General features: G+C 50.8%; 1 long non-coding RNA gene and 1 pseudogene across 3 annotated transcripts; one reads left to right on the forward strand and one right to left on the reverse strand.

Moving 5' to 3' along the window:
- Nucleotides 1–21,046: 21,046 nt before the first annotated feature.
- Nucleotides 21,047–24,936, reverse strand: LOC149917063 (uncharacterized; annotated as a pseudogene). Its single transcript, XR_016468806.1, has 3 exons — nucleotides 24,735–24,936; nucleotides 24,298–24,340; nucleotides 21,047–23,932 (listed from the first exon to the last, which is right to left on the reverse strand). The product of XR_016468806.1 is annotated as an uncharacterized LOC149917063 (transcript).
- A 5,066-nt stretch (nucleotides 24,937–30,002) lies between these two features.
- LOC149917064 (uncharacterized) lies at nucleotides 30,003–57,894 on the forward strand. 2 transcript variants are annotated; one of them, XR_016468807.1, is made up of 17 exons: nucleotides 30,003–30,128; nucleotides 31,182–31,251; nucleotides 31,526–33,425; nucleotides 33,610–35,000; nucleotides 35,185–36,575; nucleotides 36,760–38,150; nucleotides 38,335–40,233; nucleotides 40,418–42,316; nucleotides 42,501–43,891; nucleotides 44,076–45,974; nucleotides 46,159–47,549; nucleotides 47,734–49,632; nucleotides 49,817–51,715; nucleotides 51,900–53,290; nucleotides 53,475–55,373; nucleotides 55,558–57,456; nucleotides 57,643–57,894. It is a non-coding gene; the product is annotated as an uncharacterized LOC149917064 (long non-coding RNA). The 2 variants fall into 2 exon arrangements; XR_016468808.1 differs by lacking the exon at nucleotides 31,182–31,251.
- The last annotated feature ends 3,054 nt before the right edge of the window (nucleotides 57,895–60,948 follow it).

The raw sequence follows: 60,948 nt of genomic DNA on the forward strand, positions 1-60,948 counted from the left end.
TCAATGAAAGCAAAACAGGAAAGATTACTTTTTTTTTGCAGCCTGTGTAGCCACAATTAGAAAAAAGAAAATCTGCTATAGATAAGGAATTAGTTTGTTTTCATCTTTCAGTGCCCCTTTTTGTGCTAAATATTCACTGAATCTTTCTAGTGATATACTCTAGTGTAAAATCCAGCAAATCTTTTGTATTGCATCAAGGAAACTGTTAGAAGATATTTTTCTTGCACACACTTAGCCATGTTATGCCTGCAGAAACAAAGGCCTGTGCTGCAAAGTCTCAAAATGAAGCCGTATTTGTGACTTCTATTTCAGCTTGCAATTCAGTTTTCTTTTAAGAAAGTTCAAGCATAGAATTAGTTTTGAACTTATTAACCACCCAGGGTTTCCTGGGTTTCATTAGCTCCAATTCTATGCTGCACTGAATGCATAACCAACTCTTGCATTGCTTTTACTTGATCTGAGAGGTTTGATTATTATTTATTTATTCTGTCCTCAATTTACTCATGTGACCAACATACTAAATGGAAGTTAGAATTAGTACCTTAAATACAGAATGGCTACCTACTTTGCATTCAGGTAGGAATGTAAATATGTTTACCTGGTTATCTTTGAATGCAGATGTTAAACCTGGCTTACAGGTACGTAAGAATTGTTTTAATAGATTGAATTTTTTTTCCTCCAAGAATATCCTTCTGGCCATGGTAAGTGATAACATGTTGGGAAGAATCCCAAAGGAAAAGCCTCTAGTTGTTATGTACTGGCTTAACTCCATGATAACTTAAGCTCACCAGTGAACTGTGTTCACTTCTCATTGTCTTCCTTTCTTAAATAGACTTTCTTTTTATTGTTGGTTGTTGTTGTTTTTTTTTCAACCAATAATATAAGATAATTGGAGTTTGAATCCTATAGGCTTTTGAACCTACTTCCTAGTTTCTGCCACTCAGTTGGAATATGCATAACTGTATTCTTCACAGGAAATCTCACGATTTTAATTTTTTCGTGTCTGATTTTTAATAGTGCTGCCACCACTTCTTTATACATCTTCTACCATTTTTTCCTCTAAGATATTTATATGTATAATAGCAAATCCTTGGAATGTAGAATTTAAAAACTGAATTAAGTAAGGAAGCAATTCTATGAAGAAGCAATTTAGTTGAGTACAGTGTCTAAAACTCACCTCCTCTGTGCTTTGCTTACACACAGTTGTGTGAATAATGGGTATTTTCTACTGTGTTCCTCCACAGTTTTTTTCATTTTTAGATGATCAGCTTCAGTAACTGTGTTACTTGTACCCCAGATGACATTAGATGGTCTGAGTTTTAGGTCATTGTACTCTGCCTTTAAAATATTGATTTTTTTTCTTGCTCTAGAACGTTAAAAAACACTATTATTTAAGCAAGGTTAACTGGGATATTCTGATTTTTGACCGGTCACTATTTTTATAAAGTCTATTTTTATAAAGTCTTTATTCTCCCCCTTTTCATGAATTGTCTTGTCAACATATTGCCATTAATCTTAGATAACATATGAATTGGTATCTTCATATCACTTCACTTTGTGAAATTTACATTTCTGATGCTTTTATCTTCTGTCACTTGTTTCATGCACCTTTAATCACGTCTGTCCAATGTTAAACAAAATTTCCTCTAAAATCAGTTTTTTTTCTGCATTTGAGATACCCAGGGAAGACATATTTTATGTTCAGAAGAGTGACACTTCTACAAGCTTCGCAAGTTGATTTTATGTTGTCTTTTTTTTTGTGCAGTAGCAGCAGTTCAAAGTGATGTCTCAAATTGCCTTCATCCATATGAACAGCTGATTCTTCAATCCTTATCCAGTGAAGAAAGTTGTGTTTTCACAGAAGAAAAGATGATTCACAAGGAGATCACAGAATTACAGAATTGTGGGGGCTGGAAGGGACCTCCAGAGGTCATCAAGTCCAACTCCCCTGCAAAGCAGGCACCCCCTGCAGCAGGCTGCACAGGTAGGTGTCCAGGTGGGTCTTGAATATCTCCAGAGAAGGAGAATCCACAACCTCCCTGGGCCTGTTCCAGTGCTCCGTCACCCTCACTCTGAAGAAGTTCTTTTGCATATTGGTGAGGAACTTCCTATACTTCAGTCATGGCTGTTTCCCCTTGTCCTGTCCCCACAGACCATGAGAATAGAGGTTGGCCATGTCTACTTGATTCCCACACTTAAGATATTTACGAGCATTAGTAAGATCACCTCTCAGTCTTCTTTTCTCAAGGCTGAACAGACCCAGGTCACCCAGCCTCTCCACACAGGGGAATACTCTAGGCCCTTTATCATCTTTGAGGCCCTCCACTGTACTCTTTCCAGGAGATCTCTGTCTTTCTTGACCTGGGGAGCCCAGACCAGGATACAGTACTCCAGCTGAGGCCTGACCAGGGCAGAGTAGAGGGGGAGGATCACCTCCCTTGACCTGCTGGCCACATTCCTTTTAATGCACCCCAGGAATTCCATTGGCCTTCTAGGCCACTAGGGCTCATGGCCAACCTGTTGGACTCCCAGGTTCTTCTCCACAGAGCTCCTCTCCAGCAGTTCATGCCCCAATCTGTTCCCAGGTGCAAGACTCCACTCTTGCTTTTATTAAATCTCATCTGGTTTATTGTTGCCCAGCTCTCCAATCTGTGCAGGTCTCTCTGAATGGCAGCACGGCCTTCAGGTGTGTCAGCCACTCCTCCCAACTTTGTATCATCGGCATACTTGCTGAGGGTGGGCACTATCCCCACATCAAGGTTGTCGATGAAGACATTGAACAAGACTGGTCCCAGCACCAACCCTTGGGGAACACTACTACTCACAGGTCTCCAACCAGACTCTGCATCACCAATCACAACTTCTGAGGTCAGCCAGTTCTCAACCCATTTCACAGTCCACTCATCTATTCCACACTTTCTCAGCTTCAAGATCAGGATATCATGTGAGACGGTATCAAAAACCTTGCTGAAGTCAAGGTAGATGACATCCACTGTTCTCCCCCCATCTACCTAGCTGGTGATGCCATCAGAGAAGGCTATGGGGTTTGTTAAACATGATTTTCCCTAAGTGAATCCATGCTGACAATGAACTTCAGAAGTTCTTGATGAACTTCTTCTCTTCCAATTGCTTGGAAATGGCATCTAGAACAAGCTGTTCCATCACCTTTCAAGGGACAGAGGTGAGACTGACTGGCCTTGAGTTTCGTGGATCCTCCTTCTTTCCCTTTTTGAAGACTGGAGTGACACTAGCTATCCTCCAGTCTTCAGGCACCTCTTCTGTTCTCCAAGACCTGTCAAAGATGATAGTGATTCAACAGTCACCTCTGCCAGCTCCCTCAGCATGTGTGGATACATCCCACCAGGGCCCATTTGTGCACATTGACCCCACCTAAATGCTCCTGGACCACCCCCTCCTCAACCAGAGGGAAGCTCTCCATTTCCCTGACAGAGTGTCTTCCCTTCAGGCTTACTGAGGGGGAATCTTTGAAGCAAAGGCGTTCAGCATCTCCACCTTCTCAGCATCTCCACCTTCTCAGCAACCCCCATTACCAGACCACCTCCCTCATTCAGCAGGGGACTCATATTATCCCTAGTCTCCCTTTTACTATTAACGTACATTAAAAAACCCTTCTTACTATCCTTTCTCCTTCTCCAGCTTCAGCTCCAGGTGAGCTTTAGCCTTCCTCTTCACTTCCCTGCATGCCCTGACAACACTCCCTATGCTCTTCCCAATAGGACAGGAACTTTTGCCACATTTCATAAACCTTCTTTTTCCCACCTTCTCCCAGATGGAGCTCATTACATTCTAGTTGGTCTCTCACATAGAGGCCAGCTCTTCCACCTTGCTTCCTCAGCCTGACTTTCCAAAAAAGAACATAGTCCTCCTCAGACAGCATTCCAGCCACATGAGCTGTCCCACCAGGTATCTGTGGTTGCAGTGAGATGATGGTTCTGTGACTGTATGCAGATCTACAGCTCATCCTATTAATTTCCTATGCTGCATACAATGGTATGTAGGCACTTAAGGGAAGCAGCAGGTGCAAATATCCCACTGTTTTGCCCTGCAATCATTCTGAAAATAAGATTTGTCCTATTTGTGCTCCTGAATTAAATTAATACTACATATAGTTTGAATACCTACATGTAATTGTTCTTTTACACACTCTGTCTTGAAAATAGTTCTTATTTGTTATTGTAAATTATTTGTGGAGAGGACGTGGTATGCATTTATGAAAGTTAATCTCCATAATTAACAAAGCCTTCTTCTATTGTCTACTAAATTTTCCTGAACTCTTCTTCACGTGGTTGAGCAAAGGTTAAATGAGATCAAGGTCAGCTGAGAATCTTCTGACAAAATATCTCTGCACGTGAAAAGGTACGTACATGTAGGATAGGAATTTCAACCAACAGAGCAAAGTCAATTTTTTTTTTTTTTTTACACACTGTAGTAAATTAGTTTTAGCACAGGGCAAGTCTTTGCATTGATGGGAACTGTGTAAACATTCAGGGAGAATCATTATCACTGTGTTAAGCATTTCCATCCACTCACGAATCTTGTTACGAAATAAAGAAAGAAAGAAGTAAAGGTACTGTTTTGTACTGAGCTTACCTGACACTTCTTCTGTGACATGGTGCTTGTCATACTTTGAATATGTTTTCCAGCTGTTTCAAACTTTTGTCTCTTTATACTTGAGGAGAGGGGAAATCACACTATCAGACTTACCAGCTGTTCTTGGTGTTATCTGGACTGGTTCTAATGCCCAGGAGGGAATATTGTTCCTTCATGAATTATGAAACTCTCATACTATTTATGGTACTGTTGTGAGGTTGTATGAAATCTGCCAGGTGGCTGTTCTGTTCTTGCCTTGGAGATGTGGTTATCTTTCGAAGAACCCATCACTGACTAAATGTGTTTAGACTTCAGTAAATAAAACCACAGAGCCTCATCGTTGGGATCATCCTTACAAATGGTTCTTGGTCTCTCACGATCCATAAGCTTACATACTGTGAAATAATGTTTTCCTACATTTCTCACATGATCTCAGTGCAGGTTTCCCTTTGTAATGCTTTGAAGGTGGGTTTTCATTTCATACGTACGTGAATATCTACCTGCACAGAGGAGTGTGTGAATAGCAAAGCTGTAGGGAGAATTGAATGACATTTATCCCATACTTCCAATTGATTTGCAAGAGATTCCTATGAGACTTTTTAAAACTACATGAATGTAAAGGTTCCTTACGGATGTGAGACATAGTGTAACATTTACATTCAAACGGATGGCTGAGGATGAGGAAAAAAAAGTAGCAAAGAGGGTTGTATCTTGATTTTTCCATAGAGATGTTTTCAGACACTGAGAACGCACCTGTGCATTTGTGCAGTCAAAAAAGAAATAAGCAGTTTAAGCTTTTCAAGGATCAAAAAAAAAGATTTAATTGTAAATATTTGGCATTAGAACACCAACCCAGAACAAGAAGCTGGTTAGGGAAACTGCCATGAAAAGCCTTCGATAAATGGCTTTATTGTATTGCCCTCTACCGGAACTACCGAAGATTGCAGACTGATGCTTAACGCGGAGAAAAAAACTCGGTCAGTAGAGCCTTGAGATGGATACAAATACGTTGTTTCACGCTGTGTAGCAGAGTCGCAGAATCGAATGCTTCTGGATTTGGAATCCAAAGAAGGGCTCTGGTTTTGTTATGTCTTACTGAAGGGATATTCATTTCTTTAGAGAAGAATCTGTGTAGGCAGGAGAGAGATCCGAAGTTATAAACTTGCCAAGAAAATGGATATTATATCCTTGAAGTTACAGGAAAAGAAAAAAAGAAAGGTTTCTGAGTTAGAGGCAGATGGGTTCGGAGCTGATGAGAGAACTGTTGCATGAAACTGTGAGGAAAAGGTCTCTTTGGGTCCTGTGCCTCAGATATTATTATTATTATTATTATTATTATGTTTGCATTCAAAGAGAATGCTTAGCTTTTCCTTACTGAAAGGTTTTTATTATTATTATTTATAATCATCCAGCTCTTGACTGAAACCATTTTCCCCATTAAAGGTTTAGGTCACTCAATGCATACTTTGTTACTGAGATCTAAGGAAGAAATGCACCCATGTAGGTGCATTCTTATCTTAAAATGAGAAAGGGATTTTATTTTTGGCTCATCCTGAATCCATAGTGAAATCTTCAGTGTTTCTCCCGCAACAGGTGCCTAAATCCTACTGCTATTATACCATGAGGCTGTTGTTCCTGTTGTCACAGCTTTGGCTGGATGACCTTTTAAACTAAATTATATAAATAAGTCAGAAATGTACTGAAATGAGACCTTTTACTGATGCAGTTGTAACATGGAAAGATTGACCCAATGCACTGTTGAAAGGAAGTTTTGCATGAAGCTGTGAAAGTATTTCATTACTGTATGGGTGAATTCACCAATTTTGTACACTGGAATAATCTCTTAAATGAAAACCTTCTTTCCAAACAAGGAATTGGAGAATGTGAATTACTCGTGGCAGCAAGCTGAAGATCTGACTTGTTTTGTGTAAAAGATGAAAGATCAGGCCACGACACGTGGCTCTGTAAGATGCACTGGCTGTAGTTTCATTCCACTCAGTTAATTCATGGGTTTTGTACTCTTGTTCAGCCTTAGCAAGGTCACCCAAGCCTTTGAAAGAAAAAAAAAAAAAAAAAAAAATACTGAAAAGACAGTTTTAAAGAACCAAGGTAATAGAATTCTGTGTTTGTTGGATTTCTCACAAATAAGGTAGCAGGACATCTCTAAGTAAAAAAACACGTTTAGGTGTTCCTTCTTCCAAAGGCTATTTAACAGTCTTACAGTACTGTCCACGGTTTGTTGTGACATCCTTGCTGGAACCGAGAATTTACGAGCATCATTTTGCTTGCCTTGTCTCAAAGTGTTGAACTCTGCTTATTATGACTTTGAATGAACAGGGTAAAAGTTAGGAGGACTCACCTGTACTTTTAAGGAAGACTTACTGATATTGTTTTTACCCTAGCATTTCATAAAGCATATTTTGATTGCTGAAGTAGCTGACAATAAAAGCATGTTAGCATGCTGTATCTCTTTATGCAGCGTGTCAAAGTTGGAGATGTGTTGTGAAAGTCCTTCAAATATCTCCATTGCGAGAATGATGTAAAAAGGCACATTTACAGAATTTACTCTAGTGAATTGCTCAATAGAAACAGGGAGGTTTCCTGCAAAACTGTGTTTTGAGGTCAAAATGCGGAACTATCCTAGATGTGCCTCATTACATAGCTGGGGGTTTTCATTGGGGTCTTGTATTTATTGCATAAGCATCTTGTATGTATTGTATCCCCTCTTGGAGTGGGAAAATGGAGGGATCTGTTCTGCCTCCATTTCTCGAGTAAGCAATGAGACTTTGCTGGAGGAAAACTGATGTCTAAAGGAATAGTGACCTTGGCAGACCAGCAGATGACGTTACTTCAATTTTAGGTCCTTAACTTTTCTTTTTGTGAAACAAATATAAAGGAAATTGTGTTACATTAAATGTTCCATTTGACACTGAGTGAGACTGAGGAAAAAAAAAGTAAGCATTTAGCAAATAAAGTCCACGTACTTGATGATAGACACGAAAATTGTCTTCCTTCTTTCTTTTTTTGACACTGTTGCCATTAGAGCAAAACTCTGAAAATCTTGTTTTCACTGAAGAAGGAATTTTCTGCTGAGGACTGACAAAGCAATAGAACAGTATTCAGCCTATTTAATAAAATACAACACTTTGTTTTTGTGATTACTCCTTATTGTGAAAAAGATATGTAGTGCAGTTCACCCCTCCTCTGCTTTGTCTTATAGTGATACGTACGTATAGAATACATCTAAATTTGCCTTTAAAAATTAATAAATACGTTACAAACAATGACTTAAAATGTCTTGAGTGAAGCACTCCATAATGTACCTATGCAGAACTGAGGAAACCTCCAGTGATTTCCAGCATCAAAGGTCACCCTTTCTTCTGATAGCTTAGCAACTTTTACATTAATTTCCTGCTTTATGCATTGCTATAAATTTTTTGCTTGTGTGGTTAGATACTAAGAATGAAGTTCACAACAGACTGGATTTTGTAAAATTGGTGTTGTTTCTTTTTTTTTTTTCAGGAACTAACAAAGTTGTTTTTTAGAACACTTCTGAAAACACTCCCTGTGTTTTCAGAAAAGTAAAAATGGCAAAATTTATCACATGCCAAGGAAGAGCATTTGTTCAACTGTACTCTTAAATTGTGTAGTACTGAATAAACAGTAAAATACATGACTGTGACTGGGAATAAAACCAAAGCAACTGATCTTCGCAATGCCTTTTCGGACACCAAATGCTGCTAAGTAGAGAAAACATGAAAAAAAAAAGAATGATGATATAAGATGCTGAAGAAAATAGACATACAGTCTATGGTAATTAGTGTATATTTTAGATATGCCAGGTGGATGAGACAAAGGTGTGCATTTGTCAGCAATATTGCTCTTGGGTTTTGATTACTCCAGCAATTTTAAGTGGCTGTATTAGAAGGGATGCAGAAATTTCATGATACTTTAGAGGTCTAGTCACAACTTAGAGGAAAACGTTGTCTTCCTCATATGCTTGAGAATAACCTTTCTTCCTTGAAATTCAACGTACTCTGTCCCACAGTTCCTGCTGTACCTGAGCTTAACTCCAAATTCCTTGAATTCAATAATAAACTTTTCATACAGTTGAAAGATATTTGACTGACAATCTGTTTCCAGGATCTCATCAGTTTATTTTTATTTTTTGTGGCGGGAGTAAATTGCATTGTTATTTGTAATACATGTGCAATTTCTTTATGAATTGTGTGAATTTAATTAAAGATATTTTGGTAACGTTTTCTGCCAAGAAGCAGTTCCTGATTTTCACCTGGGTAAATAAAAGTGGGAAATAAAGTTCGCAGTTTTCTCTCTCATGAAAACGCTGTGACTGTAGGTTACACGTGGATTCAGAGATGTTCCAAAAGCCAGCAGAATCTTGATCCTCTGACATGAGGTTTAGACAGATTGTTAGAAATATTTCCACACAAGAAACCATTGCTGAAAAATGTTCTACTGAAGTTATTTTGCTCCTTTCTCTTCTTTATTTTCAGTTTGTAAAAATGAATGTTTTCAGACAACTTTAACTGATAACTTTTCCTTCATTTAATGCACAACTTCTCACCTAACGAAGAAAATGAAAGACTCCCAAAATCAACCTTCTTCAGGCAGTCACTCAAGTCTGTTTCTCTGGGATACAGATAAGAAACCTAAGCACTAGGGGTATGGCTGACCTGAAGGAACACACTAGCGATGTTTTTGAGGGATCCTGAGTCCCCCATGAAGGGAAATGCTGCTTTGTCTCAGCATTTTCCAAACTGGTGACGGAACCATTTACTGCTCTTCTAATGAGATGCTGAAAAGGATAGAAAAAAAAAGAAAGCTTAAAACACTAGTAGAACTGCTTCCTCTAATTCACTTCTACATTTGTTGTTTTTTCTTTTTTTTGGTTATAAAGTGATCTGTCATTAAAAAGCCTTTTCATCCACTCTGCCCCCAACAAGAAGACATTTCCTGAAAGCAGCAGAAGAAACTGCACCCAGCTGCCCTTTTGTTCACCATAATATCAGGGCTTTTGCTCGTTAAGCAGCCACCTATGTAATTGGTTGATGTAAAGGCCTGGAAGCGACGACACACTCTGCATTGGAGAGCTGCACGGGGACATGTATCCTACAGCACCAGAGTGTTTGGATGGCTTCTGCATTTCCCAGGCACAAAATCCAGAGCAATGAGCCAGCATCAAATACATTTTTAGAGAGATTCCTGTTGGGAAAAAAAGTTTAGTATTGAAAGATGGAGAGTGCAGATATACTTGAATACAAAGCAATCAGGTGGATTTAATACACATTATGCTAGGTAACCTCTAAAGAAGAGGAAAATACTAGTAATAACAGCGATTTTTTGTTGAGTAAAATTAGACATTCTTAATACTGAATATTTCAATAAAGAATTGTGCATATCTTTTTATGTAGTTGTTTACAATACTTTTCAACTGCAACCAACAAATAAATAAACAAATAAAAATAAAAAATCTTAGTCTTCCCCTTTTTTGTTGTTGTTTGTGGACCCACATTTTCTATTTTGAATGATTTATGGCACCCAAGTTGAAACACTGGCTGCGTACTGCTAGGATGAGAAAATGGATGCAGGTTGCTAGAAGGGGATGTCTTCTTGCTGATGTAAATCTGCTGAGGTGAGCAACAGTGTGCCGCCTTCTGAGATTTTCCACATGGAAGTGCAGCTCATTTCCAGCCATTCCTATTTTTCACACAGTTCAAGTTCAGTTCTGAGCTCATACGCCACTGACCACTTGCTGAAAGTGGTACTCCATTTACATTTCATCTTCACTCCATTTCTTCTTTCTAGGAGGCTTGTTGGGCTCACATCCTCCTCTTCCTGGCATTCTTCCTCCTAATGTCTACAGTCCGTATCTGGAGTTCTCAGTTATGGTCAGAATTTCAGTTTCTCTCACCTGAAGCGCTTGATTTTTCATCAGGCACCCTCATGATTTTCCTTTGAAGGCTTTTGAGCTGTTATTTTAATGTAACCAGATTTATATTTTATTACACAACTTGGTTTGCTGACATTTAGTCAAATGTTCTCAGCATACCTTTGATGAGTTGAACAGAACAAACGAGTTTCACAGCCTTCTTTGTAGAGGATAAAGGGCAGAGGCTTGACTACATTTTTATTCATAAGATTTTGGTTCTAATGAGGTTCTAATCCCACAACAGGAGTGAGCAGGGGGAACCAACTTTCCTGTAGAGTTTCTCACTGAAATATGTGACCGGCTGACAGCAAGAGCTTTTTTAACTTTTCTCTCTTCTTCTTCTTCTTCTTTTTTTTTTTTTTCTTTTGTTTGTTTGTTTCCTTTCTTTTAGTTATTGATCATTTTTCAAGGCTTTTGAGATGTAAACCTACAGTCTTCCCTGTTATCCATTTTCTAAACTCATATTAAGCTGCTCTCTTTTTAGTATCGCATCGAAGTCACACTATTTTATTTTTTTTAGAAAACCCTGCAAATAATGTTTTTTTTCTACCCAGATCAGTAAGTATTTATTTTAATTGACAGACAGTAAATTTTCCCAAGGCCAATCTGTTTTTCTCACAACAGAACTGATAAGTGATCTCCTCATTCTTTTGTTGCCCAGAGATTTCTAGCTTCAGTTCCCAATGAAGAGGGGCACCGAGAGAACAGCCTGGCAGAAGTGCTTCTGTTAGCTGTGTCCAACTCACCACAGCATCAGAAACATTCACAGACACTCAGCCACTTCACTGGAAAGAAATAGAATGAATACAAGTAGCTTTGAGTTTAGCCCTAAGTTGTGATGGAAGCCAGTTCACTTTTTGGTGCCGCTGGACAAAACAAAACAGAACTGCGCTTCTCATTGTCTGTCTCTAGTAGAGTAAGAAATAGGTAGCAGTCCCTTAATTCTTCTAACTTAGTTTAGAATCAATTAATTAGTCGGTAGCTGTGACTAATTATTCCCTTCCAATTAACCTGGAAATCATTTCAAAATGAAGCCAGAAAACATGACATCCATGGTAAAATGGTAAGTTTCTGTTGTGAGTTGGTGACGCACCCTATGTGATATTACATACACTATCTAGGCTTACCTTGACAATAGAGAAGGTGATTTATTTTGTACGTTTGTTTCGTGCAGCTTTATTTATTTATTTATTTTAGTGTTTATATAGTCCTACTACCAAGTGTGCTGTTGTATTTCAAGGGGCATTTGTGTTCTGTATTTTATTACTTGTTAGAATACTAGCTAGAAAAAGTTAATGAACTGTACATGAGTCCAGTGATGTGATCACTGACTCACTTGAACACTTTGCCTTGCTGGGGAGAAATCGCTGGAGATACCGACACATCGCTTGTACACTGAATACTTTTCCAAAGCTGAATAAAATTTCATCAAAAGAAAATCTGATAAAAATCAACAACAGTACTCTGCTCTGAATTTAGGAATGGCTTACGATGTTGTATCTCTATGTGATGTTAAAAACAAACAAACAGCAATTGGCTTGGCCTCGGTTGATCCATTTCTACCACAGAATGAATCAGACCCTAAAGATCATCGAGCTCGAACACCTCTGCCATGGGCTGGGCTGCCACCCACTCAATCGTGCGGCCCAGAGTCCCATCCAGCCTGGCCTTGAATGCCTCCAGAGATGAGTTAATCACAACTTTGCCGGGCATCCTGTGCCAGTGTCTCAATGCCAGTGTCTGGAGTAAAAAATCCCTGCCTTCTAATATCTAACCTAAATCTCCCCTCTTTTAGTTCAAAGGCTTGTCCTGTCACTATCAGGTTGTAGCGGAAATGCCAAATCACAGCTTGAACAGGTGATCGAACACCTGGTGGGAAGGCGGGGTCAATACAGAGAAGCTCAGGTGCATGCAATGAAGCTGATTGACCAGGAGGAGTGGAGCCAGGATCCACCCCTTCCCAGACCTCATTTAAGGGTTGGCAGTGGAGGTGTGGGTGTCTTGCTGACATTTCCTGCCTCCTGGAGGCTTTCTGAAGGTGAGCAGTGACTTTTCTTTGTTTCTGCATCCACGGCTGCTGTGTTTGGGTTTGTTCTCATCTGCTGCAGCTGAGGGCTTTGCCACTCTGCTGTTATTGCTGTACTTTCCATCACATTACAGTGTTTCACAGACCACGTGAAAAGTCAGTTCCCTTCCTGTTTATAAGCTCCCTTCAAATACCCACGATGGGGCATTTTCTTCTCTGAGATAGGCAAACCCAATTCCCTCAACTTTTCTTGATAGGAGGGGTGCTGCAGATCTTTGATCATCTTTGTGGCCTTTCTCTGGACCCACTCCATGAGCTCCATGTTCTCTCTCGTGCTGAGGGCCCCAGGCACAGGGCTCCAGATAGAGCCTTGTGAGGGCAGAGTAGAGGGGGACAATCACCTCCCTTCTCCTGATGGCCATCCTGGACTCTGGTGCAACCCAGGATACCCTTGATTTTCTGGGCTGTAAGCATGTGCAGTTGGCTCACACTGAGCATGTAGTCCACTGGAACCCTTAAGTTTTTCTCCACAGGGCTGACCTCAGTGAGTTTTTCTCCTGGTCTGTGCTCGTATCTAGCAAGGCCCTGAGCCTGGGATGCGTGTTATCAGGCCCATAGACTTGTATGCATTCAGTCTCATTGGGTGGCCTCAGACTCATCCTTATCTTACAGTGGGAGGGATTTTGATCCCCCAGCCTGTGCCTAGAGGTTTAGGAACATGAGAGATATGGAAAGCCTGACTACCAGAAAAGATTGAATTGAAGGAAGGCTGAGGTGCTCAACGTTCTTATGTCTGTCATTGCCTTTTCTCACTTACAAGAGCAAGTACGCTTTCCTTGCCCTTTCTCTTCTGAGCTATGTGCTTGTAGAAATCCCTTCCTATTTTTTTATTTTTTTTTCTATCATCTTCTGCTGAGTTCAGTTTCATCTGAACTGCTGGGGGCTGGAGAATTCTCATGATCTCAGAAAGGTGTCCTTAAAGAGCTCCTTTCATGTTCCTTTCTAAATTGGCATTTGAGAATATATATAGTTTTTCTTTTCTTCTGCACATTGAGTGCTGTACTCTATTTTATGTAGTAATTTCATAATTAGCCTCCTCTGTCTGAGTTAACTGAAAGCTTGAAGCATATTGAATGCTGCAGAAACAGAACCTGTTGGACATAATGCTTCTTGGCTGGTGTTATTCCCCTTTGTTGCAGGATTTCATAACAATGGGGCTTTTAATATTGGAACTTGTTTTCTATTGGAGGGTTCTTCTTTGTTGTTTGTTGTCTTTTGTATTCTATATGCTTCTCAGAAACAATTGCTCAGATGTAGGTAACTTACAGTGAACCTCTTTCATTCTCTGTCAAGTCTCGACAGAGAAGCATGGTGTTACCTGATCCCTCTGTGGAGATAGCAGCTTCCAGTGTGCTTTGCACTTTATAGGGACTCTGCTGCCTGAAGAACACAATTGCTTCCCAGAATAACAAGTTTTGGTAAGGTGGGATAGCACAATGACATTGTTAATTGCTGATCTGAGCACAGAGTTATTCACAGTGTCACTGTGAAGGGAGGAGGTCAGTCCAACTCTAAGCAAATCCCGTGGAAAGGGGGAACAAGCTTAGTCTTGCAATCCCTGAAAAATCTTAAAGGCAAATTCACCTTTCCCAAAACTACTGAAATTCTTGACTGTTTATGCAGGTGGGCCTTCTTAATTTTGTGAACCTTTGGTAGGGTAAATAGAACTAGGGCTTCTCTATGCAGAAAACATAATGCGAAGTTAACAATTTGGGTTGCCAAAAAGGGTATTTCCTACATAAATTTCTTTTACATACAAGTAAATGAAATACTCTAAGTTGGAGGGGGAAAGAACTGAACTGCCATTGTGAACTTACACCTGGAAATCAGATTGGTTGGAAACCAGTTATTTCTTGAGAATGGCAATTAAATTTCCTTTAAGAGCTAGATAGTTGCCCTGTCTTGGAACTGAGCAAATTCTTCCTGTGTTTTTACTAAGTAAAACCTCAGATTTGGCCTCCTATCTCAGCATAAGTAATGGAGAAGAGAGTCAGAGGATGACTTTAGGGATGGACTTTTCTTTTGATCATCCTACTTTAACTGACTATTATTAAAAACAAAATGGGCATCAGCTGTCTTTCACAGTAGTACCAACAGGTGAGCTCATTTTTCTTTCTCAGTTTGTCTGACCTGCTCTTGTGCACTTTTTCTAGGCTTGTAAAGTTTGGGGTCTTAACTCTCAGGAAATGCATTTAGAAGGATAAGTGATTCTGCCTGACTTCTCCAAGGCCAGCATGTCTAGGTAGTCTAAAGAGCTCATGCTGTAAGCAATAAGATTTGCAAGATGATATCTCAAATCTTCCTCTTTCCTTAATTTTCCTGCTTCTACTACTGGCTTTTGTTGTGTTGAGTACATAAGAATCTATGAACCCCTGAGAACAGGTAAATCACATCAAGTTTAGAAGACCTCCTCTTATCCCTGTATGGTTTACTTTTACTGTTATTTCTTTCTATTTAAGAAGCCCCATGGTTTGTCACAAAGCATGTAGGGTTGGGGGAGGGATTTATCCTCTCAGCACAGTAACCCAAAAAAATGATATGGAAAGGAAATAACTATGGCCATAATTACTGCAAGTGAGTGTAGAACTGAAGAAGGCTAGAGCTTCCTCATGTGGGACTGTTGTTCAGTGTAAACAATGAAGGAACAATGGTCAGATTTTTGGAATGGCTCATGGTCAAATGGTGTTGCTAAGGTTATTTATGATTGTCGTAAAAACAAAATTAAAAAGAAATACTTTTTTCTCTTCACAGATGGAGGAACACACTTGTGCAGGCCAGGCCTCCAGTTAAAGAGACCTTATAAACTCCCTTTTATTGTTGTTTTTAAGGAAAGATACATTATGAAGACTGTTTTGCATGTTGCAAGCTCTCTTCTGAACATGCACCCCAAAGAAATACATTATGAATCAATGGAAGGGGTTTTTGGCTGTTTGAAGCTTTATGCTGCAAGTGGTACTTACTGCTCAGCCATTCTGGCTGTTAGAGTAGAAAACACATACTGTTATATGAATAATGAGATGACTGGGATTGTAGCAGTTAAATATCCAACTCTGGGTGAGAGAAAAAAATCTTTACTCTTTAGCTGGGCAATGACTCAGCCCCATACAAAATAGGCTCAAAGTGCTTGTTAGAATAAATGAGAGCATAGACGCAAACAGACCAGCACCAGTGTCCACAGGGCTTCAGATCAGGGCAAGTTCTCTTCAGTGTTTCTGCAACTGACCAGGGCAAGGAACATAGGTATGTATTAAGCCACACTGGAGATGGTGGAGATAGATACATTCCTTCACCAGAGGGTGGTTAGGTACCAGAACAGGCTCCTCAGGGCAGCAGACACAGGCCCCAACTAATCAAGTTGGAGAAGCACTTGGACACTGCTCCTGGAGATAGCACTTGAAGTTCAGGTGGTCTCAGGCAGAGGTAATGTAGGTCTTAGGTAATGTAGGTCTTTTCCAACCTAGACTGCCTTCCTACTCTGTGTAGGACAGACATTTCACTGAGCTTGTGCATTTAAGCTTACCTCTCATCTCAGTAATATACATCCCTCTGGAAAAAAAGCAATGCCCTGTTATCAGCAGGAGCAACAGGTTAATCACTTGCAGACATGCTTGCACTAATTAGTCAAACTAATAACTCACTGAGATGCTATTGAAGTCAAGTCATGACAAGAGCAGTATCAATCTAAGTAAATTAGCTCCATTTTCTATCCTGCATTAGCTGCTATTGTACTTCAATCACAGCAGAACTGCTTTTGATTAGTTAATGATCCAAGAGTTATTGGTAACTTCAAACTCTCACATTAAGAAACAATATACTGCACACAAACATCTAATGCAAAGGCACCACCCCAATGAAGTTCCTTGTCTTTTGTTAAGGAACAAATGCAGAGTACAACATATTAGTCATTTTTGTTAGAGTTAGGTCTCAGTTTGGGAGGAAAGTTCCCAGGAACTCCCTCACTGAGATTCAAAATAAAGGGTTTCACCAAGACACACGCTCCTGAGTTATCAAGTGAGAAACCAGATACAGTTCTCAGCAGCCCCATCTCAGAAAAGGAAGCCAGAAGTGTGTTGCAAGACAGCCAGTGCCACTCCTCTCTCAGGATAGCACACCTATCTTCAAGCTGGGGAAGCTCTACCACATTCGAGAAAGGCCACCATGCAGAAATCCAGCTGCAACAATACAAATGCAAAAAACATACTCAGTGATTTCATGTGGTGAGTAAAGCAAGTCTGAGGTATTGTACTGTTGAAGTAGATGATTTGCAAACACTTATTATTGACATGTCTTTTTTTTTTAAACAGAGCATGCATTGCTAAATGGCCAACTGCAAAAGGGGTCATTTTCCTTCCCTCTCTCATCCCTCAAGATAATTCAACTAATGGTATCAACCAGAAATAAGTCCCAAGTACAGAAGTAACAGGTACATCCTTTGTCTGTGGTAAGTAGGGATTTTTGGGGGCTTTACATTGGAGACAGACAGGTATCCACTTTACTACAAAAGCTTTAGCTTACTAGCTGTTCCACTTTCATGCAGATACTCTTAGGCATCCCAGGTCCCACACAGAGCCTTTCCACCTGCAGTAGAAGCTGCCCTTACAAAAGGCTGCCACAAGCTGATGGTTCTTCTATAAAGAGGACCTATCATTACCCACTTCCCACCTTACAGGACCAAACTCTATTACCAGTATTTTGAGGGCATATAATTTGAAAGGAGAAGAACAGAGTTAGACCTATACAGTTTTGCTTCAGCAAGATAAAGTAAGTAAAAGACATCTCTCAACCAGGAGAGATATTTTTTCCTGTTAAAAATTTCTAAATTTCAAGTTGCCTGCCCATCAATTCAGCTCACTTTGAGGCATGCTTTTAAATATTACACCAGATCCACAGGAGATACTTTTATTTTTATATAAACACAAAACCAAGTTGCCCTGTTGGAGACATCTCACAAGAGGATATTTCATAAGAATTTTCCATTCATTTTTACTTTTACCATTAGTCTGATTATTTCTTCCCCAAGAGTAGCTTGCAAAAGTCTCAGAGAGCAGCAGCTTCCCTCCTTCTTGAGGGTCTCAGTCTACTTAGGCTATTGATATTGTATACATCCTGTATAGACTATAGCTGGTTTACCCCCCACCCCCCGGGGGCCCCTCCCACTCCCCCCACCCCCCGGGGGCCCCTCCCACTCCCCCCACCCCCCGGGGGCCCCTCCCACTCCCCCCACCCCCCGGGGGCCCCTCCCACTCCCCCCACCCCCCGGGGGCCCCTCCCACTCCCCCCACCCCCCGGGGGCCCCTCCCACTCCCCCCACCCCCCGGGGGCCCCTCCCACTCCCCCCACCCCCCGGGGGCCCCTCCCACTCCCCCCACCCCCCGGGGGCCCCTCCCACTCCCCCCACCCCCCGGGGGCCCCTCCCACTCCCCCCACCCCCCGGGGGCCCCTCCCACTCCCCCCACCCCCCGGGGGCCCCTCCCACTCCCCCCACCCCCCGGGGGCCCCTCCCACTCCCCCAGAAAATTTCCGAGACTGACCAACCCACCCTCCCACCCAAAAAAAAATAATCTCTCTGAGATAGTGCAAACCCCAGCAAACAGCCCCACACCAGCAGCCAAAAACACAGCCCACACAAACTGAGGGCTGTGTTTTTGGCTGCTCTCCCACACACAACACACTACATCCAAACACAAACCTCATAGGCAACAAAACCAGACACACCACAACATTCTATACCTCTGCTCCTTCACCAGATCAGAACCCCAAACTCCAGCACAGAAGAGCTGCTCTCACTTCACTCCATTCCTTCAGGCCTGCAAGGAAAGCACATCACAGTCAGTCCCAACCATAAACTCCATCCCAAAGGCAGCACACAGGTAAGGGATACAGATACAGCTCACCTTGCTCCAGAGACACCACTGGGATCCTCACCCTGCAACAAGATCACAGTCACAGAGCCATACAGAATAGAAACACCCCTCTAGAGATCATCTGGCCCACTTTCCTACCACATATCACCCAGGAATGCATCCAGACAACTGGACAGCCTATTCCATCCTTCCCACTTTGATCATTTTTTTTTGCATAAACCTTCTGGTGTTCAAAATCATGAACACTTCCCCCACACTACCACCCTTCACTCATTTAACTGGACAAGACAACATGCAAAGTTTCCTCTCAGTGAATCTACCTTGTCTGCTCCATAGAAATTTCTCTTCCAGTCACTTGGAGATGACACCTGGTAGAAGTTGTTACATCACCTTTCCAGAAACACAGGTGAGGCCATGCTTCTCACCCCTTCTGAAGGCTGCAGTGATATCAGCTGTCCTCCAGTCCGCAGGCACCTTCCCTGTAGGAAAGAGTAGAGGAAATGTGATAGAGCTATTTGGCAGTCACCCCTGCCAGCTCCCTCAGCACACTCAGGCATTTGCTGGCATCTATTTTGCCAGAATTCAGGGTTCCCAAGGAACAGTCTCACAGCAACAACTGAAGACAAAACAGCACTCAGCACAGAAATGCATCCCCTATTACCAGAACCTCCACCTTGAAAAGCAAAGGCCCACACATTCTCTAGTCTCCTTTTCTCCACTGACAAACTTATGTTAACCTTGACTTCCCTCCTAAAGGTGATACTAAGAGGGCCTTAGACTTTCTCCCCTTCAAGTTCACCGATGAGTTCCTCATTCATTCCTGCTCAGTTCCTTGCTCTTTGGGATGCACAGCTCATGAGCATAGAGGAAGTAACACTCCAGCATCAACAATTGCTCACAGGACTCCTTCCAATGCTCTAACCCAAGGGATACCTTCAAGTAGATCCTTTAAAAGGACAAAGTTGCTCCCTTGAAGTCCAGTGTTTCAATCCTACTCATCACTTCACATCTTCCACACAAAATCCTGAACACTGCAGTCTCACAACTGCCACATTTGAGGCCACCACTGGTCTTCCTGTCCCCAAACAGCCCTTCTACAATAGAGAGAGCAAGCTCCAGCAGCACCCCTCTCCTCAATGGCTCCTTCATCACCTGTGTCAAAAGATTTCATCTTTGACATATTACAGGAACCTCTGGAATGAGCACTCTTGACAACCTTGCTTCCCTAACAGCTTTCAGGGTGGTTCAAGTTGTGAGAAACACACTAAAGAGCAAAGATCTATTAAGAACAGTTTAATCATTATTGCAATAATGGCCACACACCCCCCACTGACAAGGAAGCGCACAACTAGCCAGCAAAATCCATTCTGTCATATACCCTGGGTCTGATGCAGGTAAAGCCTTTCCTGGTACTCCTTGGTTTAGTGTCTCAGGCTCACAACCATCCAACACTGTTGCTACATTGCACTTCCATACATCTGTCACCAACCCACTGTCTTTGGGCTGGTTCTGTACCTTTTATGGCAACAGGAGGACAATATTTTCAACAATTAACACATTAGTTCTGTCCCATACCAGACTCTCCCCTACCCTATATAATTAGGTTACCTAGTGCCTGTGCCAATTTTACCTGTCAGAACACCCCAGTCTTAGCTTTACTGTGTTCAGCAGCTTTCTTTGTGAAAGGCAACTTACCCTATGCTACATACAGAAATACTGGAAATTCCCACTACAAAAAAAAAAAAAACAAACAAACAAAACCAACTTCCCACAATTACTCCTCTTCCTTTTAACCCTCGTGTTTTTGAACCAGACCATGAAATACTTCTAGTATTTCTATTTTCTAGTATTATTTACCTTACTATCCCAATTTGATAATAGGTAATTTATCAAAACTAATCTTGCTGTTCTCCTCATATATATAAAGATTATTAATAACAATTTCTTCACCCTTGTATGATTCATCCCAGTATGAACAAGTAGCAAGTCTGGAATCAGAGCATAATCAGCATTACAGGTTCTAAGCTACTTAGAAATGCAGGGAAGATGAGGAAGTTAGCAATAGTAGAGACAGAAATTCTAGCAAACAGTTTACAGAGCGGGAATAGTCACCACCATGGAACCCAACAATGTCTTATTGGTCCATGGGGAGGCAGCAGGTTGGTCAGCAACATCCCATTGACTTACACAGCTGTATTCTGGCAAATAGGGTACACATTCTTCCTCAGAACTCTTCAGGCCTGCCTACTCCAGTTATCAGGGGCATCGTGTCCTGTCCATCATGATGATAGTAGCTGTTAGGGTACCCACATTATGTTCATCAGGAGGAACAATACATTTGTCCTCTTACCTCTGTGCTCATGGTAGTCAACCATTTACTTTAAAAACTTGTGGGTAGGTCATGCCTTGGGTGACTTTGAGCCAAGCATTCTCCAGCTTCTCATGCATCAGATGGCTGCCTCTGAACAAGCATTTCTCCCTCTTCTCACACCACCCAGTGGCACAAAGCTTGTTGTCACTGTCCCATGGCTGTTTCAAGAAAAAAGCATTAAGGGGAATGAGGGGAAAAGGGAAAGATACACATTAAAAATAACACAAAGGCAAAGGAGAAAAAAAAAATGTGAATGCTGCCACTATACATAATGGAACTTACCTTATCCATGGATCGCCAGGAGGCTAGGAAAAGTAATCTAATACCTGGGCCAACTTTCAGACTCCTTGGCTAATTCAAGCCAAGTCAGTCACCTCAGAATGTGCCAAACTTTCACATACAGTATGATTACAACCAATACACAGTGTTACAATTAATATGACCACACCTGGATGAAGTACAGAATTAAAGACTCCTCTTGCTGTTGGTGACCATCCAAGGAGCATTTCCCATCAGTGGTGTTCTCCATCCTCCTTCATCCTTTCCAGAACATGGTGCATCTCCTCCATATCATGGAGAATGCTAATCTAAGGTTTGTCTGTTATCTTGGATGCAGTCTAGCAGCTGGTGCAGATTGTCACACTGCAATAATTTCTTTACCAAAGCAAGATTCATTTCAGTTAGGGCAAGTGGCAAATATCAGATTAGGCCATAAAGAAGTGGACCATAGCAACTAATAGGACATAACCGGAACTGAATAACTAGAGTCACATCCCATGATATTAGTAAAGTTACAAACATTTGAATGATCACTTGTATCTACAGTAATAACTATGAGTGTAAAATTGTAAGAGGTACTCATACACACACACTTTTCCAATATAGATGAGTACTATTTCAAGGGCCTCATTAGGATACCTCTAAAGTGAGAGGTATTTGTCTTGACCCTGAGCAAAATGTCTCAAAGTCTTGATAGTATTGGACTCAAAATAAATCCTTCTTGTTCCCATACAGCACATGAACAAACATCAACAGTTTGCTATTTGTTTTCATTTTATTGGGCCCATACTCTGTGTTCTAATGAGTAGGGCATAACCCCATTGTGATTCAGTACCTGCGCAATGATTGGGTATATGGTATGTACCAAAGCATTGCTTATTGTTAGGACAAAAGTTGCAGCAATGTTATTAACAGGATCATAAGTAAAATTAGCTAGATGCCACCAAGACTGAAATTCTTTCAGATTTGTTTGCATTGTCTAAACTCACCTTTCAAATTTCGGTGGGTAAAGCATTTCCTTTACCTTCCATGAAGAAGAGCTAGGAAGACATTGAATTTGACAAGTGCATCCACAATTAACTGGTGGTCTTTTATACTGTTCTTTCCCACTGAGATAATACATTAGGTAAGAACTCCTGATTGGTTCCAATGCTGATAGGGAAAACTGCAGCATTGTTGCAATGCACATAGATCACTCATTTGACACCCTACCTTTATTCTTTGTCCTACATCTCCCCAGAGTTGCCAGTACTACCCTGGCAACATTCACTTCCTGAATATATTTCAGGACTGTGCTTAACCATGGTGGAAAGGGTTAAGCCTCTGTTAGAAATTAGAATTCAGTCCCATACATCCAGCATGCCCAATATGGGCATGGGACCATGACCAGCTATGGAATGTGATAGGGTCAGCATAAGCAAATACAAATATTAGTCTTAATATACCTGTCCAAAACAATAACATTAATGATACCCCAGGAATCCCAGGGAAAGGAGCGAGGTGAGAAGGGAACATGCAAGGCTCAGCAACAGGATCAGCATTCATTAGCAAATGGAAAACAAAAGAGAACTTCCCAGTTCTAGAGTGTATAATCTATGAGTATACAGATGTATAATCAGTAAGTACAGAAAAGAAGTTAGGTTGGAAAGATTGTGTTAGAGAGATAATCAGAAATGAATGGAAGGCTTACCTGTGTCCTGGGCTCACAGAAAAAAGACTCCAAGAGGAGTGATCTCCAGTGAGAAATCCTTCCTCAGTGGCAGTCAGCCCTTAAATAGGGTCTAAGAGAATTGCCTTCACCTGTGCTCCCACAGCTGACTCATTTCTTGCTTCAGGTGATTAATCAGAGGTTCAGGCCATGAGCCAACAGTCCCCACATGCAGATAAACCAAGGTTAGAGAAAGCTTAATTGGAAAAGACAAAAACAAACTTCTCTGGTCCCAAATGAACCACAGCTGGAAGGCAGGTGGAATCCAGATGGTTACTTTACATTTTCCCCGATCATCTTGAGCCTTCTAGATGTATCTGTTAAGAGATTTTTGAGGGTTAAAGGGAAAGAACCAATGTGCAGCAAATCAATCAACAGCAGTTGTCCCATGGAGTAATCATCCCATTAACCAGCTCTTTAAGGGACCACAGGGCACTGTGGTTGCCAGTGGTAAAAAATATTCCAGGTCCCCAGTAACCCTCTGATTTCTTTTTAATCAACAGGATCTGTTCTCCCCTTGTTAGTGGGTCTTCCCACACATACTGGGTCTGATTTCCTAGGGGTGTAACCAAAAATCTCTTTAATTTTGCCAGCTCAGTAGCTAAATAGGGGACCTCCTCAACACTAACAGAGTACCACCTTCACTCTCTTAGTATGCATGCCCAGTCTCTAAGAGAGCACAAAGAAGGGTCACCAGGTTTTCTGATTTGTCTTTGGGTTCTCAAATCATCCAGGTTTTCTCCTGGGTAAAAGTCACTGTCTGGAGAACTAGCATTAATCTCCCTCTTATTTACCAATTAGAAATACTGGAAATCTCCACTGCAAAAACACAATTCACCTCCCACTACTATGAGAACTAATGCCCACAGCTGTGTGCAGGTCTATTGACTTCCTCATCCTGGTCTGTAACCAACACCCCCAGTGATGTTACCCACATTTATCTGCCTCTTGAGCCTCACATGCAAGAGCTCCACTAGTTCTTCATACATCCCTAGGCAGAGCTCAATACATTCCTGTTCTCTCACTGAAAGAGCAACTCCACCACCTTGCCAGTCTGTCCTTCCTAAAAAGGACAGAGCCATCCACAACATCATTCCAGTCATGCAAGCTGCCCCACCAGGTCTCCACAAGGGAAACGACATCATGCTCCCTTAGCTACACGTGAAGGATGGGGAAAAAAAAAAAATACATGCTCCCACGGCTGGAAAGGGGAGGGAGTGAAGTACACGCAAAACCCTCCGCGGGGCTGAAGTCACCCCGGGGTCGTACTCGATCTCGGGCAGCAGCCTCATGGCGATCCTTCTAAAAAGCCACGAGGGAGCCCAGCAGCGGCACCGTGCCGATCCTAAAGACACAGAAGTAGCCGAGCAGCAACCCTACATGATCTGCAAGATGAGAGACCTTATCAAGTGACTCCTAAACACTCACCGCTTCAGGCTGACGAGAGGCTCTACTGCAGCCCTTGCTCAGCCTGCAATAGGAGAAAACTTCTGCTTCAGCAGCCCTTTGTGTTAGTTCTTACTCCCAGCACTGAAGCGGCAGGAATACATCCCCACTCCACTTGCTCCTACTAATGAGAGTTTGAAGAACTAAAGCACCCGCTTAAAAAACAAATCCCTGGGAAAGGGGGACTGTAAAGCACCCCGGAGCTGGGCTAGGACTCAGGGATCCGAGCAGCAGCACTCTATAACACTAAGAGATCCAGGCAGTAACACCACATCTGCTGCAAACAGCCGGGGGGAGCCCAGAAGCAACCCTACGCTGGGCTGCAAGAACCCAGCAGCCTCCTGCTCCAGCCCAAGAGATCCTAATGGCTCTCGAGAGCTCACCACCTCCACAGTCCCCTTACTACCAGAACCACTCACCGATTTGGGCTGATCCTTATCCCGAGAGGTCTCACAGCAGCCTGAAACAAAACGACACCTGAAACAAAACGACACAACAAGAATACAAAAGAGAATGCCAAGGCTCTATTTTAAAAGCAGACCCTCGTACCTACCGCTTCTCAGCTCCGGCAGCGCTAGGACCGGTCAAAGAAACAGAGCCCGCTCCGTCCCCAACGAAGAGCCGCAGGAAGCCGCCCGTGGCTCCCGGCAGCCTCCGGCGGAGCTTAAGAGGCTTTGGGAGGCTTTGGGGCGGGTCCCGCCCGGGGCTCCCGACGAGGCGCAGCTGTGCGCGGCCCCGCGGCACCTGGAAGTCGCTGCCTCGTTAGCGCAGCCGGCCTCGTTAGGGCCGTCCGGGGCTCTGACAGTTAGGCATGTGGGCTCCAGATCTGAACTAGGGACTTAAATGACACTTTAAATTACACTTTGTTACGCGCTTCTCCTTCTCACTGTAGGATTCATTAATAAGTCAAATACTTGTGCTTAATTCAAATGCATCACTTTGCATCTGACACGAGCAGAACAATAGAGTATCAACCCTCCGAAGAACCTTCCCGGCCTTAACAGTTTCCCGAGGCCCCGGCTGCGTGCCGTTTCCACTCCACTTTCCCTCGTCCCACGTCCAAACAAAAGAAAAAGGAAATCAAATGTTGAACCTGTAAAAGCTTTGTACCTCAGAGAAAATGTGACTAAAGACGGTAGCGGAAATAGGGGAGTAGTGATGTGACAAATGCCCAAATGGGTTAGTGATGCAGATGATAAAATTGCCAACCGGTGAAATTTGAAGCGTAGCTTTACAAACACTTCTCTGCAGTGTTGCTCAGGATTATGTTCTTATAACTCATGCTTATGTTCTTATAACTTATGCTCAAGATTATATCTTATAAATGTGGAAGACTTCCAGCAAGATTTTAGCTATGTCTTGTTAAGGAAACAGGTACCCTGTGAAGACTTTAGTGATGAAATTCACTTCACGTTCTTAATTTAAAATCCTGAAAGTTGGACTGCACTCATTTTTATTTTTTCTGATGGTGGAACTGTGAATGTTTTTATTGTACATTGTTACAGATATGTTTTCAGATACACCAGTAGTGTCAGATGTGAAAAGAAGAGAGACCTGAAGGTGCAGAGTGAGGTGAGAGATCCTGCTGAGGACACGCGATATACCATAACATTCTCCAGGAAAAGAAGCAGGTTGTAGGATATGTAGGTCTCCACTGAATTAACTCCACCCAAAACAATCTAAAACTATCAAGTGAACGAAGCCACAAGCAACTTCAACAACACGTACACATCTCCCTCTAGGAGCAGTGTTTGAGCAGAATAGATATTTTATATCCCAAGATGATATAAAATCACAAAATCACCAACTGTCAGTACCACTGTTATGTGAAATCCACATGAATGAGGACTTTTTTCTTCTTTTTTTTCTTTTTTTAAGAAAAATAAGACTCGTTGGAACAAACATGCCAACCTTCACTGCTCAGGTGGACTGCAAATCAAAGTAGAATAAGAGGTCGGCAAAAACATGGTGCTCCACAGTCTTAATTTAATAAAATGCAGTGGAATGCCCTCCAATAGCATGAAACTCAAAAGCCTTTGGTAGGACTGAAACATTGTGTACTGGTTGGCAGATGTTTGAAAAAGTGCTAAACTGTAACTTTTATTGCCATAGAATTTGCTGTTAAACACTTACAAGATACAACGTGACAGCCAGCTGGAGGAAAAGGAGAATATATATGAACACCCAGAACGAACAGACTCAGAGCAGTGCGTCTGGGCTTGAACTGGGCACTGAGAGTAAGTTCAGACAACGTTTATGTTTTTAATATTCAAATTGATCTCAATTGGGACTTAGTTAAGGTGAGCTGTACAAAATTCATCTCATTTCCCTTTATATTCCATTCCATATTTAATCTACGTTACAAGAGAGATATTGCACTATGCTTCATTACTTTAATCACTGTCCTGTCCTACTGTAGTTCAACAATACATGCAAGTGTATTGTTCTTGTTAGAGGCATGGTCTAGAAAATATGGCTGGGGAACTGAACAGTATTTCTATTTCAGCTGCTGAAGCATCCAGTAACTTTGGATGTCACCTAACCCCCCAGATGGAATACTTCCAGGCATTTCCATGGGAATTGGTACATAGCAGTATGCTGTAACTACTGTTGCTAATTTGGGGTGAGCACTCTAAAGTGCATTTAGAGAATAATGTACTCAAATATAGCATACATGAAAAGCTTGTTTTAACATTTTAGACAGCTAGATGTAATGTTGGGGTCTTAGAGCATTTTGCTTTGGTGGTCTAGGCTTTTGAAAATCTTAGGAAAATATTTGGAAATGAATTTTGTTTTCACATGCAATACAATTGCAAGATGGGGATGTTTCACCCTTCTCAACAAGGTATCTGTCTTGATGATGACTATAGAATGTAAATGACTATGGAACTGACAAAGAAGTCTGGAAGCATTTTCTTTGGTTCTGATTTTTATTTTTATTTGTTTTAACAGTGAGATAAAATCCAACATTGCCCATGTCCTTGCTCTGTGGGTTTGGGATGCATTGTTGTTGTTGTTGTTTTTGTTTTTGTTTTCCTGCAAAGTAAAACAGGATAGGATATTGGTAATTAGGGCAAGTGAATTTATTGCTGTTGTATGCTGTTTGACAGAAAATTCCTGAACTGATCAGAGCTGATGGCAGTTGGTACTGCCTCCCACTGTTTTCTGAATCTTTTATTTAGTTTGGAGTTCTGGGAAGTATTTGTGGGTTTAATCAATTTACAATTTTGATAAATAAATTCCATGAGTAATTATAGATTATTGCTAAGAAAAGATGAATGGAACAATGAATGTTTTATTTTATTATATATCCTGGGAAAAATTGATCTTTTTTATCAGATTATAACCCTGCTTTTCTTAATACAGCCTATTTACAGGACCAGGCTTATTTATTATTTTATTTATTTATTGTTAAAAAAAAAAAAAAAAAAAAAAGCCAAACACTTTTTCAGTCTTTTGTATTTACTGAGTGCCTTCCCAAAAGTGCTAGTAAGGACTACTGTTCTGAACAAAAACAAATGAGAAGGAAATCTGTTCTGTCAGTTTAAATTCAGCTGATGTCAGGAATTCTGAGTGCCTCTGCATTTATTTTCATCCATCTAGTTATCATTGCAATTTATGCACCTGGAAGTCCCTGAAGAATCAGTCATATCCATGAAACAGAGTAGAAGGCCTCCTAAGCTAATCTATCTGAATTTTTACCCTTCAGAATGTAACATAAAATGGAGATTTAAGAATGTGAAAAATTTTCCAGCTGTTCCTCTCTACTTTCACTGCTAGATTTGTAAACCGATCTGTGATGGATCATAATCACAGGCAGTAGGAAGAGTGATACATCTGAAGGAATATAATCACTAATATTATATACTATGACAAAACTACTATCTTATAATATCATGAGGAGAACCTTTGGGATGATGTTGTGTTAGCCTGAAAAATCCCTTTACTGGATCATTAGTGTTGTTATTCTGGTGTCACGTAACCAGTTCTATGAGTACATGCAGGATCTGTATGCACTTCAAAATCAATTTACATGATATTAATGTCTTTTTAATCTCAACTGTGGGAATGTAAGGAAAAACTGTTCAGAGCAGCAGCTCTGGAGTCGGGGGGGCTGCACAGAGCAGCAGCTGCGGAGCAAGATAAGCGGCATGAGAACCAAGGACACCTTCAGAAGAAGAACGAACATCTCACGGCTCTGATTGGCTAAGCACCTGTGTGAACGGTTAAGGAGTGTTTTGCAGAATGCTCTGTTAACATGTATAAATAAAGTAGTGCTTAACAATAAAGCAGACAAATGCCACTTCAAGGGTATTAGAGGAATTTCCAATCATGAGCTTCGCTTTTGCAATATGTATGTGCTAATTATTTCATGTATAAATAGCCATGATATACTTAAGAAAGTTGAGACCTGTTGATCATGATAGCATGAGACTTGTCTCCCGTGGTCCTTTCTCCGACACTCAACTATATGACACTGTATTTTTCAAAGTACTTCAAACAAACTACAAACAAAAGTAAGCTTCAAAGTAGAAAATGAATGCCCTGAATTATGTCTTCCAAGGCATAAATATTAATTTTCCCCGAGTTTTCCAGGAAACTGCTGCTTCAGCACAGCCTAAACCTACTGCCTATCGTGGCTCTTAAATAAAGTTTCATTTCATGAGTAAACAGCTTGAACAAAGCACTTGAAAAATAGTAAAATCCTATGTTAGTTTTCCTACTGCGTTCTGATCTCCACATTGGGTACCTGTGCTACACACCATCTGTACCACAGCCACTTCCCTCAGGTCCTGGGTGCCTTTTTCCAGGCAGTGTCTTTGCCTGGATGACATGCTGGGCAGAGGATTCCCTGAAGGGAACCTTTTCCTCACAGCTGATGAGAGCCATTTCTGCTACTGCTCAGCCTGTTTTGGCCCATCACTGAAGCACCATAGGCGCTGTATCCATTGTGTGTCGCCTCCATATTATCCATTTTATACCATTGTTACAATGAGAAAGAATGTAGCCAGTGACAGAATGCAATGAATTTAGCAAACACACGCTGCAAGGCATAGCCATTAGGTGAGCATTTCCAACCAGGGTGTGTAAATGATCTATAAAATACAAGCAGTTCTATAAAACAAGAACATCCTGAGTTGACAAATAAATTGTATCCTTCCTACATCAGGTATCAGCTTTTTTTCACTCTTTTTCCTCAGTGATGGTGTCTCAGAGCTCAGAAGGGGTTTTTGCTGTAGGGGCAGAGATGGGAGGTGTCACAGTGAAGAATTCCTTAAAAATAAATAAATAAATAAATAAATAAATAATTTTAAAATTACATTTGTGGGCATCTACAGCTCAGTAAAGAACACCTAATGTGTATGTGACTGTTAAAAGAAATTGAAGAAATAAGTTCCCCACAGGCAGCTCTGCCAGGTGACCGTTTGTGAGGTGAGATCACCTGTGAGGCAGCTCTGCCTGCGGCAATGCCTGAGAGAAGGGCGGTGGCCTTCAGGTGACCCCGGCCCTGACCTTCAGGTGACCCCGGCCCTGACCTTCAGGTGACCCCGGCCGGGCCGCCCTCAGCTAGAAAGAGAGGGAACGCTTATGTGAGAAGAGAAAACGGCGGGAAAAGACAAAGGCGGGAAGCGACAGCGGCGTTCTGGGCTCCTATTGGCTGGCGGGCAGCCCGGACATCTATATAAGGTGCGCGGGCGGACAGGTAAGAGACAGTCTCCTCAGTGTGCGAGAACAAACGTGGTGCTGTGAGGGAAAGGCAGCGGAAGAAGCAGCAGTGACGACAACGACGGCAAGCGGTCTCCAGAGCTGAGGTACGGAGGTTCCGGGGTACGGCGAATTCGGGCTGAGGCGTGAGGGGGTCGGAGCCGGGCTGAGGCGTGAGGGGGTCGGAGCCGGGCTGAGGCGTGAGGGGGTCGGAGCCGGGCTGAGGCGTGAGGGGGTCGGAGCCGGGCTGAGGCGTGAGGGGGTCGGAGCCGGGCTGAGGCGTGAGGGGGTCGGAGCCGGGCTGAGGCGTGAGGGGGTCGGAGCCGGGCTGAGGCGTGAGGGGGTCGGAGCCGGGCTGAGGCGTGAGGGGGTCGGAGCCGGGCTGAGGCGTGAGGGGGTCGGAGCCGGGCTGAGGCGTGAGGGGGTCGGAGCCGGGCTGAGGCGTGAGGGGGTCGGAGCCGGGCTGAGGCGTAGCAGCCCCGGGCTCCGGCGGGGGCTTCGTGAGGCGGTGTCCGCGGGCGGGATGATGACGCGCACCGAGCTTGGAGAAGATGCTACGAAACGACAAAAAGCAGCTATAATAAAGGAGAACTATCTGCTGTTGGAGTGTTGATCCATACAAACGTTTTGAATTTTTAAATCTTAAATGGGGAGGTGGGTATGGGGGAGGACATGAGATACACAGGGAGGTTGAAAGGTGGGAAGGACTAAAGTACAGTTCTCTTGTTTAAGAAGCTAACAATGATGAAGAAGCCCTATAGGAGGAAAATATAAGATGGTCCAACAAAAACATGAACTTGAATGTCAGGTTTTTAATTCTACACTAAAGTAATCGATTACAGTAAATGTTAAGAATTACCAGTCTCACTTGTAACATCTTATCAGTATGCTGCTGGAAAGTGGGAAATGAGAAAATAAGATAAAAATATGGAACCCAGATTCTCATGTGAACAAAAAGAGGTGATGATCTCTGGTCAAAAGAACATCCCTGTCACAAGGGGCACACACAGATTACAGGAGAGTCCGGATGGCACCATGATGGACTTCGTACACAACAATTACAGTGAAGACAATGGGTGCCATTTCAACGGAGAAAGTGGTTGGGGGTCCCCTGTAAGCACAGAAGACGACTCTTTGACCACTACTTTCTGTATGCCCAGCCGTTTTGCACAGTCTGCCCGCCTCTGATCCCAAACGGTACCAACTGGAAGTCCTCCATGCCTCAGTGAGGTGAGAAAAGCTGCTTGAAGTAGTTTTTGCTGGGATGAACTTTAGGAAGTGGGGGGGGAATATGCAAGGCTGTCATTGGCTGGCTGGTACCTTGCTGAGAGTGAATCCAGCAGGAGGGAATGACCCCTCCCTGTCCCGTCAGAGGGTCCAAGGGTGCAGGTTGAGGTGCTGCTTGTGTGTGAGGTGACCTCCCTGCTCGGTGGGTCAAGGTTGCTCCTTCAGGCTGGGGGTTTGCCACTGCACAGGTCTAATGGTGTCCCCGCTGATGTTTCAGGAGCTGCTGCAGAAGAAAGAAGAAGCGGCGTGGGGACCTGGAAGGCAGGAGCGAGCAAGAAGAGGAAGCAGAAGCGTGCAGATGCGGGGGGGGAAGGAGAGAGGCACCCTGGGCAAACCACCTGTCCCGTTAGCGGGGACGTAGTCACATTTGAGTTGAGCGTTGCCGGCGCCTTTGGTGACCAGGCCGGCTTTGTGCTGGGCGACCTCCCTGTAAGCAGGGCTCGGGTCTTTGCTGTAGTTGGCCTTTTGCCTTGCTGCTCCTTTGGCTGCCTGGGGAGCGTGGCCCCCTGTAACGCAGGGCGAGAGCCACCTCTCCACCCCCGAGTGGGAAATGGAGCTCGCCGGACCCCGAGGCCACCCTGTAAGCAGGGTAGTGCCGTTTCCCGGCCCCTCTTCTTCCTCCGGCCCCTTGGCATCGTTGCCTGGTGGTGGCCTTTCAATGCGACGGCCCCGTACTCGGGGTGTGCGTCAAGGCCTTCGGCCTTTGGCTTTACCTGAGACGAAGCCCCTTGGCACGTTGAGGTCTGTGGCCTCCGTGCAGGATAGGGACAGGTCACAGGCTCTTGTCTGTTGCCTGTGGTTGTGGGTTTATTCCCAGGGTTTGGCTGCGCTGCGTTGTCCTTCCCTTCTGGAAAGTCGTGCCTGTGTGTGTGTGTTTCCCTTCCTTTCCTTGTTTGTGTTTGTGGAGTGACCGAGCGACTGAGCCTTCCCTTTAGGCCCCCACAAAGATGGCTGCAGCTTAGCTTCGACTTCCCAGGGGGGAATGGAGGACTTTGGCGCATGCCGCAAAAGGGGTGTTCCCTCTTAGTCCCGCAAGCGCAGCGAGTGTCCTGTCTTCCTTCTTTTTACGTAGTAGTGATCAGAGCCACACGGTAGTTTTGTGGCCAAGGCCACCCTGTAGCCAGGGCTTGGGCCTGTCCTTGCGCGGCCGCCTGTTCTGCTGGCGGCGTGACAGCCCCGTACTCGGGGTGTGCGTCCCAAGCTGCGGAGCCCTCTGTCCCTGAGCAGCCCGCCTGCCCTGTAATCAGGTGTGGGGAGGCTGCAGTGTTGCTTTAGCCATCCAGCTGGTGGGAATGACCCCTCCCTGTCCCGTCAGAGGGTGCAGGTTGAGGTGCTGCTTGTGTGTGGGGTGACCTCCCTGCTCGGTGGGTCGAGGTTGCTCCCTGGGCTCCCAAAAACAAGACGTTGGTGATGTTCTGCTGCTGCCGGGCGGGCCAGCCTGTAGCTCAGGCGTTGGCGGGAGCCTCGTGCTCCGCGGGGCTTCTTGGAGAGGGTGAGGTGTGGGGGTACCGTCCTGTAGGCAGGGCTGTGTGTGCCCCCGGTGTGTGCTTGGTGAGCTGTGTTTGGAGAGACCCGCCTGTACTCGGGCAGGAATGTGGCCCCAGCCTTTCAGAGGCACGGGGCCGCGAGACGTGGGGTTGGGCTTGCGCCCTCCCTGGAGTCAGGGTTAGGATCCTGACTGCGGCCTTTGGCTGTGCCGTCCCGCTGCCTGGCTGCTGAGAGTTGTTCCTGCCGCTGGGGGGGAAACCGAGCTCTGTGGCTCCAGGGGTGTTGTCCACCCGCCTGTAAGCAGGGTCTGGGTGCGTGAGCGTTTATGCTCTGCTGGCAGCCTGTGTGGGGTGACCGCCCTGTTAGCAGGGTGCGGGTCGAGGTGCCCCGGACTGGGAGAGAAGGAGCCTCCCTCGGGCCTAGGGATGGGGGCTGCCCTGTAAGTCAGGGAGCGACTGTGCCCCGCAGTCCCAGGCCCTTTGCAACAGTGGCAGTGGTTGGGGGTCCCCTGTAAGCAGGGAAGCTGACTCTTTGGCCGCTGCTTTTTGCGTGCCCAGCCTTTTTGCCCAGTCTGCCCGCCTCTGTGATCCCCCGCGGCACCGGCTGGAAGTCCTCCGTGCGTCAGTGAGGTGAGAAAAGCTGCTTGAAGTAGTTTTTGCTGGGATGAACTCGGGGAGAGGAGTGGGCGGATGCAAGGCTATCCTTGGCTGGTGGTTGCGTGCCGAGTTGCTTTGCGATGCTGCGTTTGTCCTTTCCTTCAGGTTGGGGGCTTGCCACTGCACAGGTCTAATGGTGTCCCCGCTGATGTTTCAGGAGCTGCTGCAGAAGAAAGAAGAAGCGGCGTGGGGACCTGGAAGGCAGGAGCGAGCAAGAAGAGGAAGCAGAAGCGTGCAGATGCGGGGGGGAAGGAGAGAGGCACCCTGGGCAAACCACCTGTCCCATTAGCGTGGACGTAGTCACATTTGAGTTGAGCGTTGCCGGCGCCTTTGGTGACCAGGCCGGCTTTGTGCTGGGCGACCTCCCTGTAAGCAGGGCTCGGGTCTTTGCTGTAGTTGGCCTTTTGCCTTGCTGCTCCTTTAGCTGCCTGGGGAGCGTGGCCCCCTGTAACGCAGGGCGAGAGCCACCTCTCCACCCCCGAGTGGGAAATGGAGCTCGCCGGACCCCAAGGCCACCCTGTAAGCAGGGTAGTGCCATTTCCCGGCCCCTCTTCCTCCTCTGGCCTCTCGGCATGTTGCCTGGTGGTGGCCTTTCAATGCGACGGCCCCGTACTCGGGGTGTGCGTCCCAAGCTGCGGAGCCCTCTGTCCCTGAGCAGCCCGCCTGCCCTGTAATCAGGTGTGGGGAGGCTGCAGTGTTGCTTTAGCCATCCAGCTGGTGGGAATGACCCCTCCCTGTCCCGTCAGAGGGTGCAGGTTGAGGTGCTGCTTGTGTGTGGGGTGACCTCCCTGCTCGGTGGGTCGAGGTTGCTCCCTGGGCTCCCAAAAACAAGACGTTGGTGATGTTCTGCTGCTGCCGGGCGGGCCAGCCTGTAGCTCAGGCGTTGGCGGGAGCCTCGTGCTCCGCGGGGCTTCTTGGAGAGGGTGAGGTGTGGGGGTACCGTCCTGTAGGCAGGGCTGTGTGTGCCCCCGGTGTGTGCTTGGTGAGCTGTGTTTGGAGAGACCCGCCTGTACTCGGGCAGGAATGTGGCCCCAGCCTTTCAGAGGCACGGGGCCGCGAGACGTGGGGTTGGGCTTGCGCCCTCCCTGGAGTCAGGGTTAGGATCCTGACTGCGGCCTTTGGCTGTGCCGTCCCGCTGCCTGGCTGCTGAGAGTTGTTCCTGCCGCTGGGGGGGAAACCGAGCTCTGTGGCTCCAGGGGTGTTGTCCACCCGCCTGTAAGCAGGGTCTGGGTGCGTGAGCGTTTATGCTCTGCTGGCAGCCTGTGTGGGGTGACCGCCCTGTTAGCGGGGTGCGGGTCGAGGTGCCCCGGACTGGGAGAGAAGGAGCCTCCCTCGGGCCTAGGGATGGGGGCTGCCCTGTAAGTCAGGGAGCGACTGTGCCCCGCAGTCCCAGGCCCTTTGCAACAGTGGCAGTGGTTGGGGGTCCCCTGTAAGCAGGGAAGCTGACTCTTTGGCCGCTGCTTTTTGCGTGCCCAGCCTTTTTGCCCAGTCTGCCCGCCTCTGTGATCCCCCGCAGCACCGGCTGGAAGTCCTCCGTGCGTCAGTGAGGTGAGAAAAGCTGCTTGAAGTAGTTTTTGCTGGGATGAACTCGGGGAGAGGAGTGGGCGGATGCAAGGCTATCCTTGGCTGGTGGTTGCGTGCCGAGTTGCTTTGCGATGCTGCGTTTGTCCTTTCCTTCAGGTTGGGGGCTTGCCACTGCACAGGTCTAATGGTGTCCCCGCTGATGTTTCAGGAGCTGCTGCAGAAGAAAGAAGAAGCGGCGTGGGGACCTGGAAGGCAGGAGCGAGCAAGAAGAGGAAGCAGAAGCGTGCAGATGCGGGGGGGAAGGAGAGAGGCACCCTGGGCAAACCACCTGTCCCGTTAGCGGGGACGTAGTCACATTTGAGTTGAGCGTTGCCGGCACCTTTGGTGACCAGGCCGGCTTTGTGCTGGGCGACCTCCCTGTAAGCAGGGCTCGGGTCTTTGCTGTAGTTGGCCTTTTGCCTTGCTGCTCCTTTGGCTGCCTGGGGAGCGTGGCCCCCTGTAACGCAGGGCGAGAGCCACCTCTCCACCCCCGAGTGGGAAATGGAGCTCGCCGGACCCCAAGGCCACCCTGTAAGCAGGGTAGTGCCATTTCCCGGCCCCTCTTCCTCCTCTGGCCTCTCGGCATGTTGCCTGGTGGTGGCCTTTCAATGCGACGGCCCCGTACTCGGGGTGTGCGTCCCAAGCTGCGGAGCCCTCTGTCCCTGAGCAGCCCGCCTGCCCTGTAATCAGGTGTGGGGAGGCTGCAGTGTTGCTTTAGCCATCCAGCTGGTGGGAATGACCCCTCCCTGTCCCGTCAGAGGGTGCAGGTTGAGGTGCTGCTTGTGTGTGGGGTGACCTCCCTGCTCGGTGGGTCGAGGTTGCTCCCTGGGCTCCCAAAAACAAGACGTTGGTGATGTTCTGCTGCTGCCGGGCGGGCCAGCCTGTAGCTCAGGCGTTGGCGGGAGCCTCGTGCTCCGCGGGGCTTCTTGGAGAGGGTGAGGTGTGGGGGTACCGTCCTGTAGGCAGGGCTGTGTGTGCCCCCGGTGTGTGCTTGGTGAGCTGTGTTTGGAGAGACCCGCCTGTACTCGGGCAGGAATGTGGCCCCAGCCTTTCAGAGGCACGGGGCCGCGAGACGTGGGGTTGGGCTTGCGCCCTCCCTGGAGTCAGGGTTAGGATCCTGACTGCGGCCTTTGGCTGTGCCGTCCCGCTGCCTGGCTGCTGAGAGTTGTTCCTGCCGCTGGGGGGGAAACCGAGCTCTGTGGCTCCAGGGGTGTTGTCCACCCGCCTGTAAGCAGGGTCTGGGTGCGTGAGCGTTTATGCTCTGCTGGCAGCCTGTGTGGGGTGACCGCCCTGTTAGCGGGGTGCGGGTCGAGGTGCCCCGGACTGGGAGAGAAGGAGCCTCCCTCGGGCCTAGGGATGGGGGCTGCCCTGTAAGTCAGGGAGCGACTGTGCCCCGCAGTCCCAGGCCCTTTGCAACAGTGGCAGTGGTTGGGGGTCCCCTGTAAGCAGGGAAGCTGACTCTTTGGCCGCTGCTTTTTGCGTGCCCAGCCTTTTTGCCCAGTCTGCCCGCCTCTGTGATCCCCCGCGGCACCGGCTGGAAGTCCTCCGTGCGTCAGTGAGGTGAGAAAAGCTGCTTGAAGTAGTTTTTGCTGGGATGAACTCGGGGAGAGGAGTGGGCGGATGCAAGGCTATCCTTGGCTGGTGGTTGCGTGCCGAGTTGCTTTGCGATGCTGCGTTTGTCCTTTCCTTCAGGTTGGGGGCTTGCCACTGCACAGGTCTAATGGTGTCCCCGCTGATGTTTCAGGAGCTGCTGCAGAAGAAAGAAGAAGCGGCGTGGGGACCTGGAAGGCAGGAGCGAGCAAGAAGAGGAAGCAGAAGCGTGCAGATGCGGGGGGGAAGGAGAGAGGCACCCTGGGCAAACCACCTGTCCCGTTAGCGGGGACGTAGTCACATTTGAGTTGAGCGTTGCCGGCACCTTTGGTGACCAGGCCGGCTTTGTGCTGGGCGACCTCCCTGTAAGCAGGGCTCGGGTCTTTGCTGTAGTTGGCCTTTTGCCTTGCTGCTCCTTTGGCTGCCTGGGGAGCGTGGCCCCCTGTAACGCAGGGCGAGAGCCACCTCTCCACCCCCGAGTGGGAAATGGAGCTCGCCGGACCCCAAGGCCACCCTGTAAGCAGGGTAGTGCCATTTCCCGGCCCCTCTTCCTCCTCTGGCCTCTCGGCATGTTGCCTGGTGGTGGCCTTTCAATGCGACGGCCCCGTACTCGGGGTGTGCGTCCCAAGCTGCGGAGCCCTCTGTCCCTGAGCAGCCCGCCTGCCCTGTAATCAGGTGTGGGGAGGCTGCAGTGTTGCTTTAGCCATCCAGCTGGTGGGAATGACCCCTCCCTGTCCCGTCAGAGGGTGCAGGTTGAGGTGCTGCTTGTGTGTGGGGTGACCTCCCTGCTCGGTGGGTCGAGGTTGCTCCCTGGGCTCCCAAAAACAAGACGTTGGTGATGTTCTGCTGCTGCCGGGCGGGCCAGCCTGTAGCTCAGGCGTTGGCGGGAGCCTCGTGCTCCGCGGGGCTTCTTGGAGAGGGTGAGGTGTGGGGGTACCGTCCTGTAGGCAGGGCTGTGTGTGCCCCCGGTGTGTGCTTGGTGAGCTGTGTTTGGAGAGACCCGCCTGTACTCGGGCAGGAATGTGGCCCCAGCCTTTCAGAGGCACGGGGCCGCGAGACGTGGGGTTGGGCTTGCGCCCTCCCTGGAGTCAGGGTTAGGATCCTGACTGCGGCCTTTGGCTGTGCCGTCCCGCTGCCTGGCTGCTGAGAGTTGTTCCTGCCGCTGGGGGGGAAACCGAGCTCTGTGGCTCCAGGGGTGTTGTCCACCCGCCTGTAAGCAGGGTCTGGGTGCGTGAGCGTTTATGCTCTGCTGGCAGCCTGTGTGGGGTGACCGCCCTGTTAGCGGGGTGCGGGTCGAGGTGCCCCGGACTGGGAGAGAAGGAGCCTCCCTCGGGCCTAGGGATGGGGGCTGCCCTGTAAGTCAGGGAGCGACTGTGCCCCGCAGTCCCAGGCCCTTTGCAACAGTGGCAGTGGTTGGGGGTCCCCTGTAAGCAGGGAAGCTGACTCTTTGGCCGCTGCTTTTTGCGTGCCCAGCCTTTTTGCCCAGTCTGCCCGCCTCTGTGATCCCCCGCGGCACCGGCTGGAAGTCCTCCGTGCGTCAGTGAGGTGAGAAAAGCTGCTTGAAGTAGTTTTTGCTGGGATGAACTCGGGGAGAGGAGTGGGCGGATGCAAGGCTATCCTTGGCTGGTGGTTGCGTGCCGAGTTGCTTTGCGATGCTGCGTTTGTCCTTTCCTTCAGGTTGGGGGCTTGCCACTGCACAGGTCTAATGGTGTCCCCGCTGATGTTTCAGGAGCTGCTGCAGAAGAAAGAAGAAGCGGCGTGGGGACCTGGAAGGCAGGAGCGAGCAAGAAGAGGAAGCAGAAGCGTGCAGATGCGGGGGGGAAGGAGAGAGGCACCCTGGGCAAACCACCTGTCCCGTTAGCGGGGATGTAGTCACATTTGAGTTGAGCGTTGCCGGCGCCTTTGGTGACCAGGCCGGCTTTGTGCTGGGCGACCTCCCTGTAAGCAGGGCTCGGGTCTTTGCTGTAGTTGGCCTTTTGCCTTGCTGCTCCTTTGGCTGCCTGGGGAGCGTGGCCCCCTGTAACGCAGGGCGAGAGCCACCTCTCCACCCCCGAGTGGGAAATGGAGCTCGCCGGACCCCGAGGCCACCCTGTAAGCAGGGTAGTGCCGTTTCCCGGCCCCTCTTCTTCCTCCGGCCCCTCGGCATCGTTGCCTGGTGGTGGCCTTTCAATGCGACGGCCCCGTACTCAGGGTGTGCGTCAAGGCCTTCGGCCTTTGGCTTTACCTGAGACGAAGCCCCTTGGCACGTTGAGGTCTGTGGCCTCCGTGCAGGATAGGGACAGGTCACAGGCTCTTGTCTGTTGCCTGTGGTTGTGGGTTTATTCCCAGGGTTTGGCTGCGCTGCGTTGTCCTTCCCTTCTGGAAAGTCGTGCCTGTGTGTGTGTGTTTCCCTTCCTTTCCTTGTTTGTGTTTGTGGAGTGACCGAGCGACTGAGCCTTCCCTTTAGGCCCCCACAAAGATGGCTGCAGCTTAGCTTCGACTTCCCAGGGGGGAATGGAGGACTTTGGCGCATGCCGCAAAAGGGGTGTTCCCTCTTAGTCCCGCAAGCGCAGCGAGTGTCCTGTCTTCCTTCTTTTTACGTAGTAGTGATCAGAGCCACACGGTAGTTTTGTGGCCAAGGCCACCCTGTAGCCAGGGCTTGGGCCTGTCCTTGCGCGGCCGCCTGTTCTGCTGGCGGCGTGACAGCCCCGTACTCGGGGTGTGCGTCCCAAGCTGCGGAGCCCTCTGTCCCTGAGCAGCCCGCCTGCCCTGTAATCAGGTGTGGGGAGGCTGCAGTGTTGCTTTAGCCATCCAGCTGGTGGGAATGACCCCTCCCTGTCCCGTCAGAGGGTGCAGGTTGAGGTGCTGCTTGTGTGTGGGGTGACCTCCCTGCTCGGTGGGTCGAGGTTGCTCCCTGGGCTCCCAAAAACAAGACGTTGGTGATGTTCTGCTGCTGCCGGGCGGGCCAGCCTGTAGCTCAGGCGTTGGCGGGAGCCTCGTGCTCCGCGGGGCTTCTTGGAGAGGGTGAGGTGTGGGGGTACCGTCCTGTAGGCAGGGCTGTGTGTGCCCCCGGTGTGTGCTTGGTGAGCTGTGTTTGGAGAGACCCGCCTGTACTCGGGCAGGAATGTGGCCCCAGCCTTTCAGAGGCACGGGGCCGCGAGACGTGGGGTTGGGCTTGCGCCCTCCCTGGAGTCAGGGTTAGGATCCTGACTGCGGCCTTTGGCTGTGCCGTCCCGCTGCCTGGCTGCTGAGAGTTGTTCCTGCCGCTGGGGGGGAAACCGAGCTCTGTGGCTCCAGGGGTGTTGTCCACCCGCCTGTAAGCAGGGTCTGGGTGCGTGAGCGTTTATGCTCTGCTGGCAGCCTGTGTGGGGTGACCGCCCTGTTAGCGGGGTGCGGGTCGAGGTGCCCCGGACTGGGAGAGAAGGAGCCTCCCTCGGGCCTAGGGATGGGGGCTGCCCTGTAAGTCAGGGAGCGACTGTGCCCCGCAGTCCCAGGCCCTTTGCAACAGTGGCAGTGGTTGGGGGTCCCCTGTAAGCAGGGAAGCTGACTCTTTGGCCGCTGCTTTTTGCGTGCCCAGCCTTTTTGCCCAGTCTGCCCGCCTCTGTGATCCCCCGCGGCACCGGCTGGAAGTCCTCCGTGCGTCAGTGAGGTGAGAAAAGCTGCTTGAAGTAGTTTTTGCTGGGATGAACTCGGGGAGAGGAGTGGGCGGATGCAAGGCTATCCTTGGCTGGTGGTTGCGTGCCGAGTTGCTTTGCGATGCTGCGTTTGTCCTTTCCTTCAGGTTGGGGGCTTGCCACTGCACAGGTCTAATGGTGTCCCCGCTGATGTTTCAGGAGCTGCTGCAGAAGAAAGAAGAAGCGGCGTGGGGACCTGGAAGGCAGGAGCGAGCAAGAAGAGGAAGCAGAAGCGTGCAGATGCGGGGGGGAAGGAGAGAGGCACCCTGGGCAAACCACCTGTCCCGTTAGCGGGGATGTAGTCACATTTGAGTTGAGCGTTGCCGGCGCCTTTGGTGACCAGGCCGGCTTTGTGCTGGGCGACCTCCCTGTAAGCAGGGCTCGGGTCTTTGCTGTAGTTGGCCTTTTGCCTTGCTGCTCCTTTGGCTGCCTGGGGAGCGTGGCCCCCTGTAACGCAGGGCGAGAGCCACCTCTCCACCCCCGAGTGGGAAATGGAGCTCGCCGGACCCCGAGGCCACCCTGTAAGCAGGGTAGTGCCGTTTCCCGGCCCCTCTTCTTCCTCCGGCCCCTCGGCATCGTTGCCTGGTGGTGGCCTTTCAATGCGACGGCCCCGTACTCAGGGTGTGCGTCAAGGCCTTCGGCCTTTGGCTTTACCTGAGACGAAGCCCCTTGGCACGTTGAGGTCTGTGGCCTCCGTGCAGGATAGGGACAGGTCACAGGCTCTTGTCTGTTGCCTGTGGTTGTGGGTTTATTCCCAGGGTTTGGCTGCGCTGCGTTGTCCTTCCCTTCTGGAAAGTCGTGCCTGTGTGTGTGTGTTTCCCTTCCTTTCCTTGTTTGTGTTTGTGGAGTGACCGAGCGACTGAGCCTTCCCTTTAGGCCCCCACAAAGATGGCTGCAGCTTAGCTTCGACTTCCCAGGGGGGAATGGAGGACTTTGGCGCATGCCGCAAAAGGGGTGTTCCCTCTTAGTCCCGCAAGCGCAGCGAGTGTCCTGTCTTCCTTCTTTTTACGTAGTAGTGATCAGAGCCACACGGTAGTTTTGTGGCCAAGGCCACCCTGTAGCCAGGGCTTGGGCCTGTCCTTGCGCGGCCGCCTGTTCTGCTGGCGGCGTGACAGCCCCGTACTCGGGGTGTGCGTCCCAAGCTGCGGAGCCCTCTGTCCCTGAGCAGCCCGCCTGCCCTGTAATCAGGTGTGGGGAGGCTGCAGTGTTGCTTTAGCCATCCAGCTGGTGGGAATGACCCCTCCCTGTCCCGTCAGAGGGTGCAGGTTGAGGTGCTGCTTGTGTGTGGGGTGACCTCCCTGCTCGGTGGGTCGAGGTTGCTCCCTGGGCTCCCAAAAACAAGACGTTGGTGATGTTCTGCTGCTGCCGGGCGGGCCAGCCTGTAGCTCAGGCGTTGGCGGGAGCCTCGTGCTCCGCGGGGCTTCTTGGAGAGGGTGAGGTGTGGGGGTACCGTCCTGTAGGCAGGGCTGTGTGTGCCCCCGGTGTGTGCTTGGTGAGCTGTGTTTGGAGAGACCCGCCTGTACTCGGGCAGGAATGTGGCCCCAGCCTTTCAGAGGCACGGGGCCGCGAGACGTGGGGTTGGGCTTGCGCCCTCCCTGGAGTCAGGGTTAGGATCCTGACTGCGGCCTTTGGCTGTGCCGTCCCGCTGCCTGGCTGCTGAGAGTTGTTCCTGCCGCTGGGGGGGAAACCGAGCTCTGTGGCTCCAGGGGTGTTGTCCACCCGCCTGTAAGCAGGGTCTGGGTGCGTGAGCGTTTATGCTCTGCTGGCAGCCTGTGTGGGGTGACCGCCCTGTTAGCGGGGTGCGGGTCGAGGTGCCCCGGACTGGGAGAGAAGGAGCCTCCCTCGGGCCTAGGGATGGGGGCTGCCCTGTAAGTCAGGGAGCGACTGTGCCCCGCAGTCCCAGGCCCTTTGCAACAGTGGCAGTGGTTGGGGGTCCCCTGTAAGCAGGGAAGCTGACTCTTTGGCCGCTGCTTTTTGCGTGCCCAGCCTTTTTGCCCAGTCTGCCCGCCTCTGTGATCCCCCGCGGCACCGGCTGGAAGTCCTCCGTGCGTCAGTGAGGTGAGAAAAGCTGCTTGAAGTAGTTTTTGCTGGGATGAACTCGGGGAGAGGAGTGGGCGGATGCAAGGCTATCCTTGGCTGGTGGTTGCGTGCCGAGTTGCTTTGCGATGCTGCGTTTGTCCTTTCCTTCAGGTTGGGGGCTTGCCACTGCACAGGTCTAATGGTGTCCCCGCTGATGTTTCAGGAGCTGCTGCAGAAGAAAGAAGAAGCGGCGTGGGGACCTGGAAGGCAGGAGCGAGCAAGAAGAGGAAGCAGAAGCGTGCAGATGCGGGGGGGAAGGAGAGAGGCACCCTGGGCAAACCACCTGTCCCGTTAGCGGGGACGTAGTCACATTTGAGTTGAGCGTTGCCGGCACCTTTGGTGACCAGGCCGGCTTTGTGCTGGGCGACCTCCCTGTAAGCAGGGCTCGGGTCTTTGCTGTAGTTGGCCTTTTGCCTTGCTGCTCCTTTGGCTGCCTGGGGAGCGTGGCCCCCTGTAACGCAGGGCGAGAGCCACCTCTCCACCCCCGAGTGGGAAATGGAGCTCGCCGGACCCCAAGGCCACCCTGTAAGCAGGGTAGTGCCATTTCCCGGCCCCTCTTCCTCCTCTGGCCTCTCGGCATGTTGCCTGGTGGTGGCCTTTCAATGCGACGGCCCCGTACTCGGGGTGTGCGTCCCAAGCTGCGGAGCCCTCTGTCCCTGAGCAGCCCGCCTGCCCTGTAATCAGGTGTGGGGAGGCTGCAGTGTTGCTTTAGCCATCCAGCTGGTGGGAATGACCCCTCCCTGTCCCGTCAGAGGGTGCAGGTTGAGGTGCTGCTTGTGTGTGGGGTGACCTCCCTGCTCGGTGGGTCGAGGTTGCTCCCTGGGCTCCCAAAAACAAGACGTTGGTGATGTTCTGCTGCTGCCGGGCGGGCCAGCCTGTAGCTCAGGCGTTGGCGGGAGCCTCGTGCTCCGCGGGGCTTCTTGGAGAGGGTGAGGTGTGGGGGTACCGTCCTGTAGGCAGGGCTGTGTGTGCCCCCGGTGTGTGCTTGGTGAGCTGTGTTTGGAGAGACCCGCCTGTACTCGGGCAGGAATGTGGCCCCAGCCTTTCAGAGGCACGGGGCCGCGAGACGTGGGGTTGGGCTTGCGCCCTCCCTGGAGTCAGGGTTAGGATCCTGACTGCGGCCTTTGGCTGTGCCGTCCCGCTGCCTGGCTGCTGAGAGTTGTTCCTGCCGCTGGGGGGGAAACCGAGCTCTGTGGCTCCAGGGGTGTTGTCCACCCGCCTGTAAGCAGGGTCTGGGTGCGTGAGCGTTTATGCTCTGCTGGCAGCCTGTGTGGGGTGACCGCCCTGTTAGCGGGGTGCGGGTCGAGGTGCCCCGGACTGGGAGAGAAGGAGCCTCCCTCGGGCCTAGGGATGGGGGCTGCCCTGTAAGTCAGGGAGCGACTGTGCCCCGCAGTCCCAGGCCCTTTGCAACAGTGGCAGTGGTTGGGGGTCCCCTGTAAGCAGGGAAGCTGACTCTTTGGCCGCTGCTTTTTGCGTGCCCAGCCTTTTTGCCCAGTCTGCCCGCCTCTGTGATCCCCCGCGGCACCGGCTGGAAGTCCTCCGTGCGTCAGTGAGGTGAGAAAAGCTGCTTGAAGTAGTTTTTGCTGGGATGAACTCGGGGAGAGGAGTGGGCGGATGCAAGGCTATCCTTGGCTGGTGGTTGCGTGCCGAGTTGCTTTGCGATGCTGCGTTTGTCCTTTCCTTCAGGTTGGGGGCTTGCCACTGCACAGGTCTAATGGTGTCCCCGCTGATGTTTCAGGAGCTGCTGCAGAAGAAAGAAGAAGCGGCGTGGGGACCTGGAAGGCAGGAGCGAGCAAGAAGAGGAAGCAGAAGCGTGCAGATGCGGGGGGGAAGGAGAGAGGCACCCTGGGCAAACCACCTGTCCCGTTAGCGGGGATGTAGTCACATTTGAGTTGAGCGTTGCCGGCGCCTTTGGTGACCAGGCCGGCTTTGTGCTGGGCGACCTCCCTGTAAGCAGGGCTCGGGTCTTTGCTGTAGTTGGCCTTTTGCCTTGCTGCTCCTTTGGCTGCCTGGGGAGCGTGGCCCCCTGTAACGCAGGGCGAGAGCCACCTCTCCACCCCCGAGTGGGAAATGGAGCTCGCCGGACCCCGAGGCCACCCTGTAAGCAGGGTAGTGCCGTTTCCCGGCCCCTCTTCTTCCTCCGGCCCCTCGGCATCGTTGCCTGGTGGTGGCCTTTCAATGCGACGGCCCCGTACTCAGGGTGTGCGTCAAGGCCTTCGGCCTTTGGCTTTACCTGAGACGAAGCCCCTTGGCACGTTGAGGTCTGTGGCCTCCGTGCAGGATAGGGACAGGTCACAGGCTCTTGTCTGTTGCCTGTGGTTGTGGGTTTATTCCCAGGGTTTGGCTGCGCTGCGTTGTCCTTCCCTTCTGGAAAGTCGTGCCTGTGTGTGTGTGTTTCCCTTCCTTTCCTTGTTTGTGTTTGTGGAGTGACCGAGCGACTGAGCCTTCCCTTTAGGCCCCCACAAAGATGGCTGCAGCTTAGCTTCGACTTCCCAGGGGGGAATGGAGGACTTTGGCGCATGCCGCAAAAGGGGTGTTCCCTCTTAGTCCCGCAAGCGCAGCGAGTGTCCTGTCTTCCTTCTTTTTACGTAGTAGTGATCAGAGCCACACGGTAGTTTTGTGGCCAAGGCCACCCTGTAGCCAGGGCTTGGGCCTGTCCTTGCGCGGCCGCCTGTTCTGCTGGCGGCGTGACAGCCCCGTACTCGGGGTGTGCGTCCCAAGCTGCGGAGCCCTCTGTCCCTGAGCAGCCCGCCTGCCCTGTAATCAGGTGTGGGGAGGCTGCAGTGTTGCTTTAGCCATCCAGCTGGTGGGAATGACCCCTCCCTGTCCCGTCAGAGGGTGCAGGTTGAGGTGCTGCTTGTGTGTGGGGTGACCTCCCTGCTCGGTGGGTCGAGGTTGCTCCCTGGGCTCCCAAAAACAAGACGTTGGTGATGTTCTGCTGCTGCCGGGCGGGCCAGCCTGTAGCTCAGGCGTTGGCGGGAGCCTCGTGCTCCGCGGGGCTTCTTGGAGAGGGTGAGGTGTGGGGGTACCGTCCTGTAGGCAGGGCTGTGTGTGCCCCCGGTGTGTGCTTGGTGAGCTGTGTTTGGAGAGACCCGCCTGTACTCGGGCAGGAATGTGGCCCCAGCCTTTCAGAGGCACGGGGCCGCGAGACGTGGGGTTGGGCTTGCGCCCTCCCTGGAGTCAGGGTTAGGATCCTGACTGCGGCCTTTGGCTGTGCCGTCCCGCTGCCTGGCTGCTGAGAGTTGTTCCTGCCGCTGGGGGGGAAACCGAGCTCTGTGGCTCCAGGGGTGTTGTCCACCCGCCTGTAAGCAGGGTCTGGGTGCGTGAGCGTTTATGCTCTGCTGGCAGCCTGTGTGGGGTGACCGCCCTGTTAGCGGGGTGCGGGTCGAGGTGCCCCGGACTGGGAGAGAAGGAGCCTCCCTCGGGCCTAGGGATGGGGGCTGCCCTGTAAGTCAGGGAGCGACTGTGCCCCGCAGTCCCAGGCCCTTTGCAACAGTGGCAGTGGTTGGGGGTCCCCTGTAAGCAGGGAAGCTGACTCTTTGGCCGCTGCTTTTTGCGTGCCCAGCCTTTTTGCCCAGTCTGCCCGCCTCTGTGATCCCCCGCGGCACCGGCTGGAAGTCCTCCGTGCGTCAGTGAGGTGAGAAAAGCTGCTTGAAGTAGTTTTTGCTGGGATGAACTCGGGGAGAGGAGTGGGCGGATGCAAGGCTATCCTTGGCTGGTGGTTGCGTGCCGAGTTGCTTTGCGATGCTGCGTTTGTCCTTTCCTTCAGGTTGGGGGCTTGCCACTGCACAGGTCTAATGGTGTCCCCGCTGATGTTTCAGGAGCTGCTGCAGAAGAAAGAAGAAGCGGCGTGGGGACCTGGAAGGCAGGAGCGAGCAAGAAGAGGAAGCAGAAGCGTGCAGATGCGGGGGGGAAGGAGAGAGGCACCCTGGGCAAACCACCTGTCCCGTTAGCGGGGACGTAGTCACATTTGAGTTGAGCGTTGCCGGCACCTTTGGTGACCAGGCCGGCTTTGTGCTGGGCGACCTCCCTGTAAGCAGGGCTCGGGTCTTTGCTGTAGTTGGCCTTTTGCCTTGCTGCTCCTTTGGCTGCCTGGGGAGCGTGGCCCCCTGTAACGCAGGGCGAGAGCCACCTCTCCACCCCCGAGTGGGAAATGGAGCTCGCCGGACCCCAAGGCCACCCTGTAAGCAGGGTAGTGCCATTTCCCGGCCCCTCTTCCTCCTCTGGCCTCTCGGCATGTTGCCTGGTGGTGGCCTTTCAATGCGACGGCCCCGTACTCGGGGTGTGCGTCCCAAGCTGCGGAGCCCTCTGTCCCTGAGCAGCCCGCCTGCCCTGTAATCAGGTGTGGGGAGGCTGCAGTGTTGCTTTAGCCATCCAGCTGGTGGGAATGACCCCTCCCTGTCCCGTCAGAGGGTGCAGGTTGAGGTGCTGCTTGTGTGTGGGGTGACCTCCCTGCTCGGTGGGTCGAGGTTGCTCCCTGGGCTCCCAAAAACAAGACGTTGGTGATGTTCTGCTGCTGCCGGGCGGGCCAGCCTGTAGCTCAGGCGTTGGCGGGAGCCTCGTGCTCCGCGGGGCTTCTTGGAGAGGGTGAGGTGTGGGGGTACCGTCCTGTAGGCAGGGCTGTGTGTGCCCCCGGTGTGTGCTTGGTGAGCTGTGTTTGGAGAGACCCGCCTGTACTCGGGCAGGAATGTGGCCCCAGCCTTTCAGAGGCACGGGGCCGCGAGACGTGGGGTTGGGCTTGCGCCCTCCCTGGAGTCAGGGTTAGGATCCTGACTGCGGCCTTTGGCTGTGCCGTCCTGCTGCCTGGCTGCTGAGAGTTGTTCCTGCCGCTGGGGGGGAAACCGAGCTCTGTGGCTCCAGGGGTGTTGTCCACCCGCCTGTAAGCAGGGTCTGGGTGCGTGAGCGTTTATGCTCTGCTGGCAGCCTGTGTGGGGTGACCGCCCTGTTAGCGGGGTGCGGGTCGAGGTGCCCCGGACTGGGAGAGAAGGAGCCTCCCTCGGGCCTAGGGATGGGGGCTGCCCTGTAAGTCAGGGAGCGACTGTGCCCCGCAGTCCCAGGCCCTTTGCAACAGTGGCAGTGGTTGGGGGTCCCCTGTAAGCAGGGAAGCTGACTCTTTGGCCGCTGCTTTTTGCGTGCCCAGCCTTTTTGCCCAGTCTGCCCGCCTCTGTGATCCCCCGCGGCACCGGCTGGAAGTCCTCCGTGCGTCAGTGAGGTGAGAAAAGCTGCTTGAAGTAGTTTTTGCTGGGATGAACTCGGGGAGAGGAGTGGGCGGATGCAAGGCTATCCTTGGCTGGTGGTTGCGTGCCGAGTTGCTTTGCGATGCTGCGTTTGTCCTTTCCTTCAGGTTGGGGGCTTGCCACTGCACAGGTCTAATGGTGTCCCCGCTGATGTTTCAGGAGCTGCTGCAGAAGAAAGAAGAAGCGGCGTGGGGACCTGGAAGGCAGGAGCGAGCAAGAAGAGGAAGCAGAAGCGTGCAGATGCGGGGGGGAAGGAGAGAGGCACCCTGGGCAAACCACCTGTCCCGTTAGCGGGGACGTAGTCACATTTGAGTTGAGCGTTGCCGGCGCCTTTGGTGACCAGGCCGGCTTTGTGCTGGGCGACCTCCCTGTAAGCAGGGCTCAGGTCTTTGCTGTAGTTGGCCTTTTGCCTTGCTGCTCCTTTGGCTGCCTGGGGAGCGTGGCCCCCTGTAACGCAGGGCGAGAGCCACCTCTCCACCCCCGAGTGGGAAATGGAGCTCGCCGGACCCCGAGGCCACCCTGTAAGCAGGGTAGTGCCGTTTCCCGGCCCCTCTTCTTCCTCCGGCCCCTCGGCATCGTTGCCTGGTGGTGGCCTTTCAATGCGACGGCCCCGTACTCAGGGTGTGCGTCAAGGCCTTCGGCCTTTGGCTTTACCTGAGACGAAGCCCCTTGGCACGTTGAGGTCTGTGGCCTCCGTGCAGGATAGGGACAGGTCACAGGCTCTTGTCTGTTGCCTGTGGTTGTGGGTTTATTCCCAGGGTTTGGCTGCGCTGCGTTGTCCTTCCCTTCTGGAAAGTCGTGCCTGTGTGTGTGTGTTTCCCTTCCTTTCCTTGTTTGTGTTTGTGGAGTGACCGAGCGACTGAGCCTTCCCTTTAGGCCCCCACAAAGATGGCTGCAGCTTAGCTTCGACTTCCCAGGGGGGAATGGAGGACTTTGGCGCATGCCGCAAAAGGGGTGTTCCCTCTTAGTCCCGCAAGCGCAGCGAGTGTCCTGTCTTCCTTCTTTTTACGTAGTAGTGATCAGAGCCACACGGTAGTTTTGTGGCCAAGGCCACCCTGTAGCCAGGGCTTGGGCCTGTCCTTGCGCGGCCGCCTGTTCTGCTGGCGGCGTGACAGCCCCGTACTCGGGGTGTGCGTCCCAAGCTGCGGAGCCCTCTGTCCCTGAGCAGCCCGCCTGCCCTGTAATCAGGTGTGGGGAGGCTGCAGTGTTGCTTTAGCCATCCAGCTGGTGGGAATGACCCCTCCCTGTCCCGTCAGAGGGTGCAGGTTGAGGTGCTGCTTGTGTGTGGGGTGACCTCCCTGCTCGGTGGGTCGAGGTTGCTCCCTGGGCTCCCAAAAACAAGACGTTGGTGATGTTCTGCTGCTGCCGGGCGGGCCAGCCTGTAGCTCAGGCGTTGGCGGGAGCCTCGTGCTCCGCGGGGCTTCTTGGAGAGGGTGAGGTGTGGGGGTACCGTCCTGTAGGCAGGGCTGTGTGTGCCCCCGGTGTGTGCTTGGTGAGCTGTGTTTGGAGAGACCCGCCTGTACTCGGGCAGGAATGTGGCCCCAGCCTTTCAGAGGCACGGGGCCGCGAGACGTGGGGTTGGGCTTGCGCCCTCCCTGGAGTCAGGGTTAGGATCCTGACTGCGGCCTTTGGCTGTGCCGTCCCGCTGCCTGGCTGCTGAGAGTTGTTCCTGCCGCTGGGGGGGAAACCGAGCTCTGTGGCTCCAGGGGTGTTGTCCACCCGCCTGTAAGCAGGGTCTGGGTGCGTGAGCGTTTATGCTCTGCTGGCAGCCTGTGTGGGGTGACCGCCCTGTTAGCAGGGTGCGGGTCGAGGTGCCCCGGACTGGGAGAGAAGGAGCCTCCCTCGGGCCTAGGGATGGGGGCTGCCCTGTAAGTCAGGGAGCGACTGTGCCCCGCAGTCCCAGGCCCTTTGCAACAGTGGCAGTGGTTGGGGGTCCCCTGTAAGCAGGGAAGCTGACTCTTTGGCCGCTGCTTTTTGCGTGCCCAGCCTTTTTGCCCAGTCTGCCCGCCTCTGTGATCCCCCGCGGCACCGGCTGGAAGTCCTCCGTGCGTCAGTGAGGTGAGAAAAGCTGCTTGAAGTAGTTTTTGCTGGGATGAACTCGGGGAGAGGAGTGGGCGGATGCAAGGCTATCCTTGGCTGGTGGTTGCGTGCCGAGTTGCTTTGCGATGCTGCGTTTGTCCTTTCCTTCAGGTTGGGGGCTTGCCACTGCACAGGTCTAATGGTGTCCCCGCTGATGTTTCAGGAGCTGCTGCAGAAGAAAGAAGAAGCGGCGTGGGGACCTGGAAGGCAGGAGCGAGCAAGAAGAGGAAGCAGAAGCGTGCAGATGCGGGGGGGAAGGAGAGAGGCACCCTGGGCAAACCACCTGTCCCGTTAGCGGGGATGTAGTCACATTTGAGTTGAGCGTTGCCGGCGCCTTTGGTGACCAGGCCGGCTTTGTGCTGGGCGACCTCCCTGTAAGCAGGGCTCGGGTCTTTGCTGTAGTTGGCCTTTTGCCTTGCTGCTCCTTTGGCTGCCTGGGGAGCGTGGCCCCCTGTAACGCAGGGCGAGAGCCACCTCTCCACCCCCGAGTGGGAAATGGAGCTCGCCGGACCCCGAGGCCACCCTGTAAGCAGGGTAGTGCCGTTTCCCGGCCCCTCTTCTTCCTCCGGCCCCTCGGCATCGTTGCCTGGTGGTGGCCTTTCAATGCGACGGCCCCGTACTCGGGGTGTGCGTCAAGGCCTTCGGCCTTTGGCTTTACCTGAGACGAAGCCCCTTGGCACGTTGAGGTCTGTGGCCTCCGTGCAGGATAGGGACAGGTCACAGGCTCTTGTCTGTTGCCTGTGGTTGTGGGTTTATTCCCAGGGTTTGGCTGCGCTGCATTGTCCTTCCCTTCTGGAAAGTCGTGCCTGTGTGTGTGTGTTTCCCTTCCTTTCCTTGTTTGTGTTTGTGGAGTGACCGAGCGACTGAGCCTTCCCTTTAGGCCCCCACAAAGATGGCTGCAGCTTAGCTTCGACTTCCCAGGGGGGAATGGAGGACTTTGGCGCATGCCGCAAAAGGGGTGTTCCCTCTTAGTCCCGCAAGCGCAGCGAGTGTCCTGTCTTCCTTCTTTTTACGTAGTAGTGATCAGAGCCACACGGTAGTTTTGTGGCCAAGGCCACCCTGTAGCCAGGGCTTGGGCCTGTCCTTGCGCGGCCGCCTGTTCTGCTGGCGGCGTGACAGCCCCGTACTCGGGGTGTGCGTCCCAAGCTGCGGAGCCCTCTGTCCCTGAGCAGCCCGCCTGCCCTGTAATCAGGTGTGGGGAGGCTGCAGTGTTGCTTTAGCCATCCAGCTGGTGGGAATGACCCCTCCCTGTCCCGTCAGAGGGTGCAGGTTGAGGTGCTGCTTGTGTGTGGGGTGACCTCCCTGCTCGGTGGGTCGAGGTTGCTCCCTGGGCTCCCAAAAACAAGACGTTGGTGATGTTCTGCTGCTGCCGGGCGGGCCAGCCTGTAGCTCAGGCGTTGGAGGGAGCCTCGTGCTCCGCGGGGCTTCTTGGAGAGGGTGAGGTGTGGGGGTACCGTCCTGTAGGCAGGGCTGTGTGTGCCCCCGGTGTGTGCTTGGTGAGCTGTGTTTGGAGAGACCCGCCTGTACTCGGGCAGGAATGTGGCCCCAGCCTTTCAGAGGCACGGGGCCGCGAGACGTGGGGTTGGGCTTGCGCCCTCCCTGGAGTCAGGGTTAGGATCCTGACTGCGGCCTTTGGCTGTGCCGTCCCGCTGCCTGGCTGCTGAGAGTTGTTCCTGCCGCTGGGGGGGAAACCGAGCTCTGTGGCTCCAGGGGTGTTGTCCACCCGCCTGTAAGCAGGGTCTGGGTGCGTGAGCGTTTATGCTCTGCTGGCAGCCTGTGTGGGGTGACCGCCCTGTTAGCAGGGTGCGGGTCGAGGTGCCCCGGACTGGGAGAGAAGGAGCCTCCCTCGGGCCTAGGGATGGGGGCTGCCCTGTAAGTCAGGGAGCAACTGTGCCCCGCAGTCCCAGGCCCTTTGCAACAGTGGCAGTGGTTGGGGGTCCCCTGTAAGCAGGGAAGCTGACTCTTTGGCCGCTGCTTTTTGCGTGCCCAGCCTTTTTGCCCAGTCTGCCCGCCTCTGTGATCCCCCGCGGCACCGGCTGGAAGTCCTCCGTGCGTCAGTGAGGTGAGAAAAGCTGCTTGAAGTAGTTTTTGCTGGGATGAACTCGGGGAGAGGAGTGGGCGGATGCAAGGCTATCCTTGGCTGGTGGTTGCGTGCCGAGTTGCTTTGCGATGCTGCGTTTGTCCTTTCCTTCAGGTTGGGGGCTTGCCACTGCACAGGTCTAATGGTGTCCCCGCTGATGTTTCAGGAGCTGCTGCAGAAGAAAGAAGAAGCGGCGTGGGGACCTGGAAGGCAGGAGCGAGCAAGAAGAGGAAGCAGAAGCGTGCAGATGCGGGGGGGAAGGAGAGAGGCACCCTGGGCAAACCACCTGTCCCATTAGCGGGGACGTAGTCACATTTGAGTTGAGCGTTGCCGGCGCCTTTGGTGACCAGGCCGGCTTTGTGCTGGGCGACCTCCCTGTAAGCAGGGCTCGGGTCTTTGCTGTAGTTGGCCTTTTGCCTTGCTGCTCCTTTGGCTGCCTGGGGAGCGTGGCCCCCTGTAACGCAGGGCGAGAGCCACCTCTCCACCCCCGAGTGGGAAATGGAGCTCGCCGGACCCCGAGGCCACCCTGTAAGCAGGGTAGTGCCGTTTCCCGGCCCCTCTTCCTCCTCTGGCCTCTCGGCATGTTGCCTGGTGGTGGCCTTTCAATGCGACGGCCCCGTACTCGGGGTGTGCGTCCCAAGCTGCGTAGCCCTCTGTCCCTGAGCAGCCCGCCTGCCCTGTAATCAGGTGTGGGGAGGCTGCAGTGTTGCTTTAGCCATCCAGCTGGTGGGAATGACCCCTCCCTGTCCCGTCAGAGGGTGCAGGTTGAGGTGCTGCTTGTGTGTGGGGTGACCTCCCTGCTCGGTGGGTCGAGGTTGCTCCCTGGGCTCCCAAAAACAAGACGTTGGTGATGTTCTGCTGCTGCCGTGCGGGCCAGCCTGTAGCTCAGGCGTTGGCGGGAGCCTCGTGCTCCGCGGGGCTTCTTGGAGAGGGTGAGGTGTGGGGGTACCGTCCTGTAGGCAGGGCTGTGTGTGCCCCCGGTGTGTGCTTGGTGAGCTGTGTTTGGAGAGACCCGCCTGTACTCGGGCAGGAATGTGGCCCCAGCCTTTCAGAGGCACGGGGCCGCGAGACGTGGGGTTGGGCTTGCGCCCTCCCTGGAGTCAGGGTTAGGATCCTGACTGCGGCCTTTGGCTGTGTCGTCCCGCTGCCTGGCTGCTGAGAGTTGTTCCTGCCGCTGGGGGGGAAACCGAGCTCTGTGGCTCCAGGGGTGTTGTCCACCCGCCTGTAAGCAGGGTCTGGGTGCGTGAGCATTTATGCTCTGCTGGCAGCCTGTGTGGGGTGACCGCCCTGTTAGCAGGGTGCGGGTCGAGGTGCCCCGGACTGGGAGAGAAGGAGCCTCCCTCGGGCCTAGGGATGGGGGCTGCCCTGTAAGTCAGGGAGCAACTGTGCCCCGCAGTCCCAGGCCCTTTGCAACAGTGGCAGTGGTTGGGGGTCCCCTGTAAGCAGGGAAGCTGACTCTTTGGCCGCTGCTTTTTGCGTGCCCAGCCTTTTTGCCCAGTCTGCCCGCCTCTGTGATCCCCCGCGGCACCGGCTGGAAGTCCTCCGTGCGTCAGTGAGGTGAGAAAAGCTGCTTGAAGTAGTTTTTGCTGGGATGAACTCGGGGAGAGGAGTGGGCGGATGCAAGGCTATCCTTGGCTGGTGGTTGCGTGCCGAGTTGCTTTGCGATGCTGCGTTTGTCCTTTCCTTCAGGTTGGGGGCTTGCCACTGCACAGGTCTAATGGTGTCCCCGCTGATGTTTCAGGAGCTGCTGCAGAAGAAAGAAGAAGCGGCGTGGGGACCTGGAAGGCAGGAGCGAGCAAGAAGAGGAAGCAGAAGCGTGCAGATGCGGGGGGGAAGGAGAGAGGCACCCTGGGCAAACCACCTGTCCCGTTAGCGGGGATGTAGTCACATTTGAGTTGAGCGTTGCCGGCGCCTTTGGTGACCAGGCCGGCTTTGTGCTGGGCGACCTCCCTGTAAGCAGGGCTCGGGTCTTTGCTGTAGTTGGCCTTTTGCCTTGCTGCTCCTTTGGCTGCCTGGGGAGCGTGGCCCCCTGTAACGCAGGGCGAGAGCCACCTCTCCACCCCCGAGTGGGAAATGGAGCTCGCCGGACCCCGAGGCCACCCTGTAAGCAGGGTAGTGCCGTTTCCCGGCCCCTCTTCTTCCTCCGGCCCCTCGGCATCGTTGCCTGGTGGTGGCCTTTCAATGCGACGGCCCCGTACTCAGGGTGTGCGTCAAGGCCTTCGGCCTTTGGCTTTACCTGAGACGAAGCCCCTTGGCACGTTGAGGTCTGTGGCCTCCGTGCAGGATAGGGACAGGTCACAGGCTCTTGTCTGTTGCCTGTGGTTGTGGGTTTATTCCCAGGGTTTGGCTGCGCTGCGTTGTCCTTCCCTTCTGGAAAGTCGTGCCTGTGTGTGTGTGTTTCCCTTCCTTTCCTTGTTTGTGTTTGTGGAGTGACCGAGCGACTGAGCCTTCCCTTTAGGCCCCCACAAAGATGGCTGCAGCTCAGCTTCGACTTCCCAGGGGGGAATGGAGGACTTTGGCGCATGCCGCAAAAGGGGTGTTCCCTCTTAGTCCCGCAAGCGCAGCGAGTGTCCTGTCTTCCTTCTTTTTACGTAGTAGTGATCAGAGCCACACGGTAGTTTTGTGGCCAAGGCCACCCTGTAGCCAGGGCTTGGGCCTGTCCTTGCGCGGCCGCCTGTTCTGCTGGCGGCGTGACAGCCCCGTACTCGGGGTGTGCGTCCCAAGCTGCGGAGCCCTCTGTCCCTGAGCAGCCCGCCTGCCCTGTAATCAGGTGTGGGGAGGCTGCAGTGTTGCTTTAGCCATCCAGCTGGTGGGAATGACCCCTCCCTGTCCCGTCAGAGGGTGCAGGTTGAGGTGCTGCTTGTGTGTGGGGTGACCTCCCTGCTCGGTGGGTCGAGGTTGCTCCCTGGGCTCCCAAAAACAAGACGTTGGTGATGTTCTGCTGCTGCCGGGCGGGCCAGCCTGTAGCTCAGGCGTTGGCGGGAGCCTCGTGCTCCGCGGGGCTTCTTGGAGAGGGTGAGGTGTGGGGGTACCGTCCTGTAGGCAGGGCTGTGTGTGCCCCCGGTGTGTGCTTGGTGAGCTGTGTTTGGAGAGACCCGCCTGTACTCGGGCAGGAATGTGGCCCCAGCCTTTCAGAGGCACGGGGCCGCGAGACGTGGGGTTGGGCTTGCGCCCTCCCTGGAGTCAGGGTTAGGATCCTGACTGCGGCCTTTGGCTGTGCCGTCCCGCTGCCTGGCTGCTGAGAGTTGTTCCTGCCGCTGGGGGGGAAACCGAGCTCTGTGGCTCCAGGGGTGTTGTCCACCCGCCTGTAAGCAGGGTCTGGGTGCGTGAGCGTTTATGCTCTGCTGGCAGCCTGTGTGGGGTGACCGCCCTGTTAGCGGGGTGCGGGTCGAGGTGCCCCGGACTGGGAGAGAAGGAGCCTCCCTCGGGCCTAGGGATGGGGGCTGCCCTGTAAGTCAGGGAGCGACTGTGCCCCGCAGTCCCAGGCCCTTTGCAACAGTGGCAGTGGTTGGGGGTCCCCTGTAAGCAGGGAAGCTGACTCTTTGGCCGCTGCTTTTTGCGTGCCCAGCCTTTTTGCCCAGTCTGCCCGCCTCTGTGATCCCCCGCAGCACCGGCTGGAAGTCCTCCGTGCGTCAGTGAGGTGAGAAAAGCTGCTTGAAGTAGTTTTTGCTGGGATGAACTCGGGGAGAGGAGTGGGCGGATGCAAGGCTATCCTTGGCTGGTGGTTGCGTGCCGAGTTGCTTTGCGATGCTGCGTTTGTCCTTTCCTTCAGGTTGGGGGCTTGCCACTGCACAGGTCTAATGGTGTCCCCGCTGATGTTTCAGGAGCTGCTGCAGAAGAAAGAAGAAGCGGCGTGGGGACCTGGAAGGCAGGAGCGAGCAAGAAGAGGAAGCAGAAGCGTGCAGATGCGGGGGGGAAGGAGAGAGGCACCCTGGGCAAACCACCTGTCCCATTAGCGGGGGCGTAGTCACATTTGAGTTGAGCGTTGCCGGCGCCTTTGGTGACCAGGCCGGCTTTGTGCTGGGCGACCTCCCTGTAAGCAGGGCTCGGGTCTTTGCTGTAGTTGGCCTTTTGCCTTGCTGCTCCTTTGGCTGCCTGGGGAGCGTGGCCCCCTGTAACGCAGGGCGAGAGCCACCTCTCCACCCCCGAGTGGGAAATGGAGCTCACCGGACCCCGAGGCCACCCTGTAAGCAGGGTAGTGCCGTTTCCCGGCCCCTCTTCTTCCTCCGGCCCCTCGGCATCGTTGCCTGGTGGTGGCCTTTCAATGCGACGGCCCCGTACTCGGGGTGTGCGTCAAGGCCTTCGGCCTTTGGCTTTACCTGAGACGAAGCCCCTTGGCACGTTGAGGTCTGTGGCCTCCGTGCAGGATAGGGACAGGTCACAGGCTCTTGTCTGTTGCCTGTGGTTGTGGGTTTATTCCCAGGGTTTGGCTGCGCTGCGTTGTCCTTCCCTTCTGGAAAGTCGTGCCTGTGTGTGTGTGTTTCCCTTCCTTTCCTTGTTTGTGTTTGTGGAGTGACCGAGCGACTGAGCCTTCCCTTTAGGCCCCCACAAAGATGGCTGCAGCTTAGCTTCGACTTCCCAGGGGGGAATGGAGGACTTTGGCGCATGCCGCAAAAGGGGTGTTCCCTCTTAGTCCCGCAAGCGCAGCGAGTGTCCTGTCTTCCTTCTTTTTACGTAGTAGTGATCAGAGCCACACGGTAGTTTTGTGGCCAAGGCCACCCTGTAGCCAGGGCTTGGGCCTGTCCTTGCGCGGCCGCCTGTTCTGCTGGCGGCGTGACAGCCCCGTACTCGGGGTGTGCGTCCCAAGCTGCGGAGCCCTCTGTCCCTGAGCAGCCCGCCTGCCCTGTAATCAGGTGTGGGGAGGCTGCAGTGTTGCTTTAGCCATCCAGCTGGTGGGAATGACCCCTCCCTGTCCCGTCAGAGGGTGCAGGTTGAGGTGCTGCTTGTGTGTGGGGTGACCTCCCTGCTCGGTGGGTCGAGGTTGCTCCCTGGGCTCCCAAAAACAAGACGTTGGTGATGTTCTGCTGCTGCCGGGCGGGCCAGCCTGTAGCTCAGGCGTTGGCGGGAGCCTCGTGCTCCGCGGGGCTTCTTGGAGAGGGTGAGGTGTGGGGGTACCGTCCTGTAGGCAGGGCTGTGTGTGCCCCCGGTGTGTGCTTGGTGAGCTGTGTTTGGAGAGACCCGCCTGTACTCGGGCAGGAATGTGGCCCCAGCCTTTCAGAGGCACGGGGCCGCGAGACGTGGGGTTGGGCTTGCGCCCTCCCTGGAGTCAGGGTTAGGATCCTGACTGCGGCCTTTGGCTGTGCCGTCCCGCTGCCTGGCTGCTGAGAGTTGTTCCTGCCGCTGGGGGGGAAACCGAGCTCTGTGGCTCCAGGGGTGTTGTCCACCCGCCTGTAAGCAGGGTCTGGGTGCGTGAGCGTTTATGCTCTGCTGGCAGCCTGTGTGGGGTGACCGCCCTGTTAGCGGGGTGCGGGTCGAGGTGCCCCGGACTGGGAGAGAAGGAGCCTCCCTCGGGCCTAGGGATGGGGGCTGCCCTGTAAGTCAGGGAGCGACTGTGCCCCGCAGTCCCAGGCCCTTTGCAACAGTGGCAGTGGTTGGGGGTCCCCTGTAAGCAGGGAAGCTGACTCTTTGGCCGCTGCTTTTTGCGTGCCCAGCCTTTTTGCCCAGTCTGCCCGCCTCTGTGATCCCCCGCGGCACCGGCTGGAAGTCCTCCGTGCGTCAGTGAGGTGAGAAAAGCTGCTTGAAGTAGTTTCTGCTGGGATGAACTTTGGGGAGTGGGCGGTAGGATACAAGGGTATCCTTGGCAGGCTTGTCATGTGCTGAGTTTCTTTGCCTTCCTGGGTTAACTGGTTTTCTTCAGGTGTAGGGTTTCCTGCTTATCTGGGCTGATGTTCTCCTTGCTTCCATTTCAGGAGCTGCTGCAGAATGCAGAAGCGGAATGTGCATCTTGGTGGCAGGAGACAGCAATAAATGTGAACTGCTGGCTTTTAACCTTATGGGCTTAGTTTTGTCCTTTTGCAGCCACAGTTCTTACGTGTGTGGAAGACTTGATACCTTTCCTTTGGCAATGTAGTCCCCTGAAAATGAATTTGTTTTTCATGTTAGTCTTTCGTTGATATCTATTGTTATTCTCCTGCATGTGTTGTATTTTGGTATTAAATGAAGTTTTTGTTTCATTATACTTCTTGTTTCTTACTGGTTTGTTTATTTACTTATTTATTTTGCCAACCTCTATCGCTGAATCTGAGTATGGCCCACGTTGGAGTTGACCTCAACTATCATGTTTCTCCAACCCCACTGCCATGGGCAGGACCACCACCCTCCTTATTTGATACTATACCAGGCCTTGATCGTCTGCAGGTTTAGGGCATCCACAAACCTTTTTGGGTAGCCCATTCCCGCAGCTCACTCCTCTCCTAGTAAACAGCTTATCTCTGACATCCAACCTAAATTTTCCCTCCATCAATTTAAAATCATTTCCCCTTGTCCTGCTGTTATCTACCCTTTCTATGAGTTGGCTCCCCTCCTGTTTATTGGCTCCCCGTAGGTACTGAAGGGCTGCAATTAGGTCACCCTGTAGTCTTCCATGCTTTTCTACAGGCTGCACCAGCCCAGCTTCTTCAGCCTGTCTTCATAGGGGAGGTGCTCCAGCCCCTTGATTATCTTTGTGGCCCTTCTCTGGACCCTCTCCAACAGCTTTCTGTGTTTTTCCTCCTTCATTAAGGAGTAACATACAAGCTGAGGTGAGGATATTGGTGGTTTCTGGGGCCTAGGACTGACTCATGTAGCACAGCTCTTCCCTTAATCTTGCCCATGTCCTGTGTCAAGCAGCCTCAGGTGTAAGTTCTCTTCCAGTTAATGTCTCTTCCATGTTCATTTGTGCTTAAGTCTTCTCCTATTGCATTTTTTTTCAGAGCCAAATCTAGACAAATGTTAGACATTTCTGTGTGTTTATGGTACAAATAGGGTGTGCTCAGGGGTAGTTGTATTTTGCCTGGTTCCCCATGAACTGTCAGTGTTGTTCTCTGCTGGTGCTTTATTCCTCCTCTTTTTTCAAACTGGATGTTGTTATTATTGCATGTTCTGTGGTAACTTGGCCTTGATTAATGGGGTTGGTGATTTTGCTTCTCTAATGCTATGGCTAATTTGGCAGGTAGTTTAGACCTATGAAGTTTTTGGCTCTCTTCTCTGCTTTCTGGGTGGGGGGGAAGGAGAAGAGACCAGGACAGGGGATGCAAGTAGAACTAGCTGCTGTCTAAGAAGGAGAGTGGGGTAAGAAGAGCATTAAAACAATGCCAGCAAATGGGAAAGATAGGTAAGTCAGCACAAAGGGAGTAGCAAAAGGTATGATATGTTTTGATAATTATCTTAGTGCTAAGATTGCTACCTGAAGTGAAGTTCTGAAGGTTCTCTGATTGCTGTTGTAAATCCAGTAAAACTTAAATGGGTGTAAGTACTCTGCGTACAAGCTTCAGTAATATTTCTGTAGCAATGCACAAAGCGATACAAATCACTTTGCCAGTACAGATTTTCCTGAACAAGTATCTATAGCGTCCCACCTCAAATGTGTGGATCAGCCAGTACCTTGCAAAGAGGGTCTGTCTTTCACCTCTATGCTTTGTTAGTTCATCTTTTCAAAGAGCTGTGAAATCTTTTAGAACTTGCCATATAATATTTTTTTTCAGGTAGAAAGAAGAAAACCACTCTTGCCTGCAGGTATACAGAGCATGCTGAAAAGATCATATTTTCAGACTTCCTGCATAATTTAGAATCTAGCTAGATCAAAGGTCAATTTTTTTTGAATATGAGCTAGAAAATGGGAACATTAAACTGAGATGGTGTATAAATTTCCATAGTCTGACAGTCTCAATGACACCTTCATAAACTAATTGCCTTAATTTGATGGCTTTTATAGAAAAATGAGTTTATAATTAATAGGTCTTGCAAAGTTGGAGATAATCCTACAGAAATGATTCTGTATTTTCTAGTAGACTAGATATAAATTATGTGTGCAAGAGAGATGTCTGTGTATACTACATACATCTCAGATGTGTACTTAGTAGCCACATGATGCTAGACCTATCAGAGCCTGACTTGTAAGGGGAAATCATCAAATATATTGAAAAGGAAAAAAAAGAAATAAAAAAGCAGTGTTCTACTGCCATTTAGCCCTCAAGGAATGAAAAGACTGATTGGATGATCTGCTTATTGTAAAGCTCTTCATGAATAATGGAAAATGCATGCCACCAGTTTTCACAGACTTTACCTAAAAACCTTTGAAAAGAAAAAAGACAGTATTCAGAAAGCATATTTAGATAAACCCAAGCATATTCCAATAGAGAAGACCTACATCCCTGCCACTGCACAGAAAACACACTGATGTTTCTGTGCCACTCAACTCACTTGCTGTACGAAGTTGGCAGCATCAGCCTTAGGACCCTGGAAGGTATCACAGGGGTGAGCCAGACAAACCCCACAGAAAATAAAGTAAGTACTAATAAGTGTTTCTCTACATAGATTTTAAATGAATTACTCTTGAGACTTTTCTTTGTCTAGCAGTTAAGATGCATTCCATGTGAAATAATATTAGCTTTTACTTGTATTTGAGCTAGATTATTAAGACTATATAGTAATAAGGTTCCCCTTTGACATTAACAAGTTTTTGAGTGCAAAAAGATATGCCATAACTGGGAAGTGCAACAAGCTTGAACTGTGTATCACAGAAATTATAACTGATTTTGCCTTGCATTAGTTTTGAGCTTTTACAGTACAAAATAATACAGTATATATAGTGAAGTAATAAGGTTTTCATTAAACCAAGTTATTTGTAAAAAGATGGAAAAATAAAAGGTCTAAGCAGATGGCAAAACATTTAATCTTTAATAAAGAAAACTTATTGTTGTTTAGCTTCTAATGAACAGCAGCATCCTCTACTCTTGCAGCCTGTCAGCACCACACAGCTGTAGCTCCATCTATAGGAACCACTTAGTTACATATCTACTCTCCTCAGTACTCTGTTTCTGTGTTTCACTACCTCAAAAATATAAAGTTTTAAAATAAAATATATTTTATTTTGTATTTTTATATAAAATATATTTCTATATAAAATATAAAATTATCATTTTTTCCAGAACAACATTTTATGTTATCCCCTTTACCCTTATCTGCTGGTAAACCAAAGTGGCACAAACCAGTAACTACAGAGAGTGACTGGCAAA

Source organism: Phasianus colchicus, chromosome 8 (assembly GCF_987193195.1).
Source record: "Phasianus colchicus chromosome 8, bPhaCol1.hap1.1, whole genome shotgun sequence".
Lineage (NCBI taxonomy): Eukaryota > Metazoa > Chordata > Aves > Galliformes > Phasianidae > Phasianus > Phasianus colchicus.